At 51.3% G+C, this 64,946-nt stretch overlaps 4 protein-coding genes and 2 long non-coding RNA genes across 7 annotated transcripts; 2 read left to right on the plus strand and 4 right to left on the minus strand.

The window, feature by feature from the left end:
* Window positions 1–19,630: 19,630 nt before the first annotated feature.
* Window positions 19,631–28,481, minus strand: ZMYND15 (zinc finger MYND-type containing 15). 2 transcript variants are annotated; one of them, XM_084763259.1, is made up of 14 exons: window positions 28,200–28,481; window positions 27,401–27,998; window positions 26,269–26,503; window positions 26,028–26,183; window positions 25,447–25,607; window positions 24,619–24,771; window positions 21,771–21,851; window positions 21,497–21,613; window positions 21,313–21,401; window positions 21,125–21,223; window positions 20,833–20,986; window positions 20,692–20,750; window positions 20,346–20,506; window positions 19,631–19,937 (listed from the first exon to the last, which is right to left on the minus strand). In XM_084763259.1, exons 1-14 carry the CDS (start codon window positions 28,257–28,259, stop codon window positions 19,760–19,762), a joined length of 2,301 nt encoding a protein of 766 aa, XP_084619385.1. In that variant the 5' UTR covers window positions 28,260–28,481; the 3' UTR covers window positions 19,631–19,759. The 2 variants fall into 2 exon arrangements, with proteins under 2 accessions (XP_084619385.1, XP_084619386.1); XM_084763260.1 differs by lacking the exons at window positions 19,631–19,937; window positions 20,692–20,750 and having other exon boundaries at window positions 20,349–20,506.
* Window positions 28,482–28,503: 22 nt separating this feature from the next.
* On the plus strand, window positions 28,504–33,704 carry CXCL16 (C-X-C motif chemokine ligand 16). Its single transcript, XM_084763261.1, has 5 exons — window positions 28,504–29,159; window positions 29,537–29,672; window positions 29,854–29,936; window positions 32,577–32,987; window positions 33,247–33,704. The coding sequence occupies exons 1-5, from the start codon at window positions 29,090–29,092 to the stop codon at window positions 33,291–33,293; spliced, it is 747 nt and encodes a 248-aa protein (XP_084619387.1). The 5' UTR covers window positions 28,504–29,089; the 3' UTR covers window positions 33,294–33,704.
* Window positions 31,363–32,638, minus strand: LOC311586943. The gene is made up of 2 exons (XR_014775703.1): window positions 32,501–32,638; window positions 31,363–31,529 (listed from the first exon to the last, which is right to left on the minus strand). It is a non-coding gene; the product is annotated as an uncharacterized lncRNA (long non-coding RNA).
* A 2,168-nt stretch (window positions 33,705–35,872) lies between the features above and the next one.
* Window positions 35,873–37,534, minus strand: MED11 (mediator complex subunit 11). Its single transcript, XM_084763328.1, has 3 exons — window positions 37,364–37,534; window positions 37,098–37,228; window positions 35,873–36,326 (listed from the first exon to the last, which is right to left on the minus strand). The coding sequence occupies exons 1-3, from the start codon at window positions 37,455–37,457 to the stop codon at window positions 36,189–36,191; spliced, it is 363 nt and encodes a 120-aa protein (XP_084619454.1). The 5' UTR covers window positions 37,458–37,534; the 3' UTR covers window positions 35,873–36,188.
* A 9,955-nt stretch (window positions 37,535–47,489) lies between these two features.
* ARRB2 (arrestin beta 2) lies at window positions 47,490–55,840 on the minus strand. Its single transcript, XM_084763327.1, has 15 exons — window positions 55,694–55,840; window positions 52,954–52,984; window positions 52,298–52,358; window positions 51,924–51,968; window positions 51,560–51,756; window positions 51,388–51,447; window positions 50,770–50,837; window positions 50,502–50,640; window positions 49,980–50,064; window positions 49,688–49,760; window positions 49,290–49,427; window positions 48,572–48,655; window positions 48,399–48,478; window positions 48,231–48,285; window positions 47,490–47,991 (listed from the first exon to the last, which is right to left on the minus strand). The coding sequence occupies exons 1-15, from the start codon at window positions 55,714–55,716 to the stop codon at window positions 47,898–47,900; spliced, it is 1,233 nt and encodes a 410-aa protein (XP_084619453.1). The 5' UTR covers window positions 55,717–55,840; the 3' UTR covers window positions 47,490–47,897.
* Window positions 55,841–56,183: 343 nt separating this feature from the next.
* On the plus strand, window positions 56,184–60,187 carry LOC311586975. The gene is made up of 3 exons (XR_014775715.1): window positions 56,184–56,671; window positions 59,820–59,976; window positions 60,079–60,187. It is a non-coding gene; the product is annotated as an uncharacterized lncRNA (long non-coding RNA).
* Window positions 60,188–64,946: the final 4,759 nt, after the last annotated feature.

Raw genomic sequence — 64,946 nt, forward strand, 5'->3', positions numbered from 1 at the left:
AATCTATGGTCAGAAGATTGGAACAACCGCCACCATCACCACCATCACCACCACCACCACCACCACCACCACCACCATCATCACCACCACCACCATCACCACCACCACCACCACCACCACCACCATCACCACCACCACCACCATCACCACCACCACCACCACCACCACCACCATCATCACCACCACCACCATCACCACCACCACCACCATCACCACCACCACCACCATCACCACCATCACCACCACCACCACCACCACCACCACCACCATCACCACCACCACCACCACCACCACCACCACCATCACCACCATCACCACCATCACCACCACCACCACCACCACCACCACCACCATCTTTGTTTTGACCACGAAAGTCTGTCCACTCTGCTCAGAGAGGGGAACTCTGGAACAGGAAGCCACACAGTGAGTAGGAGGCAGAGCACACACTCTGGTTTGAGGGAAGAAGCGGACCCCGTCAGAGGGGAGAGCAACAAGGAACCAAAAGTTACTGACCTTTGAAGATACTGGGATATTTTGATTTCAGTCAAAAAAGGAAGAAAGGCCAAAGATGAGGTCAGAGAGATCGGTAGGGCCTGGGCTCCGTGGAACACGCTGGGCCTTGCAAAGGCTTTATGTGGGGAAGTCACATGAATTTTCATATTTGTGTATTTATTTGGGTCAGGGATTGAATCCAGCACCAGAGTCTGGCTATGTGACCCAGGCTGGCCTTGAACTCCAGATTTTCTTGTCTCAGCTTCCAAAGTGCTGGAAGCAATCCTCAGTAAAGAAGATCCAGACTCAGGGTTCCAGGAGAAATCTTGCAAACATGGCCTCTTGGCATTTCTTCCTTCCTCTTACAGCTGAGAGCTCTTTGTCGCCCTGAATTCAGGGTACCAGAAAGATACACACTTGGCTACAACACTGGCAAGGCTCAGGGTGGTACCGGGAGAGAGTCTGTGCGTGGAGGAGTGGGGGTCATTTTCCAAGAAAAGTCACCAGCTCGTCAGGGGTTAGGCAAGGTAGTGGGCTCCGGCGGGGCTTAAGTGACAGCTGCAAGTAGGACCTCATCTTGGGTGCAATGACAGAAACAAAGTCCCCAGAACAAGAACTCCCCGATTGGTGTGCCCATTCCTTATCCCCCCTGGGGGTGCTAGCTCCTTAGATTTAGTGGCTCTTCATCTCAGGGGAAGCTAGAAAGGCAGATTTCTGAACGAGGGAAGGCCGCAGTGTGTTTTGTCACTTACAGCCATCACTAGAGTCGCTGGGCACTGCCTGCAGGCAGAGTCAGCTCCCCCATGTGCGTGGTTACTTCAGACAGCCAGTGAGAGCAGCACAGGGGTGAGGCCCTTTCTTTGAGTTATTTCGGGCAGCGTGTTTGTTGCGATCTCTGCTCTGGTGTATTTGCCCAGTGCCCCTCTTTAAGCACGTACTGCGGCCTGGGTGGCGTCAGCCCGGAATGCTATCTTCTTACAGTCCTAGAGGCTGGAAATCCTCAATCAAGGAATTGGCAGGGCTGGCTTCCCTGGAGACCTCGTCACTGGACCGAAGATGGCTTTTTCCATGTGTTTCCACACAAATTTTCCCTAGATGTATCTGGGTCCACCCAGACGGCCTTAGATTAGAGTAACGGCCACCCTCATAACCTTGTTTTAACTCCATCACCTCTGAGGGACTTATTTCCAAACTGTTACATGCTGAGGTAGTGGGAGCCAGAGCACCAATGGATAAAAATGTCTTGCAGCACAGTGCATCCCATAGCGAGTGAATAACTTTTAGGGTCATAAGGACAGACTAGAGTGTATGCATTTGTACAATCTCCAATATTATCAATACTATCCAAGGAGAGGACAAAGGGTGAAGCCGACCTCTTCGCTTAAATTGGGGAAAGCACAGTAGACTTTTAATTTGTTTGCTTATACATGAGTGTGGAGGAAAGCCTGACTGAATGTGTAAGGATAAAGTCCTGAGTGAATGCGCATTGTTGACAGGAGCACAGCCAGGGACCCCAGTACTTCAGACCCAAGGCAATGGCGAAACCTTCCCCAGCGAGGACCAGAGGAATGGCAAAGGTTTCCTCTGGTCCAGGTATGTCTGTTTGCTGAAGACCGACAGGTGTGTGCCCAAACTAGCCGCTGCAGTCTGCCACTTGGGTTATGTCCCTCCTCTTTGTGTGGTACATAACCAATTCAGTGAGATCCTGGGTTGCGTAGCTGGTGCCGTCCATCAGGGAGAGCACAGCCCACCCAGCCCTGCTTTTCAGCATGGGTATTTCATTTTTTCTGTGTCTGTCATTTCTGAGGGGTCCCCCAGGCAGGTTTCTAGGACCAAGCCATGTAGGATGTGGCAAGTGGTGCCTGAACTGGGACCCATGCCTATGGAGAACTCAAATTGGTCAGATTTCTTCCCTCTGCATGAAGAGAAGCGCACAAATAAAGGAACCGATAAAGATAAAGTGAAGGTGAACAGGGCAGCACAACTAACTGTGTGCGTTGGGTGTAAGACATCGGACAAATAGGACCTGGATACAGCAAATGTTAGTGCTTCCAGGGAAGGAAACTTCGAGGAAGCTCAGACATTGGGTAAATGCCCTACAACCCATCAGTTCGGGGACTAGGTTCAGGAAACCTGCTCTTGATTTTCCAAAGAAGAGACAGTAGATCTGGACACTTGGGAAAAAATAGGCTTAGCGTTGGGATGTAGACACATGGTGGGAGGATACAGAGGTCGTCACAAGGCCCTGACCCTGACCCTGACCCTGACCCTGACCCTGACCCTGGCCCTGACCCTGACCCTGACCGGCATGGTGGTGCACGCCTTTAATCCCAGCACTCGGGAGGCAGAGGCAGGCAGATAGCTGTGAGTTTGAGGCCAGCCTGGTCTACAAAGTGAGACCAGGATGGCCAAAGCTACACAGAGAAACCCTGTCTTGAAAAAAAACAAGACCCTAACCCTAACCCTAAACCCTGACCCTTACCCTAACTCTAACCCTAACCCTTAATCCTAACCCTGACTCTGACCCTATACCTAACCCTAAACTCTAATGTTTTTTTTTTTTTTCGAGACAGGGTTTCTCTGTGTAGCCTTGGCTGTCCTGGACTCGCTGTGTTAGACCAGGCTTACCTCAAACTCACAGAAATCCACCTGCCTCTGCCTCCCAAGTGCTGAGATTAGAGGCATGCACACAACTAATCTTTTTCTTTTTAATTAATTTATTCAGATTACATCTCAATTGTTATCCCATCCCCTGTATCCTCTCATTCCTCCCTCCCTCCCTCTTTCACCCTATTCCCTATGTCTGTGACTGACGGGGACCTCCTCCCCCACTAAATGGCCATAGGTTACCAAGTCTCGTCTTGGTAGCCTGCTTATTCTAACCCTAACCCTAACCCTAACCCTAACCCTAACCCTAACCCTAAGCCTAAGCCTAAGCCTAAGCCTAAGCCTAAGCCTAAGCCTAACCCTAACCCTAACCCTAACCCTAACCCTAACCAGACTCCATAGCTCTGAGGCCATTTCCTCACAAAAAGGCAGGCTCTGTGAAACTGGATTCTGGGAGGAGTCCAACCTCATCGGCCTTGCTCCTTGCACTGGAAACTGTCTTTTGCACGCTTACCAATGAGTGAACATAGTTGACCTAAGGGGGCACAGACAGAATTGCCTTCCAAAAGGGAAAAACCCTTCTTGCTAGCTGGGATTCACCAAGGCCTGGAAGAATTGTGTACAGACTTTGTGGCCTGGCTCTTACCTGCAGATGTGGCTGAGGAAAAAACTTACTGGGTTTCAAGATTTTTCTTCCCCCTTCCTTTCCCCGCCCTCACAAGGTTTCTCCCTGTAGCCTTGGCTGCCACTGGGCCAGACGTCAGGTTGCACTGGGAACGTGTAAGGGATAAGAAAGGGGGGGGGGGGATGTAGGCTTCAGCCTTTTCCAACCCTACTGTTTTTGAGGTTCTTTAATGCTTATGCCTCCCTTCCAATCCACCTACCCTAGATAAGGGAGAAAAGAGACTAATGGGAGGAGGAGAAGCAGACCTTTCTGGACTCAGTTCCTGGGAGCGACTCCCCTGGCATAGTTGGAGGATTTCAGCAGACCAGCAATTCAACCAAAGCTGCTGCTAGAACCCGGAACAGCAGCTGGAAGCCGGAGCCCCGAAGCCTTCGCTGGAGCGGTTCTCTCTGGGAGCTTCTCAAAGTGGAGCACTGAACAGCCAAACACCACCAAGACCCAAAAAGCCCCTGCGTCCTGTTTTGGATATATACACTAGACGGTGACCCACCGCGTGCAGGGGCTTGGTTTTTGTCAGCTGATGAGTCTGTACTGTGTGTGTGAGCTGACATGTGTGTCAGCTGGCAAAAACTGAGCCCCGGCACGAGGTGGTTCGTCTTCTAGTGGATAAACATCACCTGATCTCTCACAAGTCTGTTCCTCTTCTCACACTTGGGATAAAAAACGAAACAACAACAACAAAACCCCAAGTTTACATTCACTACGTATCTCACACTTGGGATCAAAACAAAAACATGTGTAGATCCACTACAGAGGGATGTGGGGAACTGATGAACTCCTGAGTAAATGTGAATTGTTGACATGGCACAGCTTTGTGTAAGGACTCTGCCAGCTGGATGCGGTGGCAGTAATCCCTGCACTCAAGGAGGCAGAGGAAAGTGGATCTCTGTGAGTTCAAGGCCAGCCTGGTCTACAAATCGAGTCTAGGATAGACAAGGCTATACAGAGAAACCCTGTCTGGGGAGAAAAAAAAGACTACACATTCAGACTCAGAGACGTGGCAAGGAAAAAAATCTTAAAAAAAAAAAAGAAAAGACTGTCTGGGCGTGGTGGCACAGGCCTGTAATCCCAGCACTTGGGAGGCAGGTGGATCAGTTTATATCTGAACCTAGTACTCAACTTATATTCCTAAAACACGATAAGGTGACTGCTGACCTTTTCTTTTGTGGCCACACAGAACACAGGCAGGCAAAGCGCTAAGGAAGTGGGATCAGGTTATTCCTAGTGATCCACGTTGTTCCCAGGCACTTGAAGCCTCATCTCAATGAGATGGTTGCTGTAGGCTCAGAGTGGCACTATTTGAAAGGGTTAGGAGGTGTGGTCTCCTTGTTGGAGGAAGTGTGTTTCTGGGGCTGGGTCTTGAGGTTTCAAAAAGTTCATCCCGAGCCCAGAGTCTCTCTTCCTGCTGCCTGCAGATCTGGGTGTAGACTTCTCAGCTCTTTTTCCAGCACTATGCCTGCCTTCCTGCCACCATGCCCCCCACCATGAAGACAGACTAAGCCTCTGAACTGTAAGTAAGCCCCAACTTAAATGCTCTCTTTTATAAGAGTTGCTGTGGTCATGGTGTCTCTTTACAACTGACAACTGGAGTAGTCAGTGCTCTTAACCTCTGAGTCATCTCTCCAGCCCCAAAAGCCATATACTTTCAAGACACTTAAATAATATGGTTTTGTGTTAAAGGTATTTTTATATAATTGTGTTTCTCAGTGTCTCTCTTAAGCCAGCTATCACACAAATAATTGAGACTCTTACATTATTTGTTAAACAAGCTTCACAACGCAATAATTGAGTAGTTATTACTCTATTCTTGACCTCTGAAGTGAATTTAGCTTCCTCTCAGCATACACCTGCACTTTGTAGCTTTCCTGCTCCAGCTCCTGTCTCCTGATGTCACCTGCACCTCTGGCCCTGGCTGAATGCCCTACTTCCTCCTCCAACTGAATGCCCCCACCCCCCACCCCTGGCTGGCAGGCAGGAAGTCTAAGCTTTTTCTCTCCCTGCTCAGTGATTGGCTGAAGTTGCTTTATTGACGTATCAGAGGACAACTGGGAAGCAGTATTTATACAACATTGAGGCAGGAGATTCTTAGGACAGAGATTGCAACCAGATATGGGGGGGCTTGGGGGGTTCAAAAATAAGCATTTGAATTACACAATAACCTTATTATGCCTACAATTTTGAAATAGAAATATACTGGGAAACTATCAGAAACATAATGGCAGGAGGAAATTACAGTTTACCTTATTAGTGTTTGTCAAAACAAAACAAAACAAAACAAAAAAAACCACAGTACCCAGATTTTGAGACTCAGTGAATAGCTAAACATGGTGGCATAGCCCTTGGAAGGCAGAGCGGAAGGACCAGGTTGCATGCCATCCTTAGCTATAGGATCCTGGGCTGCATAAGACCCCAGCTCAAATAAAACGAAACAAAGATCTAGGTAGATGTTGAAGGGTAAAGTGCCCTCTGTGTAAGTGTAGGGAGCTATGTCCAGATACCCGGGGCTCATGCTCATGTAAGTGTCAGGTACTGGGCTGTGGGTCTGTAACCCAGTACTGAGCATCCCCAGAGCTGTTGGAACCCAGTACTGAGCATCCCCGGAGCTGTTGGAACCCAGTTCTGAGCATCCCCGGAGCTGTTGGAACCCAGTACTGAGCATGCCCAGAGCTGTTGGAACCCAGTACTGAGCACCCTGGAGCTGTTGGAACCCAGTACTGAGCATGCCTGGAGCTGTTGGCCATCCAGCCTATGGGTCAATGAGCTCCGGATTCTGTAAGCTAACTTCTCTCAGAAAGGAAGGTGGAGGGCCAGGTATGGTGACGCATGTGTGAGCCAGTGTGTAGCCAGTTTAATCCATATAGTGAGCTCTAGGCCAGCTGGAGCCACACAGAAAGGCCTGGCCTCAAAACAAAACAAACAAAGTAGATGTTGAGTGTAAGTCTATAGACAAGCACTTACTTTTCCAGCTAATTTTGCTCCTCCAAGTTGTCTGTTGACAATCTGGGAAAGTATTTCAACAAAGAACCACAATAAAGAGAAAGTTTCTCAGCAAAGCCGTTCTTTTTTGTAAAAAGGGTGAGCCAGAACGGCAGGCTAGCAACCAAAGGGCCAATGTCTCTCATCCCTAAGACATCGGCAGTGTCTTATCCCACTGATGGGAGCTCACCTCACCATCTGACCTTGGTGCGGCCTGCTCTTTGACGTTTCTTTTTTTGTTTGCTTGTTTGGTTTGGTTTGGTTTGTATTTGGGGGTTTTTTGTTTTTTCAAGACAGGGTTTCTCTGTGTAGCCTCGGCTGTCCTAGACTCGTTTTATAGACCAGGCTGGCCTCGAACTCACAGAGATCTGCCTGCCTCTCCCTCCCAAATGCTGGGATTACAGGCGTATGCTGCCACTACCACCCGGCTAGCTGCAGCCATTTCTGTTTTCAGCTTCCATTTTGTTTATAAGGTAAAATTAAGTTCAGATTTTCAACTCTGCTTCCTAGAAGTAGTTCATAGCTGACACTAACATCCCCGGCCAGGGGGTCAAGTTAGCCTACACTAGATGGTTCAGTGGTGTCATAATTCACACTTTGTTATCTGCACACCTGGCTACACTTTGGATGTCCTCTGAAAGACCTGAACCAACACCTCGCTCACCTCACTTGGCACCAATCAGCTTAAAGGCTAGCTGATAATACTTTGTCTAGTTAGCCAACAATGTCATATTGCTTTGTACGGTTAGCCAAAATGCATTACTGCCCCGCCCCTTGTCCTCTGCTCTTGGTTTTCCTATAAAAGCCCTGAGGACAGGTCAGTGTCACAGTCACACTCCCGAGTCCCCGCTGTGGCCCTCATTGATCCGCTGGGAAAAGGCGTTCAATAAAGCATCAATATCTCACTGAGCTCGGTGCTCCAGTGGTTTGTGTGGCAAGTCTTGCACTACCACAACCTGAATGCCAAACAGGCACAAAGGGGAAGAGGCAAGTTCAGGAAATGAGTTCTTCCCAGCTAACGAGCCTTTGGTTAAAAAAACCAAATAACTGTGTCTCACAGTCTGCAGGGAACACGGAATTGACTGACCTGAGAGACACTTCTACCCCTCATAACTGCTGGAAGTGACTATAAAGGATTCATTGGCACTAACTCCCTGACATCTGTCACTTCTCCCACCCCAGTGTAGGATCAAATCAGGCCAACAGGGACAAATCTTACCCCAGGGACATGGTACAAATGACAAACTAGCAGATAATTACGCTTCACTGTGATGCCTTCAGAGATGGGGGCATGAGAAGCCACGCCGGGCGTGGACGTGCTCGCCTGTAAATCCCAGCGCTTGGGAAGGTGGTCATTAAGTTAGGCCCCCAAAGCAACGCAGGCTATCGGTGTTCTATTGCTCATGCCTTGCTCACCGTAACTAGCCAGGAAGCCTCTATAAAGGAAGACATTACTGTGGCTTCAGGCTACAGAGAAATCCACCTGTCACTGACCTAGGAACTTACTCCCTGCTGCCTTGTTTTATAGCGCTGGAAGTGGCCATGCAGGCTGTTAGTGAAGAAAAGTTATCAGCGGTAGACCCCACGCATGCGCACTACAGCATCAGTCTGACAAGATGTACGTGAAATGGTCTCATGAACGTTATCCGGGTAGCCGACTATTTTCTGATAGGACTTGAGGCTTAGTCCACAGGAGGGAATGCTGCCTGGTGCTGTAAGCTGGCCGGAAGCCCATGCATGGTTGCAGAGGTCACAGGCCCCGAGGGGTACCTAGTGGGCACGTTATCAAGCTGCCTTCCGACCATGTCTGTTCCCAGTGGTTAGTGCTGATCTCAATCTTGGTCAGACAAACGTCTTTTTTCGGTGGGTGTTGGTCAATGCGGAGGCTCACAACTGGTCACAGTGCTGAGGATAAGCAACTGTAAATGACCAGTCCTAAATAAGACATCTATAGTGACCACCTCAAGATTCAGGGGATGTCAAGGAAGTGGGGGGAGGGGGAGGGCGGGGCGTGGTAGAAAGAACCTAAGAGCCAGAGGACAGGAGGCTGAGAAGTAAGGGCGTTGGCTGGATTGTGCAGGTGGACCTGTGCCCGTGCGCACATGCGAAGACCCAAGAGAAAAGCGGACATAAGCCAAATGTTTAAGCACTGATGAAACCGGTGGGCGTCCACGATGGCTGTTACATGTACAGGCCATGGGCAGTGCGGCTTGTTGGCATGTCCTTCAAAGGAGCTTAGGTTTTGGAAAGAGAACATTTGGAAGCAACAGGAAACAAGAAACCTGGGTTTCTTCTAGGTACATAGCCTGTGGGAGGAAAAGAAAACAGCTACCAGCCCTCCATGAGGCAGAGTGCAGCGTGGTCCAAATACTCAGAGGCAAACTCTGTGCCAGACTGCACATTCATTTCCTGACTTGCACCATCAGTGCATCAATTGCACAACAAATCAGGTGATATCGCCCACGCCTCGTGGGAAGGGAGCTGAGGCACAGGAGAAGCTGTGACTTAGCCTGTCAGACACTCCAGGCTGTTGCCTTCTGGACCTGTGCCTTACTGGTGCTCGCTATCCTCCCTAGCGGTAAAGGAGGCCGTTTTCCAGGACAGAAAAGAAAGGCTTGGTCTGGAGGCCTTTCCTTCCTATATGCCAGTGTTCTTCCTCTCTCTGCCCCCAACTCTCTCTCTCTCTCTCTCTCTCTCTCTCTCTCTCTCTCTCTCTCTCACACACACACACACACACACACACACACACTCTCTCTCTCACATTCACACACACACACTCACATTCTCTCTCTCTGATTTATTTATTATTTTGTATACAGTGCTCTATCTGCATGCACACCCTCAGGCCAGAAGAGGGTATCAGATCACATTATAGATGGTTGTGAGCCACCATGTGGTTGCTGGGAATTGAACTCAAGACCTCTGGAAGAACAGTCAGTGCTCTTAACTTCTCTGAGCCACCTCTCCAGCACCGCCCCCCTCCCCCAACTCTTTATGTGTATGTGTGTGTGCTTGTTTTAGGGGATGTTATTATTTGGTGTGTGTGAGTGAGTGTATGTGTGTGTGTTCAGAATCAACACCCCTCGTTTTGATCTGAGACAGAGTCTTTCATTGGTCTGCAGCTTGCCCAGTGGGCTAAGCTGAGCGAACAGCGAGTCCCAGGGGATCTGCTCTACCGGTCTCTGTCTCCCCCTGTGGGATTACAAGCACACCACATCAGCTAGCACTTTTTTTTTTAAATGTGAGTCTTAGAGATCTAAGTCTGGGGATTGGACTTAGGTCCCCATGTCTGCAAGGCAAGCATTTTATGCTAACCGCTCCCCACAGCCCCAAAGCCAGTATGTCTCAGACCAGCCACGGGTGGTTGACCAAGCGGAGAAGCTGGAATACCTGGCCTGAATTTTCTTTGAAATACATGAAGTGACTGCAGGAGACCCAGAGCGCTCTAAGATCACCCCCGCCCCTCAGCCCAGCCCGCCAGACCACTCGGTGAGCAGGATGAAGGCATAGGGGTCAGGTGACCTGAATTTTAACGCAGTCCTCCAACTGGCTAGTTTCACAACAGCTGTGTTTAGGCTCTGGCATGTCCCCTGAGGACCACATGGTCCTCACTATGGTGTCATTGGAGGATGGAAGAAGCTTTGACAGATGGGATGGCAGGCCTTTAGGTTCCTGGACTATGCCCTTGAAGGGAAATGTGGTCCCTGGGCCTGTCTTTGCTCCTTAGCAACAAGGTGAACATCTTCACATGAGCCCCTGCTACAACATGCTGCTTTACTATAGGCCCCAAAGCAGTGTGCCCACCTCATCTTGGACAGAACCCTTCCCCCTGCCTTTTTTTTTTTTGAGACAGAGCCCTGGCCGTCCTGGACTATCATTGCAGACCAGGCTGGCCTCAAACTCTCAGATATCCACCTGCCTCTGCCTCCCAAGTGCTGGGGTTTAAAGGTGTGTGCCACTACACATGGCTGCACAGAAACCTCTTATTTGTGTTTTCCACCTTAGGCTGGTGGAGCTTGGATCTGAGAAGCATTTCTCCAGAGTCTAGTTACCAAGTTACCCATTTGGTTTGTCCACCTTTCGAGAAGCCGGCTTTTCTGCCCCGCTGACAGCTGGGAGAGCTCAGCTTCAAACCAGTTTTCTCTAAGTCATATGCCACTGATTGGCCAATTAAACAAAATCAGTAAGGAAACAAAAAAAAATTCAGTACCTCCAACCAACAGTGTGTGATCAATACTTATAGATCAACAACAGAACACACATTCTTTTCAAGTAGCCTTGGAATGTGTGCTAAGGTAGACCATGCACCTGCCAGCAAGTCTTAAAAATAGGGATGAGGGGGACTGGAGAGATGGCTCAGCGGTTAAGAGCACTGACTGCTCTTCCGGAGGTCCTGAGTTCAATTCCCAGCAACGACATGGTGGCTCACAACCATCTGTAATGAGATCTGGTGCCCTCTTCTGGCCTGCAGGTGTACATGCAGGCAGAACACTGTATACATAATAATAAATAATAAATCTTTTTGAAAAATTGGGATTAGGGACTGGAAAGGGTGCTCAGGGGTGACAAGCACCTGTTGCTCCTGCAGAGGACCTGGGTTTGGTCCCTAGCACCTATGTGATAGCTCACAAGTGTCTTTAACTGTGGTTCCAGGAAATCCAACGCCCTCTTCTACCCTCTGTGGACACCAGCCACATATATGGTGCACATACATGTATACGTAGGCAGAACACTCACACTCATAAACAGAAGAATTAAAATTTTAAGATGTTTTAAACATTGAGATCATCCAGACTGTTCTCTGATTGCAGGTGGGCTCAAACTAAAAAATTGGCAACAGAAAGATAACCAGTTTGGACATGAGGGTTTGCACCTAGTCTTATGTAATTGCTATGCCGTGTCCTGTTGGTAACCCTGGGAGGCCTGCTCATTGGCTGTGCCGTGTCCTGTTGGTAACCCTGGGAGGCCTGCTCATTGGCTGTGCCGTGTCTGGTTGGTAACCCTGGGAGGCCTGCTCATTGGCTGTGCCGTGTCTGGTTGGTAACCCTGGGAGGCCTGCTCATTTGCTTTTGAAGGGCAATGGAAGTGGATCTGGTGGAGTGGACCATTGGCCTGGGAGGAATGGAGGAAGGGGAAAGTGTGGTCAGGATGTAATGCATGCAAAAGTAGATAAATAAACAATAAAAACTAAAGAAAGCTGGGCGTGGTGGTGCACGCCTTTAATCCCAGCACTTGGGAGGCAGAGGCAGGCAAATAGCTGAGTTCGAGGCTAGCCTGGTCTACAAAGCGAGTCCAGGACAGCCAAGGCTACACAGAGAAACCTTGTCTTGAAAAAACAAACCGGGGTGGAGAGATGGCTCAGAGGTTAAGAGCACTGGCTGTTCTTCCAAAGGTCCTGAGTTCAATTCCCAGCAACCACATGGTGGCTCACAACCATCTATAATGAGATCTCGTGGCCTCTTCTGGTGTATATGCAGGCAGAACACTGTGTATATATGATAAATAAATAAATCTTTAAAAAAAAAAAAAAGAAAAGAAAAAACAAACCAACCAGAAACTCCATGCGAAGCAGGAAAATCAATGAGTCATTCACCAGGCAGGTCCAGACTGTCTTGTATACCGTTTGGTAGCAAACTGGGCCCATTTCTACTTTGTCTTCTGCTTACTGTGGAGAAGATCTAGGAATTGCCCACATATCCAAAATTGGAACTGGCTATAATGTGAATGGTGTCCAGTCATCAGCGAAAAGAGGCTTTAAAAAGTAGCCATAAGCTGGGCGTGGCGGCACACGCCTTTAATCCCAGCACTCGGGAGGTAGAAGCAGGCGGATCGCTGCTGTGAGTTCGAGGCCAGCCTGGTCTACAAAGTGAGTTCAGGACAGCCAAGGCTACACAGAGACTCTGTCTCGAAAAACCAAAAAAGAAAAAGAGAAAAGAGAGAACAGGAAGTTCCGGCTGACTCAGGTGGCTGCCGCTAAAGCCTGCTGCGCTGCATTTGCTGCCAACAAGATATCCTGTAAGCTTGGCATGTGCACCATGGCACAATTAATTAACACAGATCATAGCAGGGTTAGAATCACACAAAGCACTGTTAAAGTTGTTTAAGACGAACCCAACCCTGCATTCCGAGGAAAGCTGTCTACACATTCAACTGGATGGTCACAGTGATTTTGCTTGAACGCTGGGATTGAGGGCGTCTACATTTTCACTGAGAGTGAACTGGGGGGGTGGGGTGAGCTTGGATAATGTTCTGTATAGAGCATGGGGTGTGGCAGAGGGTTTACTATGTGTCTCAAAACGGCAGCACAAGAATTTTGAATGTTATTAACACACAAAAATGATAGAAGTTTGAGGTGGTACCAGTTGCCCTGCTCTGTCATTAGGCATTATACTGGATAAGCATTTGTAAGTACATGCCAATTAAAACTGATTAAACGTGGACAAGTGCATGTAATCATGACCTGCAGGAGGCTGAAGCAGGAGAGGTACTGGGAGTTTGAGGCTAGCCTTAGCTACATAGTAAATCCCAAGCTAGCCAGAGCTATATATAAAGATTCTGTTTAAAAACAGCAACAATATGGGCTGGAGAGATGGCTCAGGGGTTAAGAGCCAGGGGTTAAGGGTCTGCTCTTCCAAGGGTCCTGAGTTCAATTCCCAGCAACCACATGGTGGCTCACAACCATCTACAATGAGATCTGGTGCCCTCCTCTAGCATGCAGGTGTACATGCAGGCAGAACACTGTATATATAATAAATAAATAAATAAATAAATCTTGTCTGCATTCCTTTCCAAAAGGACTCCTCAGCAGATAAACTGGACTGTCCTCTACAGAAGAAAGCACAAGAAAGAACAGCCGGAAGAAATTCAAAAGAAAAGAACCCACTGTGCATCTCTTGCTGATATAATGGCCAAGAGGAACCAGAAGCCAGAAGTTAGGAAAGCTCAGCCAGAGCAGGCTGTCAGGATTGCCAAGGAAGCAAAAAAGGCTAAGCAGGCATCAAAGAAGACAGCAAAGGCTGCTGCCAAGGCCCCCACAAAGGCAGCACCTAAACAAAAGACAGTGAAACCTGTGAAGGTTTCTGCTCCCTGAGTTGGTGGAAAACGCTAACTTGGTAGATCAGAGGTTAAAAATAAAGATGTTTCTAACTCTTAAAACAAAACAAAACAAAAAAACAAACCAGCAACAATAGCTGGAGAGATGGATCAGCGGTTAAGAGCACTGTCTGCTCTTCCAGAGGTCCTGCGTTCAATTCCCAGCAACCACATGGTGGCTCACAAAACAGCAACAATAAACAAACAACAAAACCTGGATGTGGTGGTTCATGCTTGTAATTCTAGCGCTCAGGAAGCTGAGGCAGGAGGATTGAGAATTTGAAGTCAGCCTGGCCTATATAGCAAATTCTAGGCTGTGGGCTAGAAAGACCCCATCTCATATCAAGCAAACAAACAAACAGTCTGGCATGGTAGTGCACGCTTTTCATCCCAACCCTGGGAAGACAGAGACAGGTGGATTTCTTTGAGTTCAAGGTCAGCCTGGTCTGCATAGGGAGTTCCATTACAGCCACAGCTACATAACAGAGACAGCCTGTCTCAAAAACAGAAACAAAAACAAAAACAAAAACAAAAACAAAAATAATGCCAGGCAGTGGTGGCGCACGCCTTTAATCCCAGCACTCGGGAGGCAGAGGCAGGCAGATTGCTGTGAGTTCGAGGCCAGCCTGGTCTACAGAGCGAGTTCCAGGACAGCCTGGATACACAGAGATACACAGAGAAAGCCTGTGTCTAATTCTGTAGGAAGAAGCAGACGTGACGGGTCATGTACAATGCACAGATATTGGAAGGAAGTGAAAGGAAGAACAAGTCAGAGTACCCGAGGCTGGTACCACACAGCCCCCTCCACAGCACACAGCCCCCCTCCACAGCACACAGCCCCCCTCCACCTCCACCCGGCCCCCCTCCACCACCACCTGGCCCCCCTCCACCACCACCTGGCCCCCCTCCACCACGACCCGGCCCCCCTCCACCTCCACACGGCCCCCTCCACCACGACCCGGCCCCCCTCCACCCGGCCCCCCCACCTTCACCCGGCCCCCCTCCACCTCTACCCGGCCCCCCTCCACCTCCACACGGCCCCCCTCCACCACCACTCTATGGAATGCCTGGTTATCACCAATAACAGGAGCTGTCTTTCCGTCCATGGCTGATGCCCTTCCTGTTTCTGGCCTCTCTTGATTTTCTGGTTCTCCTGTCTGATTTCTTGGATTCTCTATAGCTTTCCCAGCTCCTCTTCTGTAGGCTCAATTTTCTTAGCAAATATATTTTTCTACATTCTTATCAACTGAGAGTACCTCACTTATAACCCGATTAACCTAAATAGGAAAAGAAGATTAAAGAATACAATAACGAAACCTTAAGGATATCAGTTCTGAGGAACTGGCGTAAGCAGCAGGATTTCTTCCGCTGGAACCTGGAGCAACCAGAACCCGGAGCCTCAGCTGGAGCCCAGAGCCCCAAAACCTTCTCTCGAGTGGGTCTCTCTAGGAGCATCATGAAGTGGAGCGATGAACAGCCAAAACTATCCCAAGTCTCCAAAGGCCCCGCCTCTTGTCTTTGGCTCACATTTATACCTCCTCTCAGCATTTGTTCAAGGATGTTTTTCAGCTGCTTAATAACCAATCTCCCCCACATGGTGGTTCAACTTCTAAGGGGATAAACATCACCTGCTCTCTCACAGGTCTCTTTCTCATCCCCCACTTGTGATCTAAACAAAAAACATGTTTATCTCTCCTTCACTCTTCCTCCCACACTCTGACATTTTGCCTTCCATGTGAATTCTGCTTTTTGCTTTAATCACTGTTGGGAGTCCTGCAGTGAGAATTTTGGTGTCTTTAAAAAAAAACAACCCAGTTATAGCTGGGCGTGGTGACACACACCTTTAATCCCAGCACTCGGGAGGCAGAGGCAGGTGGATCGCTGTGAGTTCGAGGCATGTTATGTTATGTTATGTGATGTGATGGTTTTGTTTTTTTTTTGTTTTTTTTTGTTTTTTTTTTTTTTGGTTTTTTGAGACAGGGTTTCTCTGTGTAGCCTTGGCTGTCCTGGACTCGCTTTGTAGACCAGACGGGCCTCGAACTCACAGTGATCCGCCTGCCTCTGCCTCCCGAGTGCTGGGATTAAAGGCGTGCGCCACCACGCCCGGCGTGATGGTTTTGTTTTAATCCCAGATGTGGGATTTGGGGCTGCTTCAAAGCAGCTATGATAAGCCTCATGATCTTGTGCAGGGGTATGGGTTTTGCCAGCTGCAGATAGTTTCTGCAAGTGTGTGATGTTTGGAATTCTGGGAACTTTTCAGAGGGGATAAATGCCAGAGCCCCACTCGAGGCCAGAGGTGCTCTGAAGAGAGGTTGCTGCTCCTCCACTGTTGTAGCTATTGTTGTTGTTACTGCTGCTGCTGCTGCACAGTTGGATGGTGGCTGCACAGTCGGATGATGGCTGCACAGTCGGATGGTGGCTGCACAGTCGGATGATGGCTGCACAGTCGGATGGTGGCTGCACAGTCGGATGGTGGCTGCACAGTCGGATGGTGGCTGCACAGTCGGATGGTGGCAGCACAGTCGGATGGTGGCTGCACAGTCGGATGGTGGCTGCACAGTCGGATGGTGGCTGCACAGTCGGATGGTGGCTGCACAGTCGGATGGTGGCTGCACAGTCGGATGGTGGCTGCACAGTCGGATGGTGGCAGCACAGTCGGATGGTGGCTGCACAGTCGGATGGTGGCTGCACAGTCGGATGGTGGCAGCACAGTCGGATGGTGGCTGCACAGTCGGATGGTGGCTGCACAGTCGGATGGTGGCTGCACAGTCGGATGGTGGCTGCACAGTTGGATGGTGGCTGCACAGTTGGATGGTGGCAGCACAGTTGGATGGTGGCTGCACAGTTGGATGGTGGCTGCACAGTTGGATGGTGGCTGCCTGCTGTGGTTGGTTGCAGTTGTCAGGTATCGATGCACAAAGAGACACGAAGAAGAAACTAAATATCCTGGTGGTGAAGCTCAAACATGCCACAAGGAACTCAATGCCCTTGATCAGCAAGAAGTCATCGAAGGAGCTCCCGCCTCCCCTCTCCCCTCTGACTTTCTTTCTTGCCTACCTAGTGCTGGAGGGTTAGAAGGGATTTGGGTGGAGAAGGCTGGTAAATATAGGAACTGGATAAAAGCAGCCAAAACCCACTGCCCTCGGGATCTGATCCAAGGCCTTGGCGTGCTAGGCAAGGTCTCCACTGCTAGGCCACATTCCTGCCACACTTGTGCCCTCAAGGCCACATCCCTCGGTCCGGCTAGGTGCTCCCGTCTGTACTCCTCATCATGTGAGTTGATCTTGGGCATCATTGGTCATTATCTTCCCCAGAATGTCCAAAAAGTACCTCAAGTCCCAGCACAGACTGCTTTCTCCTTCACCTCTTTAGCTTTCAGCGTTCTGCAGTCTTTTTGCGCCCAGGCTGTGGCCGACGGCACTCTTTCCTGTCCCTTCATTATCTGTCTTCAGCTCTAACACTGATCGCTATCCATTGTTTCCAGGGGTTCCTCAGCCCAAGGGGTTCTCTGTTGGTCTCCGTCTTCTCGCTATTTACTCTCATAATCTACTATAGTCCCTCTCTCTCTCTCTCTCTCTCTCTCTCTCTCTCTCTCTCTCTCTCTCTCCACAGTCTCTCGTGTGCCTAGTTGGCCTTGCTATGCAGAAGAGGGTGTTGAACTTTTGATTCTCCTGTCTCCCCTCCTGGCACTTCCTCCAAGCGCTGGGCTTACAGGTATATACCACCATGCATGGTTTTATTGGTGCTGAGGAACTATCCAAGGTCTTTACACATGCTAAGCAATGCAAGGGAGAAAGGATTTGTTGCTCGGGGCGTACAGTCTCCCAGGTTCCGCTCTAAGATCCGTTTCTCCACGTTGCTCTTGGGTGGGGCCTGGGACAACATGGAACCCCACAGACATGCCCCCAAGGACCTGCTTTCTCCAATGAAGCTCTGTCTCCTACTTCCCACCGCCAGGCAATAATTCAATCACGAGAATCCACCAATTCATTGATTACGCGAGAGCGCTCGCCACCCAAGCCCTCCGGAAGGAAGCCCATCGTCTGGTAGCTGAGACACTTTTCGGGAGACACTTCACATCCGAACCATCGCACAGGCGGAGAGTCTGCATTTGTGTCCCACGCCTCAGATGATTCGCAGAGTGATGCTAACGGCTGTGTCCCATCACGGCTCTCCGGACACTCTACACTGAGGTCCACATAATTTATACATCATAAAACACTCTGTTTCCTGGTTTTGTTTATTCTTTCTCTTCCTTTTTTCTTAAACAGAGTCTCAGAGATCCTGAGAGTCTCTGGCTTCAGCCTTCTCAGTTCATGTTATAACAAGGCATGAAACTGTGCTTGCAGGGAAGCCAATTCCGAAAGGAGCAGTTTGCTTATAAAGCTTTGTTTCTCCAGACAGGGTTTCTCTGTGTTAACAGCCCTGGCTGTCCTTGAACTCACTTTGTAGACCAGGCTGGCCTCGAACCCATAGCAATCTGCCTGCCTCTGCCTCCTAAGTGCTGGGATTAAAGGTGTGGGCCACCACTGCCCTGGCTATGAAACACTGATGTTACAAAGGGGCGGCGATCTGTTCATGAGAGCAAGTGAACAGGTCAACAGAGCAAAGGTGGATAAAGAACTCTTCAGCAATCTCACGGCTTGCAGACAACATATCCTTTCCTACTTTCCCCCGCCCCTGAAATCTGGAGGTTAATTTTGGTTGGGGAAGGAGCCCTTGAAACATTTTGTTTAACTTCAGTCCACCAGGAAACTAGCCCACTTCTCTCTGGTTACAGAGACCGAAAGAAGAAGAAAGGCTGAGGAGGGAGGGTGGAAAGCAGGGCCGTGGGAGGAAGGAGATAAACAGTTTAGGAAGGTCCCGGGCCCTTCACAGGCAGGTGTAGCACCCACCCTCTGTCCGTGAGGAATCAAAGAGTAGACGAGGAATAACAAGTGTGAGGAAGGGGAAATAGTATGTATTTTCAGGGCTTGGGGTCTGTGCCTCCTCTGCAGCATTCAAGTATGAGGCAGGAAATGCCTCTGTCCCTAAGAAAGTCAAATAGGGATTGAGCAAGGAAGTGGGAAATTCCATGATGACAGAATGCATATTGTTGTTTAGAGGTGTCTGGCTCGAGGGGACAGAGGAGCTGGAACTCATGAGCTTGTCTGGTAGAGATTGGCAAGGATGACATGAAGACACTGTCAATCATCGGGACCTAACGGCCTGTTTAATGGAAATTAAATACATGGAGAGGACAAAACCACCCTGAGGGAAGTAATCAGCCTGAATGGGAAGGATCCAGGCAGGCACAGGCTGAGTCAGGCTCTGTTTGTTTGTTTTCTCAAGACAGGGTCTCTCGGTGTAGCCCTGTCTGTCCAGGACTCGCTTTGTAGACCAGGCTGGCCTCGAACTCACAGCGATTAGAGGTGTGTGTAACCACGCTTTCAGCAGCAGCACCACCACCCCCTTCCCAACCCTCCCCCCCCCCCCCCGCCATCCACCCCCCCCCCAGGCTCTTAACTGACTGCAAACCAAGTGTAGATTGTGTCCTATGGATGCCGTCTGTTTCCCAGTCCCGCTAAAGGAAGCCACTTTCTGCTTTTTGGTCTCTCACTGTTTACCAACACCCAAACTGGGAGAGGATTTTGGGGTTCTCAGGGAAGGCTGTACTCGCTGCTTGAGATAACAGAATGAAAGGGACCCGGAGAAAGGCATCCTAACTCCATATCTTTCTATCCCATAATAACCCAATCATGAGGGTGACCTCAAGGGGTCAGTAACCCCGCTCAGAGGTTTCAAACAAGGGATTTTATTTAACCTTTCGTATCCTGACAATCAGTCCTCCTCCCCCTGGGCCTTGGAGTGTTTTCCTTTTGGAAGCTTGCTTGGAAAGGGAGTGGACAGCTGCCAAGTCCGCACTCATCATCGGCGGCGGCGGGGGCGGGGCCCGCGCGCAGCTTTCTTTTCTCCGCGGCGCCTTCGAGTGGGGACGGGAGGAGCAGCTGGAGTTGGGGGTCTTGGTGCAGGGCCCGGCGCTGAGCGGACCGCGCCGCCTTGGGGAGGCTTGTAAACCAAATGGAAGATGAAGGCATTGCAGTACCTACGGCGGCGAGGGCATGGTCAGGCAGGGCCTCCTAGCAGGCTGTGCCAAGGGGTCTAGACTTAAGGCTCGGGTGCAGTAAACAGCAATAAGGTGAGGGTGGTAAGGCAGCGGGTGAAAAGCACCTGCTACTAAGCCCGACGCCTGAGGTCGATCCCCAGAAGAAAATAAAGGAGTAACGGAGTCTTTTTAGGAGTAGTGCTGGAAGTTGAGAGATGCAAGCTGGATCTAAAAGGCTGTCTTGAGGGGTATCCCGACCAGCGAGGGAGTGGGAGAGCAGAGAGGACCGAGCCAGAGGGCTGTAAGAGTGGGGAGAAGATAGTCCCAGGAATATGGAGACATTTTAGGCTGCAGAGTGGATAAACGGCGGGTCAGGAGGGCAATAGCTGGCCATGGGCGGGATCTTACCATGGCATGCAGTTGTCAGCTGCTCTGAGCCGGAACGGGGAGCGGAAAGGGTTGGGCTGTGGGGAGCTGGTGCCCCCTCCTGTGGCCACCGCCATGGTCTGGTCGTCCATCACACAGCCGTACTCACTGCTCTCAGTGAAGAAAGCTGGCACTCGGAGAGACTGGGGGTTGGGTGGGCCCTCAGACTCTCCCTGGGAGACCCCTTCACCTCGATACAACCCAAGCCCCACCCAAGAAGGGACCACCGGGATGCTGGAGAGGTGTTGCCCAAGTCTAAGGAGCAGCTGAGGGGAGGTGGAAGGAGCCTTTAGGGACGAAAAGGGCCTGGGTAGGCGAGATTAGCCACCTGCAGTCTGGGTAGAGAGCTCAGCCACGTGTCCTTGAGACCAAAGCCAGAGTTAAAGCCTGCCAAGAGAGGATGACACTGGCGCCCACAGTCTCCTTTTACTTTTCCCCAACCCCCTATCTTTGAGCCCCAGGCTCTTACCAATGACCAGGTCTGGCTTGGGTCCCTGGAGCAGGTGATAGGGCCTGGTGGACACCCTGATTTGCAGGTCCCTTCGCCCTCCTTTCTCTTTAGTCCCAGAGCCCAGCCGAGCGGACACTCCAGAGCTAGGGCGCAGAGACACCTCAGGGCCATCCTGTGGGGGAAGCCACAGGAAGCCAGGGTAATGGGAGCACAGGACAGACAGATTAAGGGGGGTGGGGAGCAGAGGGACCCACCAGGAGGCTAGCAGAGGCAGGGCTGGAGAGCAGGCAGGTCCCTCTCTTGCTCTTACCCTCTGCATGGTAAAATGCTGCTGGTCACTCTCGGGTGGCAGGCTGTCGCCCACAAACTGTAGCTCCAGGGCCACATGGGGGAGAAGGACCAAGAGTTCCTTAGAGACAGAGACGCGGTCAGCTCTGGGACCCACCCTGTGCCCCACACCTGTCTTTTCAACGCACACTCTCTGGTTGGGGGACTTACCCAAAACACCATGACGAGGTCAAATTCCTTGCCAGCCTCCACCACATGGATCTTCAGTGACTGCTTGTTCTGGATGTTGAGCTCAGGGACTGGTGAGAAGCCAACCCGTTAAAGATACAGGCCCCCTACAGCCAGACCCGCGCCCCGCACCCTCCCACCCTCCGCTCCTGCCTGCACTCCTTACAGGACTGGGGCACCAGGTGGGTGATGACGTAATACACAGTCAGTGGGTAGGTGAGAAGCACAGCCATAGGGGAGTCCAGGCTGAGGCCCCGCCACGTGTAGTAGTCCTGCCATGAACCTGGGGAGAGTGTCTTCATGGGGGACCCCCAACCCTAATAAGCACCTCCCTCTTCTCACTCAGTTTTTGTTTGCCACCACCCCCTACAACGCCCCCCCTCCAGCACCTCAGGTTTTCTGTCCCAGCTCCTAGTTCTTACAGGACCCCTCCAGCTCACCAAAGAGGCTCCTGGGTGGGTCTAGGGGCACAGGAGGCATCAGGGCAGGTCCGTCCCCCTGAAGAAGCTGGTAAGGATCACCTGACAGGATGAGGAAAAGCTGTGCCTAGGGGCCTGTAAACCTCTAACTGCCTCATAGTCTCCCGTCTCTTCCCAGAAGAGCTGTGCCCTTGGGGTTAGTCTAGGGACTACTAGGGGTTAGTCTAGGGACTACTAGGGGTTAGTCTAGGGACTAGGGGTTAGTCTAGGGACTAGGGGTTAGTCTAGGGACTAGGGGTTAGTCTAGGGACTAGGGGTTAGTCTAGGGACTAGGGGTTAGTCTAGGGACTAGGGGTTAGTCTAGGGACTAGGGGTTAGTCTAGGGACTACTAGGGGTTAGCCTAGGGACTACTAGGGGTTAGTCTAGGGACTACTAGGGGTTAGTCTAGGGACTACTAGGGGTTAGTCTAGGGACTAGGGGTTAGTCTAGGGACTAGGGGTTAGTCTAGGGACTACTAGGGGTTAGCCTAGGGACTACTAGGGGTTAGTCTAGGGACTACTAGGGGTTAGTCTAGGGACTACTAGGGGTTAGTCTAGGGACTACTAGGGGTTAGTCTAGGGACTACTAGGGGTTAGTCTAGGGACTAGGGGTTAGTCTAGGGACTACTAGGGGTTAGTCTAGGGACTAGGGGTTAGTCTAGGGACTACTAGGGGTTAGTCTAGGGACTACTAGGGGTTAGTCTAGGGACTACTAGGGGTTAGCCTAGGGACTACTAGGGGTTAGTCTAGGGACTACTAGGGGTTAGTCTAGGGACTACTAGGGGTTAGTCTAGGGACTACTAGGGGTTAGTCTAGGGACTAGGGGTTAGTCTAGGGACTACTAGGGGTTAGTCTAGGGACTACTAGGGGTTAGTCTAGGGACTACTAGGGGTTAGTCTAGGGACTACTAGGGGTTAGTCTAGGGACTAGGGGTTAGTCTAGGGACTACTAGGGGTTAGTCTAGGGACTACTAGGGGTTAGCCTAGGGACTACTAGGGGTTAGTCTAGGGACTAGGGGTTAGTCTAGGGACTACTAGGGGTTAGTCTAGGGACTAGGGGTTAGTCTAGGGACTACTAGGGGTTAGTCTAGGGACTAGGGGTTAGTCTAGGGACTAGGGGTTAGTCTAGGGACTAGGGGTTAGTCTAGGGACTACTAGGGGTTAGTCTAGGGACTAGGGGTTAGTCTAGGGACTACTAGGGGTTAGTCTAGGGACTACTAGGGGTTAGTCTAGGGACTACTAAGGGTTAGCCTAGGGACTAGGAGTTAGTCTAGGGATTACTAGGGGTTAGTCTAGGGACTAGGGGTTAGTCTAGGGACTAGGGGTTAGTCTAGGGACTACTAGGGGTTAGTCTAGGGACTACTAGGGGTTAGTCTAGGGACTACTAGGGGTTAGTCTAGGGACTACTAGGGGTTAGTCTAGGGACTACTAGGGGTTAGTCTAGGGACTACTAGGGGTTAGCCTAGGGACTACTAGGGGTTAGTCTAGGGACTAGGAGTTAGTCTAGGGACTACTAGGGGTTAGTCTAGGGACTAGGGGTTAGTCTAGGGACTACTAGGGGTTAGTCTAGGGACTAAGGGTTAGTCTAGGGACTAGGGGTTAGCCTAGGGACTAGGGGTTAGTCTAGGGACTACTAGGGGTTAGTCTAGGGACTACTAGGGGTTAGTCTAGGGACTACTAGGGGTTAGTCTAGGGACTACTAGGGGTTAGTCTAGGAACTACTAGGGGTTAGTCTAGGGACTACTAGGGGTTAGTCTAGGGACTACTAGGGGTTAGTCTAGGGACTAGGGGTTAGTCTAGGGACTACTAGGGGTTAGTCTAGGGACTACTAGGGGTTAGTCTAGGGACTACTAGGGGTTAGTCTAGGGACTAGGGGTTAGTCTAGGGACTACTAGGGGTTAGTCTAGGGACTACTAGGGGTTAGTCTAGGGACTAGGGGTTAGTCTAGGGACTAGGGGTTAGTCTAGGGACTACTAGGGGTTAGTCTAGGGACTAGGGGTTAGCCTAGGGACTACTAGGGGTTAGTCTAGGGACTACTAGGGGTTAGTCTAGGGACTACTAGGGGTTAGTCTAGGGACTAGGGGTTAGTCTAGGGACTACTAGGGGTTAGTCTAGGGACTACTAGGGGTTAGTCTAGGGACAACTAGGGGTTAGTCTAGGGACTAGGGGTTAGTCTAGGGACTAGGGGTTAGTCTAGGGACTAGGGATTAGTCTAGGGACTACTAGGGGTTAGTCTAGGGACTACTAGGGGTTAGCCTAGGGACTAGGGGTTAGTCTAGGGACTACTAGGAGTTAGTCTAGGGACTAGGGGTTAGTCTAGGGACTAGGGGTTAGTCTAGGGACTAGGGGTTAGCCTAGGGACTACTAGGGGTTAGTCTAGGGACTAGGGGTTAGTCTAGGGACTACTAGGGGTTAGTCTAGGGACTACTAGGGGTTAGTCTAGGGACTACTAGGGGTTAGTCTAGGGACTACTAGGGGTTAGTCTAGGGACTACTAGGGGTTAGTCTAGGGACTACTAGGGGTTAGTCTAGGGACTAGGGGTTAGTCTAGGGACTAGGGGTTAGTCTAGGGACTAGGGGTTAGTCTAGGGACTACTAGGGGTTAGTCTAGGGACTACTAGGGGTTAGTCTAGGGACTAGGGGTTAGTCTAGGGACAGGGTTATTGGATGGATACATGGAAACGACTCCCTTGAGGTCTGGAAAGGCTTCAAGTCATCCTAATGGTGCGAGTACAAGGTCGGTGTGTTACACGGGGGGCCTGGGCCACTCCCCCAGTCCCCAACCTTCCCCCCAGGCTTAAGAGTCCATTCTTGGCAAGAGTCCTCACATACCATTAAGAAGGCAACTGAGGGACGGTGTGCTGCCCCAGGGGCTCCTGGGAGCACCAGGCCCGGGAACCAGCATGCTCAGCTGGGTCCAATAGCCACGAGTGAGGCCCCGAGAGGCCAGAAACGCTTCCTTGTTAAAGGTTTCGCTGGTTACCTCTGCAGAAGGGAGGGGTTGAGGATGGGAAGCTTGGTGGCTAGGTCCCCAGGGCTCTGCCTGCCACCTGCTAACCCTGAGGACTCTGCCTTTGGGCCTGGCTCTACCTGGGGAGGGAATGCTACCATATTTCAGCTCTCCTACAGAAGAGGGAGGTTGGGGTTTGTTTTGAGACAGGGTCTCATTGCTGCTCGGGCCGGCTTTACGCTGTGTGGCAGAGTGTGGCTCTGAACACCCAGCCCTCCTTGGCTCTACCTTCCAAGTGCTGGGATTAAGGAACACCCCATGGGGCCAGCCCTCATGAGACAAGGTCTCACATAGCACATGGTGACCCTCCTGCCTCAGCCTCCCAAATGCTGAGAAAGCGCTAACCATGCCCGGCTTAAGTGATATGTTTGAGATCACGTGATTGGATGGTGATTGCAGTGGGAAGAGAGTATTTCAATCGATGGCACTAAATGCCCTAAATCTCTGTTAGGGACCTGGTCATTCCCTCTTCTGCTCAGGCACTCGCCCTAACCCTGAGCCGCAAACATGCAGCGCCCAGCTCTTACTCCAGGGATGTAGACTTCAACCAAACACTTAGCCCCCCCTCCCTCCTCCCAGCGGTGGGTCCAACCTCAAAGGCCTGGGTCAGGGTCCCCTCCCTGCTCCCTTGACCCCCTTCCCTTCCGTACCTGCCGTATAGGTGAAAGGCAGACTTGCCAGCTCTCCTGCTCGCTCCATGAAGGCTGCAAGCCTCGGGCACCAAAATCGGTGGCTCACATCATCGGGGCATCGGCGCCAATCCGCCTGGAGGCAAGGCTCTCCACAGTACAAGACCGCACTGCATTGGGGGCTGGGTGACACCGGGGTCATAGGAACCTAGTGTCTTCATAGGCCCTGTCGGCTGTACAGCTGCCCGTATGCCATTCAGCCTGTTTGTATTGCGCCCTTTAACTAACAGTCCATAACTTGGTTGGTTGGTTGTTTTTTTTGAGACAGGGTTTCCCTGTGTAGCCTTGACTGTCCTAGACTCACTTTGTAGGCCAGGCCGGCCTTGAACTCACAGTGATCCACCTGCCTCTGCCTTCTGAGTGCTGGGATTAAAGGCGTGTGCCACCACACCCAGCTTGTTTTTTTGTTTTTTTTTTAAACCCTTCTTACCCCCTGCTCCCCACTCTGTCTGCTGCAGCCCTCACTGGCCTGGCTTGCTTTTCTACTTGGTTGGGCCAACTGCAAGGGTCTTCCTTCTGACTCCAGCTTTGTGGGTACTCACCAGGGTGTCAACTTCACTTCAAAGCTGTGCTTGTGACAAACATGGCAAGTTCTAGCCCGGAGGGAGGCAAAAGTAAAGCCTGGCCGAGGACCCCACGTTCGCATTGGGGTCTTTGCTAACTTCACTCCCAGCCTCGGGACCAGGCTCTCCAGCTCTCTGCGTGGAGATCAAGGCGGCATCAGGCTGACTGGTCTCGGGAGCTCAGGTCACCCTCCCACGCCCTCAGACCAGATATCACTACCGATGCAGGTGGGCGTCTCCTACAGTAAGCTGCCGGGGCTTTCGGGGGTCCCCAGAGCCCATGGGGCAGGCCATGCTATGACAAAGGAGAGCATAGGCACGAGGAGCCAGGTTCTCAGTCCCTGGGCTCTGGCCCACACTCCCCTGCGCGCCATCCACTAGCAGATCAATGCCCAAGATGGTGCCGTGCTCATCTGTCACCAGCAAAAGGCAGGAGAGGTGCAGGGGGGCAGCCTCTGTGGGGAGAGAGCAGGGAGCAGACAGTCAGCCAAATGTACCAAATTTAGACTTCTTGAGGGGGCAGAGAAGTGACCTCAATGAGTAGAAAGGACTGAATGACAGAGGCGTTTCCTCACTGGAAGGGGCAGCGGCTGCGAAGGCTGGAATGTAAGAAACGCACGAAATTTAACAAAAGTTGGATTCACTTCATTTAGACTTATTCTTATTTTACGTGTATGGGTATTTTCTCCGAGCGTGTCTGTACATCACACACCTGCAGAGGCCAGAGGAGCACGTTAGACCCCCTTGGAAATGGAGGTACAGAAGACAGTTAGTGCCATGTGCCCTCTGGGAATTGAACCTGGAATTTCTGGAAGAGCAGTCAGTGAGTGCTCTTAACCTCTGAGCCATCTCTCCAGCCCCAGACACTGTTTTTGTTTATTTGTTTGTTTAGGTTTGGTTTTTCGAGACAGGGTTTCTCTGTGTAGCCTTGGCTGTCCTGGACTCGCTTTGTGGACCAGGCTGGCCTCGAACTCACAGCGATCTGCTTCTGCCTTTCTGAGTGCTGGGATTAAAGGCAGTCACCAGTGTGCCCATTCCTTTAATTTCAGCAGAGGCAGAGACAGGTGGATCTCTGTGAGTTCAAGGCCAGCCTGGTCTACAGAGTGAGTCCAGGACAGGCAGGGATATTACACAGAGAAACCCTGTCTCGAAACAAACAAACACAACCCCCCAAAAAACAAAACAAAAAACTCTAAACAAATAAACACTTTGTGGTAGAAGAGAAGACCTCTGGCATCCGACTTGCATAAAGGTTACCAGTTTGTGACTCCTACTTGGGTTTTGGGTGACATGGGAGGAGTTCAGAAAGGTGTCTGGACAAGGAACAGGACAGGGCCGTCCTGGCTTCTCACCGCTCTTCCGCCCTTTCCTCTTTTCAGGTGGGCGGTCCTCCTCTCCTCGCTCCTCTCTGCAGCCATCATCACAGCTTGCCTGCTGCCGGGGTACCTCTGGCTCGGTGCGAGGCTTTTCTTGGGGGAGTTCCTTGCTTGAAGGGGCTGGCTCTGCACCTTCCTGCGGTTCCGCCTTCTCTGGGCCTGAGCTCTCCTCTCCCCGCTCTTCATCTTCCTCCTCCTCCCCTTCTTCTCCATCCTCTAGGCTTACAAAGCTTACGTAGGGGCTCAGGTCTCTCAGGCGGAGCGGAGGCTCATCTCCCAGCAGCCGGGACGCCCCTAGGCCTGGCCCAGGACCTTGCTCTGCACCTTGCCCCAGGCTGATGCCCACACTACGGTTTGGTAAGACGTGGAGCACCCAGAGGGCAGGGTCCTGAGGCAGCCTCCTTATCTGGGCCTCCAGTTGACGCCATCGGCCCTCGAGGCTGGTCCCCATGGTCCCCCTCTCTGCCACGAACTTGCGGAACCAGCCAAAGAGAAGAGCAGCGAAATCAAGGAACTCGTCTCGGTATCCAGACACGAACTCCATGTCTTCAGACCCGCAGGGCCTGGACCCAGACTAAGCAGAGAGGGACGTGTGATAACGATGAGGACCAAGGTAGTGGTGGGGGTTTAGGCTGGGTCACGAAAGCGAGAAGAGTGTGGCTTTGAGGGAAAAAGTACAGAGGTGTATTAGGGGCCGAAAACAGCGTTTGCAGGGATGAGGATGGAGCGAGGCTGTGTAAAGTGGGTATTTAGGGCTAAAGGGATGAAATCGTACCTGGACTGCAAAACTCAATGACTCAAGTCCTAAACTGAGATTTGGATTAAGGGAAGACATGAGGTAAAGTTAATCCTGTGAGAAATAGAAGTGAGTGTAAAACTGAGGCAACTCTTGGGTGTGGATCGGTTTGGTGTGAGCCCCAGTAAAACCCACCCGCTATCCGGCTATCCGGCCGACCCTCTCCTCCGGTACCTGCAGCCGCCACCACTTTTCGAAGGTAAATACCTCGCGCTGGGGGACCGTCGTGACGTCAGGGCTGCTCGAGCCTATGGCTGATAACTTGAGTGGCACGCTTAGGGTGTGCGCACCCCACAAGCCTGGTGACTCACTGGGCTGTTTCACCTTGGACATGCCACTGGATCCCACGGTGACCCACCAGGGAAGTGAGAGCATCTTAGAGCGGGAGGGAGGATCTAGATGATCATCCACTTTACAAGCCAGCAGACAGACGACGGGCGAGCGCCCAAGAGGACTGAAATCCCCGAACCCAACAGAGTCATTCTTCCGGGACCGCTGCTTGCCCACTCGGATTCCTCCGGCTGCACAGCCCCAACTTTCGGTTTTGTCGGATGTTCTTGGCTGCCCCTACAGGGCGGCTCGCCAGGGAGTCTGGAGTCGGGTGAAGGAGCTCCGCCTTCCGGGGTGGGGGGTTCCCCGATGTGGGAGCTGGGCGCAGCACGGGCTCCCCGGTACTGACCAGACGGTCGGTTCGGGGCGGCACGCGGGGAAGGAGGGCACCACCACCTCGCGCGCCTTCCCCGCCTGAGCTTAGCACGGGATCGGCGCCTCCTCAGAACCTCAGGCGGAGCGAAGAATCACAAGCATCATAGAACTGGCTTGATGTCGGCTAGGTGGCCGGGTCCCACGGAGCTCCGCAGAGCCGGGAAATGAAGTGGGCCTTCAGAGCCCTGCCCCGTGTGTTCTTTCTGTTCTTGCTGGCGCTGCTGATCCTGCCAGGTTAGTCGGGTGGAGGGACTGGGACCGGACGGAGGGGCAGTAGGTGCGAGGGATTAAGAATTCAGCCCAGAGAGAGCCCGCACACCTTTAAATGCCAGCAATAGGGAGGCAGAGGCAGGTGGATCTCTGTGAGTTAGTTCGAGGCCAGCCTGGTCTACAAAGCAAGTCCAGAACAGCACAGGGTGCAGAGAGAAACCCTGTCTCGAACCCCCTCCCCCCCCCAAAAAAAAATCAGCCCAGGGCTGTGAAAGGTGGCAGCTGCCTGAGGATGGACTGGACCTGGGGACAGGAAGGTCTGGCGCTTAGGGGAGACGGAGTCGGAGGCCCAGGAGCAGATCCTCAGTCTGAGAACGCAGGCTGATCCCTTTCTCTTTTAGGTGATGGGAACCAGGGCAGTGTCACTGGAAGTTGTTTCTGTGACAAAACTGCTTCTGATAGGGAGATAACATCTCCGATCCTGGCTGAGATCCGGAAACAGCTGAAAGCAGTCAATCACTGTCCCTACTTCGTCAGGTACTGTCCCCTGCCCTCCCTGGGGAGCCTGGGGTCTGGTGGGCAGCCGAGCTCCTTCCCAGTTTCACTCACCTGGGGATTCCCAGCCCTAGTAGGGCTCGCCTTCGGTGACGTCACACCTTTGGAATGAGGAAAGGTAGGGAAGGGAAGGAGTGGTCACGCAAGATTGATCCTATTGCAGGTTTCAGCTTCAGTTCGCGAGCGTGTGTGGGGAAAGCAAAGCGCAGTGGGTCCTCGACCTGGTGAGCTGCTTTGCACGGAAGGGTAAGAGCCTTTTCTGTCCTGCAGGGGGCCACCAGGTGCAGGCTGCCATCTTACAATTGCCTTTGCCTCTGCCACACAGCGCCTTTCCTGTCAGATCCTTTTAGCTCTGGCTGATGTCCTTTCACTTGAGTCTGTGTCTTCCTGTCCTCATTGACGGCCATCCCCTGCTCGTGGCCAATTGTTCTATCACACAGGCTATTACCTAATATTTTCTTGAAGTCGCTATTATAATAAACTATACTCAAGATTCGTCATGCTAAATACGTGCTCTGCCACTGACCTATCTCCCCGACTTTTAAACACTTTTAGACAGGGTGTGGCTAAGTTGACCAGGACAGTCTTGACTGCTATCCCCCTGCCTCAACCTCTCTAGTAGTAGGGACTATAGGACTCTACCACCAGCTTGGCTTTCACTACTGTATTTTAATTGAAATCACTTGAAGATGCTGTTCTAGTTCTAATACTTAATGATGAGAACAAACAAGTTGAAAGAATTCATCTACACACCTTTTTTTTTTGGGGGGGGGAGTAGTTTAGAGACAGGGTCTCTCTGTGTAGCCTTGGCTGTCCTGGACTCACTTTGTAGACCAGGCTGACCCTGAACTTAGAGATCCCCCTGCCTCTGCCTCCCGAGTGCTGGGATTAAGGCATGTGCCACCACGCCCGGTTCATCTACACACCTTTAACCCCAAAATTCTGGGAGGTAGAAGCAAGTGAATCTCTGTGAATCTGAGGCCAGCCTGGTTTACATAGAGAATTTCAGGACAGCCAGGTCTAAGCCTGGAGATTCTGTCTGAAAAACAAAACAAAAAGTTGAAAGAATTCTACAGTGAACAACCTCTACATACATCATCTAGAGTCTACAATATTTTTTAAAGTTTTTTTAATAAGACATATTTGTTATTTATACAGTATTTTGCTTGCATATATACCTTAAAGCCAGAAGGCGGCACCAGATCTTATTATAGATGGTTGTGAACTACCACCTGGTTGCTGGGAATTGAACTCAGGACCTTTGGAAGAGCAGCCAATGCTCTTAACCTCTGAGCCATCTCTCCAGCCCCAGATTCTGCAATTTTATTTATTTATTTTTTTGGTTTTTCGAGACAGAGTTTCTCTGTGTAGCCCTGGCTATCCTGGACTCACTTTGTAGTCCAGGCTGGCCTCGAACTCACAGTGATCCACCTGCCTCTGCCTCCCGAGTGCTGGGATTAAAGGCGTGCGCCACCATGCCTGGCTTGATTCTGCAATATTTTATTTACAGTTGTTTTTGTTTTTTTTGTTTTGTTTTTTTGGGTTTCTCTGTAACAGCTCTAGCTGTCTTGGAACTTGCTCCATAGACCAGGACAGCCTCGAACTCCTGGAGATCCAGATTCCTCTGCCTCTTGAGTGCTGGGGTTAAAGGGCTTCACCACCTCCATGCCACTCTGAGTTCAGTATTTTATTGTTCTTTTTTTCTTTCAAGGTAAACAAACAAACAAACAACTCAATTAAATGGACAAATCTTAAGTATGCATAAGCCCATCTTCAAACAAATGACCGCAGAGCTTGCGTTCAGCAACAGCATCTCTTCCCTGTGCAGACTGTGATCTTCTGAAAGAGAGCACACGGGCAGAGTACGGTGACACACACCTTCAGCCCCAGCACGCAGGAGGGACAGCAGGCATTTTGGAGGCCAGCCTGGTCTACAGAGCTAGTTCTAGGATGGCCAAGGTTATAAAAAAACAAAAACAACAACAACAAAAACCCTGTCCCTAAAAAAACAACAAAAAGCTGGCAATGTTCTTCACCAGTGACCTGGGGTCAAAGGTGCCCGCAGTGCTCCGTCTACAGAGACCTACAGCTCCTTTCAATCCTCCCAGACACCCTGGCCTTGGAACATGAGTCCCAGAGCAGCTGCGGGTGGGGTAAAGTTCACCTAGGGTCCAATGCAGCTTAATATACCTGTGTGTCCCATGGCTGCACTCGTGGTTTGCGAGCTTCTGCCACTGTCTTCTTCCTCCCCCTCCCCCCTGACCCCCCCTTTCAGCTGCCCTGTCCCAACTCTCTCTTTGCACAACGCTGGGGAATGAATCCAGGGCCTCGGCTCATACATGCTAGGCAAGAACTCTGCGGCTGAGTGGCACACACGGCTGTGCGCCTCCCCTGGGTGCTCCCCCTGCCCTTCCTTCTGGTGGGGTCAGAACGCGATGCCCAGATGAGGGATTTCAGCAGCTGACAGACCCAGCAAAGCTAACCACTCTGACTCCCCACTGGCCATATGGGACTCTATGACTTACCACACCTGAGCCACCTTCGTGCTGCAGTCCTCCTGGCCAGGGCTTGCAGGCCAAAAGGGATCTGGCAGAGCCTTGCTTTACCCTGGGGTGGAGCTGGGGCATTTAGTCTGTGCTGCACCCAGCCCCTCCCTTGTTCAGACCACTAATCAGGCCCTCTGTCCACTCGTGTACAAGCGTCCATCCTCAGCACAGTATAACCCTCCCCGGACTTTCTTGCTGAAGGTTCCTGTGTCCCATAAAACTGTGACTGAAATGTGGGGGTGGGGGGAGGGATGACATCCTTACCCTGCAGATAGGTGGGGAAGGCGCTTCGGCAGCTGCTCCGCTCCGGTAGCTGATGCTTTGTTTGCTTTCTCTCCAGAGTGTGGAAATGGTCACGGGAAGGGCTTCCACCACCAGGAGCGTTTGCCTCAGGCCAGCACCCGGGCCCCTGAGCCCACAGACGGGACAGCTCCGGACACAAGCACCCCTGCACAGGCTCTGAGTACCCAGCCATCCCCTCCTCCATCTGGAACACCGGCCTGGAACGAAGAGCTCACCCCCTACCGTGACACCACCGCTCTCACTTCTGGCTACGGTCTTCAGGCCAGACCTGAGGCCAAGGAAAATGCGAAACAGAAAGAGGACACAGGGCAAGAAAGCCCGGGAGCTGTGGCTGGCACGTCAGTCTCGGTGGCTGTGCTGTCCCTCCTGGCCATTATCTTCTTCCTCACTGTGGTCCTGGTCTATATGTTTTGCAACAGGAGGCAAGTGACACGGCAGAGATCTGCAGGTAAACGGGACTCCCAGACCCCACCTCCAGGGACCTAGAATCTTCCTGCCAAGGGCCCTGCCCTGATAGCTGGTGACCTCACAGAGGCACACGGACAGCAAGGCGGTCAGCACGATGGGCGGTGAGGGCGGGTCAGCCAGAATGTCCTAGGTCTTCAGGTTAATCACTGTCTAGGAATGGGTTCCCCAATCCAGCTCATGTCCTGCCTCAATCCTCCCTCATCTCGGGGTTCACCTACCAACTTCTCTATCCTTTCCAGGTTTACAGCTCTTTTATAAACCCGTGAACCAAGACCCCGGTGCCTAAAGCAAGAATGGAAGCCTCGGGGGCTGGAGAGACGGCTGAGAGGGTAAGAGCACCGTCTGCTCTTCCAAAGGTCCTGAGTTTAATTCCCAGCAACCACATGGTGGCTCACAACCATCTATGATGTGATCTGATGCCCTCTTCTGGCCTGCAGGTGTACGTGGAGGCAGAGCACTGTATACTTAAATAAATAAAAAAAAGTGGAAGCCTGTGAGTGATGACGTGGGCGAGGGAAACAGGGTGGCAGGCCGGGTTCCAACAGAGACCTGACTCTTAGCGCATGCTTTACCCTGATGTAATCCAGGACAACGCTGAATTATTCTCTGCCTCTGCCTCCTAGGTTTTGGGATTAGAGAAACATGCTACCACATCTGCCTAATTTACTTTAATAAACAGTATATATGTTTTCAGGTTTTTGTTTTGTTTAGCCAGGATCTTACTTAGTTCACACCTGCCTCAAATTCTCTACGTATCTGACTATTGGTTCTCCTGCCTCCACTTGCACAGTGCTGGGACTACACACACCTACTGAACTTTTTTTTGTTTTGTTTTGTTTTGAGACAGGGTTTCACTATTCAGCCCTGGCAGTCTTGGAGCTGACTGTAAACTGATCTTGAACTCATAAAGATCTTCCTGCCTCTGCAGTGTTGGGATTAAAGGACTGCCCTTGGGAAACACTTTTTTTTTTCTTCTGGACAGGGTTTCTCTGTGTAGCCCTGGCTGTCCTAGACTCACTTTGTAGACCAGGCTGGCCTCAAACTCACAGTGATCCACCTGCCTATGCGTCCTGAGAGCTGGGATTAAAGGTGTGTGGCACCACATCTGCCTTGGAAAACACTCTTAACAATTAATAACATGGGGCTGGAGAGATGGCTCAGAGGTTAAGAGCACTGGCTGTTCTTCCAGAGCACCTGGGTTCAATTCCCAGCAACCACATGACCGTCTGTAACTCCTATTCCAGAGGACCCAACACCTTCACACAGACATACACACAAGCAAAACACCAACGCACATAAAATAAAAAATAAATCCTAAAAAAACCCAATAGCACAGCAGTGGCCCCACTCACTGCCCTCAGTCCTCTCCCTGCCTCTAACACAATGTAAGGCTCCAGAATGTGTGGTCTAGATGTGCGACCGAGGCCCAGCGCCTGTCTCATGTGCGGTCTAGATGTGCGGCCGAGGCCCAGCGCCTGTCTCATGTGCGGTCTAGATGTGCGGCCGAGGCGCAGCGCCTGTCTCATGTGCGGTCTAGATGTGCGGCCGAGGCCCAGCGCCTGTCTCATGTGCGGTCTAGATGTGCGGCCGAGGCCCAGCGCCTGTCTCATGTGTGCTCTGGCCGTGTGGCCGAGGCCCAGCGCCTGTCTCATGTGTGCTCTGGCCGTGTGGCTGAGGCGCAGCGCCTGTCTCATGTGTGCTCTGCCCGTGTGGCTGAGGCGCAGCGCCTGTCTCGCACATGTGTGGGGTTCTAGGCTCAACCCTCCTATGAACCCATCTGCTTTTCACATCATCTAACAATAAACTGGACAAATTCTATGTTTTTAACTATAATACTAAAAATTACTTTTTGCGTTATTGGCTGAGGGCTGGAGAGAGCAGGTGGCAGGCTGGGGCAGGTGTTCTTGCAGAGGATGCGTATGGTGGACCACAGCCTCCTGTAACGCCCGCGGTTCCTGAGGGTCCTACATCCTTCCCTGACCTCCACAGGTACCAGGTGCGCATACGGTGCACATGCACATACAACAGCAAATCTTATTCTCACACACACACACTCACACACACACACTCACACCCACCCACCCACACCCACACACACTCACACACACACACCCACACACAAAGTCTAGAAAAAAAAAGTTGTTTCTTTAGAATTACTGACTTCCACAGGCTCTGGGCCTTTGTCCCCTCGGAACTGCTGATGGTGGCCCCTTCTGGTCTCACGCCCACATTGAGAACATAGGTTTCCTCACTCTCCCGGTCACCAGCTGCTATGCTGACGATGTATGGACGGGGCTCACTTCCTCATACACACCCCAGACAGAGAGTCTGATCTTTATAAAAAACAAAGTTACAGCTTTTATTACTAAACATTTAGTTCCTGTTTTGTTCCTTATGAGGAGGAACATAACTTCTCTTTTTGAAGGAGGGTATTTAGCCCAAGTTGGTCTCAGACTACAGCAATCCTCCCACCTCCACTTACCAAGCGCTGGGCTACAGGTGTGAGCCACCATGCCATGCTTATAAGAATACTTATCACTTGGGAGGCAGAGGCAGGCGGATCGATGTGAGTTCAAGGCCAGCCTAGTCTACAAAGCAAGTCCAGGACAGCCACGATAACAGAATAACAGAGAAACCCTGTCTCAAAAAACCAAATATATAAAGAGTGAGTATATATATATGTATGTGTGTATATATATATATATATATATATATATATATATATATATATATATATATATATATATATATATATACACTCTTTTTTTTAAAGAGACAGTTTCCTTGTATAGCCTTGGCTGTCCTGGACTCACTTTGTAGATCAGGCTGGCCTCGAACTCACAGAGATGGGATTATAGTTGTGCGTGCCTGGCTGAATACATTCATTTTTATTGGGCATTTTTATTCTCCTGGAACCGTAGGGCAGGGTACGCACGAGGAAGTAGGTGGGGCAGCTGACCTCTGACCCATCTGAGCCTGCATAGAGGAAAACAGGGCCGCCTTGCTGGAAGAGCCAGAACCAATCAGCGCGCGTGGGCTCGGGCTTAGATCCTCCGGTTCTCCTTCGCGGCGGTCCTAGTCCGCCCTGACCGGCAGGGCGCGTATGTGACACTCTGCTCCCCGTCCTACCGGTCTCTGGGTTCTGTCCCCAAGTGCAGGCCGCACTCTGCGTCGTCCTGACTTAGTTTTCCAGCATCTGCTCACAGGCTCGCGCCACATGACTGATCTTGAGGCGGGCATAGTCTACTCGCTTGAGTGCCATCTGGCAATCCTTCCTGTTCGAGTAGCTGGAACCCTCGTGCGGCTGCCCTGTGGCCACCTGCAGGACAGTGAGATCATCAGCGGGGCGGTGCCTCTCCTGACCGGCCGCCACCCCGCAGTTCGTCTCTGGGCTCATTTCTTTCCTGAGTTTCACTTACTTCAGCTGTATGCTAACTCAGTGACCTAAGTTACTGAGTGTGGCAAACGACTTATAACCCGTGTGTGACCCTCCTCTGTGAAACAGGGATGGCAGAGGATACTCCCTGGAGTTGTGGGAGTGTGCCCAGCACACCACACTGTTAGTAAACACCGGTGGCCACAGGAAGGACTTCAGAAGCTGCTTAGTGCTGTCCCCTTTCTTGGTCCCCACGCATATAGAGCCTCACACAGGACGTCAGGCCAAGTTTCTATGAACAAAGTTCAGTAGCTTCGGTTTTATTTTTTTTGTTCAGTTCTGGGGCCTCCTTATGGCAGACAGGTAGGTGCTCTAACACCGAACCCCCAGCCCTCTTTTTTTTTTTTTCTTTTTAAACTGGGTCTAAATTGCCCAGAGAGGTTTTGAACTTGTGATCCTCCGCGCTCAGCCTCTAAGAGTGGCTGAGATTACATGCCTGTGCCACCTGGTCTGGCTAGGTACTGTTAACACACACCCTGGGCGGTTTCATCCTTTGCTTCTCAAAGGAACTAAACCAGCCCTGAAATGAAAGCGCTTACCCGGCGATAGAAGCAGAGTCTTACCCCTGCTGAAGCTCAGGGTACCCCTAAGGCTAGGGCGGTGACGGATGGGAGAGCTGGGGTCCCCGCCCAGCACCTCCTAGGCACAACCCACCTGGGTGAGGTAGCGGATCTGAGCCGACAGCTCCGCCTCCACATGCTGCACAGAAGCGGTGAAGGCTGCCGCCTGCCGGTCGAGGAGCCGCTCGTTGGTTTTCTCCTTGGACAGCTCCAGGATCGCCGTTCCTGCCAGGGCGGGGGGAGAGGGCGGTGTGAGGCCGAGGCCGGAGGCTTGGCGCCGCCCTAAGGCAAGCGCCCAGGGTCCCGCCCCAGCGGCGCGCGCGGAGGAGCCCCGGGGCCGGCCCTGTCTCCCCGCCGAACCTGCGTTCTGGAGGATGGCGCCGATTTCGCGCTCGATGTCCTCCAGGGCGCGCAGCCGCTCGTTCGCCAGGCTGTAGGTAGCCATCGGTCCCATGGAAAGCCCCGCAGGCCGTCTTCTCCGAGCTGGGGCGGCAAGGCCCGGAAATGCCCCCTGTTAACGGTGTGCGCCTGCGCGGCGGCCACGGTGACGTGTACTACAACTCCCAGGATGCTCAGGGCGGCCTCCCTTCTCCCGGTTCACCTGGTCAAGTAGGACTTACCTAGTGCCAGGCCAGGTCGAGGGTTTGGAGAGAGGGTGTCACTGTAGACCGGGCTTGCCCTGACTCACGGAGATCCTCCTGGTGTAAATGGTCTGCCAGGAAGGAAGGTACTCTATAAATATAGAGACGCTTGAGTGTCTTCAGTCTGACGATCAGACTGTTGAAACAATGGACCCCAGAGAAGTGGGGAAACGCTGAGAGAAAGGGGACCAAGCCGCGGGGGCGGGGGTGGCGGGGGAGGGGTAACGTGTCTTCCAGAAAGAGATCCCACACAGTTCTAACAACTTGTCAGGCCACTTTGCAGAATGAGACGGAAGCCTGGATAATGACAGTCGGTGGTGGGTGTGACCTTGAGGGAGGCTGCTTAGATGTGGTCTAACAACCCTAATCTTTGGTCCAGTGTTTAAACTTTGATGTTACTTCAGGACCCTGAAGACTGACTTGAGGGTTTTACTGGATCGCTTTGACCCTCTTCCTAGTGTGGCCACGTTGAGTAAGTCTCCTTTTTTTGACTTTTCCACTTTTAATTTGACTCTTTTAATTAGCTTATTGAAGAAGGGTGGTCAGACGTGGTTTGGGCACGTTTGCCCCCACCCCCACCCCCACCCCACCCCCACCCCCACCCCCACCCCACCCCCACCCCCACCCCACCCCACCCCCACCCCACCCCCACCCCACCCCACCCCCACCCCCACCCCCACCCCACCCCCACCCCCACCCCCACCCCCACCCCCACCCCTACCCCAAGTTGAGTAACACTGCCTCTGCCTCCCTAATACTGGGATTAAATTTATGAGCCACCACTGAAACAGCCCTGTGGCCCAAAGCCATTCAGACCTGTCCAATTTAATTGACACTGTCTGGTGGGCTTATTGAATTTATAAGAATTTACTAGGGCCAGGCATGGTTGCACGTGCCTTAGTCCCAGCACTTGGGAAGCAGAGGCAGACAGATCTCTGTGAGTTTGAGGCCAGCCTGGTCTACAGAGAAACCCTGCCTTGAAAAACCAAAAATAAAATATGAAAATAAAAATAAATATAATAATAATAATAATAATAATAATAATAATAATAATAATAATAATAATAGAAGAATGCATCGGGTGTTGGCCCTGTGCCAGGTGACGATGGTGGGAGTTTAAGTGTGTTCCTCCATAATGGGAGTCATGGGCTCTTTGCTGGCCAACCTCTCCCAAGGAAAGCTTGACTCAGGGTTAGGCCTGTTAAGCTGTTCTTCTTAAGGCTTCTTCCTGATCCGGAGCCCAGCTGGTTCTCAGTACCTGGCTCCTCCCTCTGTCTTTCTCTCTCTGAATATCAGTTAGGTGCTAGACTCTATGGGTATGAAGATAAATAAGATGTACTCTCACTTGGTGGTGTTTCGTTAGCACATTCAGAGGGCATTGTTTGTTTTGGGGCTTTTTTAAAGGATTTATTTATTTATTATGTATACAGTGCTCTGGCTGCATGAACACTTGCAGGCCAGAAGAGGGCACCCAATCACATTATAGGTGGTTGTGAGCCACCATGTGGTTGCTGGGAACTGAACTCAGGACCTCTGAAGGAGCAGTCAGTGCCCTTAACCTCCGAGCCATCTCTCCAGCCCCTGTTTTTGGCCTTTCAAGACAAAGTTTCTCTGTGTAGCCCTGGCTGTCTTGGAACTCCCTTTGTAGACCAGTCTGGCCTTGAGCTTACAAAGATTTGCCTGCCTCTGCCTCCCAAGCTGAAGGTGTGTACCACCTGGCCAAGATTATTTATTTTATGTGTTGAGTATGGGTGTTCTGCCTGCCTGTGTGTCTGTGCACAGTGTGCATGGGTCGTCCATGGGCTTTAGAGAGGGTGTTGGAGTCTCTAGAACTGAGTTATAGCCAGTTTTCAGTCACCATGTGAGTGCTGGGGATTGAACTGGGGTCGTCTGAAAGAGCAGCCTGTGATCTTAACCACTGAGCTTTCTCTTCAGCCCCAGGAAAAGTGTTCTTGAGGGAAGTGGCTCTTGAACTGTGATGGGTGAGAGGTTGTGGTGGAGAACGGAAACGGGACCCTCCAAGAGATGGGGCTGTGAGAGCCGGGCGTAGTGGCGCACGCCTTTAATCCCAGCTCTCGGGAGGTAGAGGCAGGCAGATCGCTGTGAGTTCAAGGCCAGCCTGGTCTACAGAGTGAGTCCAGGACAGCCAGGGCTACACAGAGAAACCCTGTCTCAAAAGACCAAAAAAAAAAAAAAAGAGAGAGAGAGAGATGGGGCTGTGGGTGACCCTCCAAGAGATGGGGTGGGGCTGTGAAGGTGGCCAGCTGGAGTCCAGTGCGGAGTTCCAAGTGAGTGGGATGTAAGTGTGGTGCCTAAGGGTGGCGTGAAGCTGGAATAGGGACACCAGAAAAACTCGTTAACTAAGTCATGTGAAATTCATTCAGGGATGCTGGGGAAAAAACAAAAAAAAACCACAAAAAACGGCTTGAGCTGTTAGAAGCACTGGCTGGTCTTGCAGAAGATCTGAATTCAGTTCCCGGCACCCACATCAGGTGGCTCACAATTGGTTATATCTGCAGCTCCAGGAAATGGGATGTCCTCCTTTGGCTTATGTGCAGATACCTGCATACATGTACACACACAGACACACACACACACACACACACACACACACACACACACACACTCTGTGGAGGGGGGATCAGGGAAGAGTGGTTGTGAATATGATCAAAACACGTTGTGCAACATACTCAAAAAATTAACTTCATTTATTCATTTATTTGGTTTTTCGAGACGGGGTTTCTCTGTGTGGCTCTGGCTGTCCTGGAACTCTGCTGACCACATTGACCTCGAACTCAGAGAGATCCTCCTGCTACTGTGTGTTCCACCACTGCCTGGCTCAAAGTATTAAAATATATTTTTAAATGAAAGAAGTTCTGAAGGCATTTTGGGGACTTTGAAAGAAGTGTGTCATGACCAGATTTACCTCTTTTTCTTTCTTTCTTTTTTTTTTGTTTGTTTTGTTTTATTTCGTTTTGGTTTTTTGTTTTTTGTTTTTTTTGAGATAGGGTCTCCCTGTGTAGCCTTGGCTGCCCTGGACTCGCTTTGTAGATCAGGCTGGCCTCGAACTCACAGCGATCCACCTGCCTCTGCCTCCCAAGTGCTGGGTTACCTCTTTTTCTTAAAGATTATTTACTTATTAATATGTATACAGTGCTCTGCCTGCATGTATCAGATCACATTATACATGGCTAGGAATTGAACTCAGGACCTTTGGAAGAGCAGTCTGTACGCTTAACCTCCGAACTATCTCTCCACCCCACCTCTTTTTCCATATCACCTCTTTTTCTTAAGACTTACAGAGATCTTGTTGGACATGGTGGTGCACACCTTTAACCCCAGCACTCTGGAAACGGAAGCAGGCGGATCTCTGAGTCTGAGGTCAGCCTGGTCTCCATAGGATGAACATCTTCCGTTTAGAAAGAACTGAAATACACTCTTGGGAAAGAGCATACGGCTGAATTTGTAATAAGTTTGGAGAATAAGCACATTTCAAATGATCGTTATTCAGGTGATCAAGAAGGGTGATGTAGTCAGCTATAAATCTTAGCAGAGGCATAATTCAATACCGATATTGATCTGACCCCACCTGATACAACACGCGATGGAGTGGGGGTGGGCTCAGCCTGTGGCCTGAACTTATAAACTCATCTTTGAACATGGCCTGCAAAACCACAAACTTACTTAAATTATTATGAAATTAAAAAAAAAAATCTTAGCCTGGCGTGGTGGTGCACGCCTTTAATCCCAGCACTCGGGAGGCAGAGGCAGGCGGATTGCTGTGAGTTCGAGGCCAGCCTGGTCTACAAAGCGAGTCCAGGACAGCAAAGGCTACACGGAGAAACCCTGTCTCAAAAAAAAAAAATCTTGCCCCTCCCTTTCCTCCTTCTCCCCCATCCCACCCCACCCCCCCCCTTTTTTTTTTTTTGCAATTTTTATTTTGCAACTCAGTTTTGCAGTTACGCCATAGTCTGGAGCATGAGCTTTGTGGATGACAGCATGTGTCATGGTGTTGTAGCTGGGCATCTGCTACGCTGGAAGCAAAAGGCTGGAAGGAGGAAAGTGTTCAGAGGGGGAGGGGGGAGAGGGGGGAGAGGGGGGTGGGGGAGTAATTGTCTTCAGAAACCTCTGAAGGAGGTGGAGGGTTAGGGTTAGGGTTAGGGTTAGGGTTAGGGTTAGGGTTACCCTAACCCTAACCCTGAGGCGGTTCCCCCTGAGGAGGAAGAAGTCAGGCACGGGCTTCCTTTTTTGTTGCTGTTGTTGTTTTTGAGACAGGCTTTCTCTGTGTAGCCTTGGCTGTCCTGAATTTGCTTTGTGGACCAGGCTGGTCTCAAACTCACAGCAGTCTGCCAGAACTCAGGACAGCCAAGGCTATGCACAGAAGCCCTGTCTTGAAAAGCCAAAACCAAACAAACAAACAACCCCCTCAAAAACCAAAATAAAACAAAACAAAAAAATAAAAAGGGAATGAGATACACATGCAGAAGATGTGGAAACTGGGAAAAATACCTTGCCAAATAATACTAGAAAGGGTTAATTTCCTCCCCCCCCACCTCGTGCCCCCCATCCTCCACCTCGTGCCCCCCCATCCCCCACCTTGTGCCCCCCCATCCTCCACCTCATGCCCCCCCATCCCCCACCTCGTGCCCCCCTGTTCCCTTCTTGTGCTTTCAGCTTGCTAGCCAAGCATTCTACCAAGGAGCTAACAAACCCAGCCTCCTGCCTGTTCCTGTCCTCGGAGCTGGGGATTGAGCCCAGGATGCTGACAGCCTGGTCAAGTACTTTCTCACTGAGCTATACTCAGCCTTTATTAGTGTACTCAGTTTATTTTTCATTTGTATGTGTGTACTTTATTAACTTACTTATTTGAGACAGGATCTCCCTATGCAACCCTAGCTGGCCTTGAACTCACAGGGATCAGCCTGCCTCTGCGGAGATCAAAGGTGTGCACCATGAAGCATTTGTTTTTTTGTTTGTTTTTTTTTTTGTGTGTGTGTGTTTTTAAAGATTTTATTTATTGCATATAAGTGCTTTATCTGCAGAAGAGGGCATCAGATCACATTATAGATGGTTGTAAGCCACCATGTGGTTGCTGGGAATTGAACTCAGGACCTCTGGAAGAGCAGGCGGCGCTCTTAACCACTGAGCCATCTCTCCAGGACTCATATTTGTTTTGTAGGCAGGGTCTCACTATGTTTCTGGCTGGCCTGGAACTCTCAGTGTAGGCTGGCCTAGTGCTAAACTTGAGGCAATTCTCCTGCCTTTGACTCCCAGATTGCAAGGATTACAGGTGTGTGTTATCACGCCCAGATCATCAGTGTATGTTTATTTTACAAAATAATAGGTTTCATTATGCCATTCAGAGGTCATGGGAAGGGGACTAGGGTGGAAGAGAAAGGGACGGTGGGAACAGGGAGACAAGAGTGAGGGGATTACAATTGGATGTAATGTGAATAAATTATAATAAAATAGATGTGTAGCTGGCAAAAAGATTGGCAGTGAGCACCTTTAACCACCATGCTGCCTCTCCAGCTTTATTTTGCTGTACTCTTTAGAGCTTTTCACTGTCAAGGGAACTTGTATTCACCTGCTTCAGTTGTTGTCTCGGAGGATTAGCGTCTCCGTCAGCTGGCCTAGGCCTAGTCATGGGAGCTTCCAGCCTCTGTACACTGTAACCCAGGCCTAGAATGTTTTCAGCCTCTGAGACTCACTGCTTAATGAGCTCACCCTTTCTTGTTCTTGCTGAGCTCTGGGCTGGCTGGTTCAAATCAGCTCTTCTGGCTCAAACTCCTCTCCCAGCTGACTTCTTCAATCTGGCTTCTCTCTCCGCCTCTGAATTGCTCTGCTTGGACTCAGACTGACTGCAGCAGTCTTTCCTAATCTGGCTCTGTCTCCAGCTCGTTCTGTCTTCACCTGTGTTTAGCTTGTTCTCTCGTCTACCGTCTCTCTGTAAGGCTCTCCCGGTAAGACCCCTCCTCTCTGCATCGCCCCTAAGTAGCTTCCCTTTCCTCTCTCTTTTCACGACTCTCTGATTTCTTCACTTTTGGGGGGGGGGGGGACGGGCACTCAATTAGACATCACTTTCAAAACACTTCCTTCTACAAACTAACTTCACCTTCATTGTTTAGGATGAAAGGCATGTACCACCATACCTGGGCCTAAGCTTTTCTTTACCTGCAACTTGCTCTGTACCAGGCTGGCCTTGAACATCAGCTTAGTAAGCTGTTTCTCTTCACTCATAATCAAAGAAATGTGAGCTGAGACAGGCAATGCCTGGGGCTGGCGGGATAGAGAGGAAGAGCAATGGCTGCTTATTCAGAGGCCCCGGGTTTGATTCTCAGAATCTACCCGGCAGCTCACAACTGCCTGTAACTCCAGTCCCAGGGGACCTGATGCCCTCACCATGAGTACTGCATGTATATGATGCAAAGATGACTCCAGGCAGGGAAAACACTCATTCACATAAAGCTTAAAAAAAAAAAAAAAAGGCTGGTGTGGTGGTGCACACTTTTAATCCCAGCGCTCAGGAGGCAGAGGCAGGCAGATCTCTGTGAGGCTGAGGCCAACCTGGTCTACAGAATGAATTCCAGAACAATCTGGGCTACATAGTGAGACCCTATCTCAAAAAAAAAAAACATAAATAAATAAAATAAAAATGAATCAGGTAATATTGTATTTCACCTGCACTGATGTGATTAGAAATATGTCCCCCTGCTAGGTGTGGTGGTGCACGCCTTTAATCCCAGCCCTCAGGAGGCGGAGGCAGGTGGATCGCTGAGTTCAAGGCCAGCCTGGTCTACAAAGTGAGTCCAGGACAGCTAGGGCTATTACATAGAAAAACCCTTTCTAGAAAAAAAAAAGAAATAAAGAAAGAAAGAGAAATAGGTTCACTCTTAACCTAGCAACTCTTCTTTTGTTTTTGTTTTTGAGGACAGGGTTTCTCTGTGTAGCCCTGGCTGTCCTGGACTTGCATTGTAGACCAGGCTGGCCTCGAACTTACAGAGGTCCACCTGGATCTGCCTCCTGCGTGCTGGGATTAAAGGCGTGCGCCACCACGCCCAGCTAGCAACTCTTTTTAATTTGGTGTGTGTGTGTCTATGTGAAGGAGTTATGGAAGTTCCAGGAGGCCTGCAGAACTTCAGATCCTGGGAGCCGGAGTGACAGCCTACTGTGAGCCGCCTGCCATGAGTTTTGGGAACCAAACTCAGGCCCTCTACAAGTGCAGCACAGCTCTTTACTGCTGATCCATCTCTCCAGCCCAGGCACCTCCTTACAGGAGCCTGCCCTATAGTGAACGCCACCCATTCAAGAAGACAGATCTCTAAGGACAACTATCATTAGAACTGAATTTTACAAAACCGTGGACATTCAGAATGTCCGCTAGGGAGCCAGCGGCTGCAAACAACAGGTAGTTAACGAGCAGAGCTGCTCCTTAAAGGAATGGGCCGGTGAGAGCGGGGTCGGGGAAGGCTCTTCAGGTGAAAGCCGCAAGGTGCGGATGAGCTAGCTCAGGGTTTGCTGCCCTCCATGCTCGGGATGAGACAGTGCGTACATAAAGCCTGCACACGTGACTCAATTCGAACAACAGTCTGAGTAAACAAGGAACTGCTGGTGGATGGTAGGAAAGAAAAGGGAGCCTGCGTCTCGCTCGTTACAGTTTAATACTGTTCAGACTTTTTAAAAACCATGTGCATGGGCTGCCTTCTAAACAGCACTGAAAACATGCCCCCCCCCCTTTTTTTTTAATTAAATAAAGGCATTGGGCTGGAGAGATGGCTCAGAGGTTAAGAGCACTGGCTGTTCTTCCAAAGGTCCTGAATTCAATTCCCAGCAACCGCATGGTGGCTCACAACCATCTATAGTGATATCTGGTGCCCTCTTCTGGCCTGCTGGTTCACATGCAGGCAAAATAATAAATAAATGAATAAATAAATAAATAATTTAGCTGGGCGTGGTGGCGCACGCCTTTAATCCCAGCACTCGGGAGGCAGAGGCAGGCGGATCGCTGTGAGTTAGAGGCCAGCCTGGTGTACAAAGTGAGTCCAGGACAGCCAAGGCTACACAGAGAAACCTTGTCTCGAAAAACCAAAAAAAAAGGCATTATTCTCCAAGCCATGGTCATGGGTTTCCCCCCTGGATCTTCTGACTCAGAACCTGAGACTGAAGAGCCTAGTTCTGGATCTTTATTTTGCCCCCAGAGGACTCTGATTCTCCTGGTGAAGTTAAGTTCGTGGCCTTAGAGGTTAAGGAGCAGGGTCGCAGGGGTCACACATGCTGGAGGCGAAGCCTTAAAAAGGGGTTAGATCCTTTCTGTGACAAAGGCAGCATGAGGAGTGGGGGGAGGTGGCCTGTGACAGGTCGAGCAAGGTCTCTGACATTTTGGCCACACGTAAAGCCTGTGGATAGATAAATAACCACTTAATTACCATTTCAGGAGCTTCAACATAAACTAAGGCCCATGTAAGCGGCTCTCCCATCTGCCTTCACCAAAACCTTCCTGTTGGCTGAGCCCACACACTACACCTTGCAGCCTTCACACTGTGGCTTTGCCACGGTCCCTAATGCTTATCCGTGTACATCCCCCTAATACCTGTTCTCTGCTTAAAGGTCACTTCCTGTAGGGAAATTATCCCCGATCCCCAACGAGGATCACAGCGTCACACGGTCATTCTCACAGTGTCACATGTCCTCAGTTCCCATTTCCCCTAAGACATGGGTAGCACAACCCAGGAATGATTTAATGCTGCGTGTCCCTATACCATGCCTGGCACACAGCAGGGATGCAGGTCAAGACTTCATGGGCATGGTGTCACACACCTTTAATCCCAGCACTCGGGAGGCAGAGGCAGGCAGGTCTCTGTGAGTTCCAGGCCAGCCTGGTCTACAAAGGGAGTTCAAGGGCAGCCAAGTCTACACAGAGAAACCCTGTCTGGAAAAAACAAAAACCAACAAGCGTTCGTGGGACAGAGCCTTTAGGATAGTGCGCTGGCTAGTTTTATGTCAATCTGACACAAGCTAGAGGGAGCCTTAGTTGAGAAAATAGCTCCATGAGATCAGGCGATAGGCAGGCCTGTTAGGGCGTTTTTCTAGTGATTGACATGAGGGCCCAACCCCTGGGCAGGTGGTCCTGGGTTCTATAAGAAAGCAGGCTGAGTAAGCCACGGAGAGCAAGATAGCAAGCAATGCTCCCCCGTGGCCTCTGCATCAGCTCTTGCCTCCAGGTTCCCCCCCTTGAAGCTCCTGTCCCCACCTCCTTCACCTCACACTGTGGAAGTGTGAGCCAAATAAAGCCTTCCCTCCTGGGTTGCTTTGGTCACGGCATTTCATTACAGCAATAGCAACCATAAGACAGCAAGGTCACCTGCAGGAGTTGCAGTGGCAGACAAGAAATGCCTACAGAGTGTTGCTAACTCCTTCCCACCCAGCCTGGCTTTGGCCCACGGGGTATGACTGTCCACTGCCAGCTGTGTACTGACCAGAGATGTCACTGTGTGGCACCTCTGTGGTGACGAACCAAACAAGGTCACAACATGGTCGTGTGTTGCCATCCTCAACAGGGAGGAACTTGCCCCGCCCAGCTCCCAGGAGCATCTGTCTAGTCTTCAGGGAAATCAGTTATTTCTCTAAGTGATGACCTTCATTTTGTGGGTTTACCAGCCTCTACCTTGCGCGTGCACCAACCGAATCAAGTTTCAGTATTTACCTTGGAACGCAGGCATAGCACAGTCATCCAGTAAACATTTATTGATAACCCGAGTAAGGTGCCCTGCAGACGTAGACAAAAGCACCATGGATGGGCACACCCGTACACCCTTTAAAGTCCGCTGAGAAAGCACACACACTCATGCCTATTAAAAGGTTTATTCCTTCCCTATGCTCAGAAACAAAACAACGGCCTTGCCGCACCCCCCTAGCCCCTCCAAATCTTCATGGAGTGGGAGGCAGAAGTGGGGGGTGGGGGTGGGGAAGGGCGTGGCGGATTGGTATGAGGCCAAATGTGGGAGCTCTTCCTACTCCTTCCTTGTTCGCAGCGTTCCCTTCCCACAACTTCCGGTGTGCCCACTCACGCCGCCCCAGGGACCAGGGCTGGGGCGGCAGGACCGAAGTCAAAAGATTAATGCCCACTTTCAAGAAGTGCCGGGTCCAGTGTACATCTCGGGCGGGCGGGGAAGGAGGAGAGGCCGGGGCCCTCCCACCCGCGACGGCGGTGGGTGGGACCTCAGTCCTGCCCCTACCTCTCCCAGCCCCTCCTCCTAGCAGAACTGGTCGTCACCGTCGTCATCCTTTATCCCCTTCAGCCGCAGGCGGGCAAAGTCCTCAAACACAATGTCGTCGTCTGTGGCATAGCTTGGCAACAGTGAGGAGGAGATGAGCTGAGGCCTTCTGACAGGTCCTTGGGCGCCACACCCTCTCCCCTCTTCTCCCGCCCCGTCCTAGGGCCAGGCACACGTCCTCTGCTTGGACACTTGGACCACGCTCCCCCCAACCAGAAGCAAAACGACCCACAAGGTAGGAGAGTGGATCCGAATCCTGAGGGGAATCTCTATCCTAGAGGGTCAGACCGGGAGGCGAGGGGCGTTTCTTACTTGGTGTCGAATTCGATGAGGTTGGTATCCACAGGGACATCTGTTTCCCGGGGAGCTGAAGGGCAGAGTGGGGGTGGGGTGGGCGGACGGGCACTGGAAGGACCCAGCTTTTCTCCACCGCCCTGCGGTCAGGCCCTCTCTGCAAGGCTCGGGGTGGGGTGTACTCACCTGACTGGGGTCTGGGAAGGGTGATGTGGTCATGGGGCTTAGGGTGCATGAGGACGAAAGGTAGCTCCACGGAGACATCTCTAGGGGAGGGAGAGGGGCTGCGTGAAGAGGACAACTGCCACGACCCCACAGAGCACCACGAGACCTTGACCGGGCTTTCCTCCTATGCTCACCCGCCACGAGACACCACCAGCTTCACCTTGACCCTGTAGGATACCAGGATCCCCAGCACCTCCTTGTTGGCTCCTTCCTTCACGCTGCAATTGGGACGAGGGGGGCTGGGGTCAGGGACCCAGGGCTCCCGCACGGCTGCACGGCCATGGAGGCTGATGGCATCCCTCTCCAAGGAACCCTTCCGGAGCCTCCCTCACCTTTGCCAGTCACAGGGGTGCTTTGATCTGCCTGCGGCACCCGCTGCCATCTACTTCTCTCTTTGTGGTCCCCTCTCCCCAGGCGGGCCTGTGTGGTGGGTGGCATACTGTGTGCCCAGTGCTCAGGCAACACTAGGTGAGGCTACACGTGCCCAAGGTCACGGTGACACATCGTAAGTCCTCACGCCTAAGGGGGACCATTCCACCTGCCTTTAGGCTTGTAGGACTGTGCCTGGAGCCATCCACCATGCCTCTTTCCTCCGGGCCCTTCAGTGTGCATCCTCCCTGGCCAATCTGTTTAAAACCGACATACCCCCCACCTTTCTATACTTTACCCCCCACCCCCTTAACGCTTGTTCCTAGCATGCTATCTAGCTCACCACTTATCTGATCGGATGCCTTCCCTCCCTTAGAACGTGAGAAGTTTTTGTCATTTCTGCCCACTGATACCGCCCTGGCGCCCAGCCTGCGCTGGAGGAAGCCTGTCCCCCGTCCCACAGTCCCCCAGCCCCGCCCTCACATGGTGCTGGAAGCCAGGTTGGTGTCTTCATGTTTGAGTTGCCCGTCCAGGGCAAGGCCACGCTTCTCCCGGTTGTCACTGAGCAGTGGGGTCACGGTGTACACCTTGCAGAACGTGGAGCTGGGGGACACCTGGTCACTGGGAGGTTGGGGACAAGATTCTTACAGAGCCTGGGCTTGCGGGGGGTGGGGGGGGGCACCTTACCGCCCTCAGGTAGTACCTCCTCCCTCACGGTCCATTTGGGCACAGGTTACGGTTCAACCTGTTCAAGACCGTTAACAGTCCGGAGCCCCCCCTTGGCTTAGCGGGACACCCTCGGAAGTGAGGTGGGTTATGAAGAGCCCTGTCTTCTCATAGTCTCCCATAAGCTCGGGTCCCATACCTGTCCCTTTACTCACTCTTGTTCAAGCTGAGCCACTGGACACTTGTACTGTGCGGTGCTGAAGAGGCAAATGTCGGCATACTGTCTCACTGTGGGGCGGGGGACCAAGTGGCTTATGGGTCCAGTATAGAACCCCACTGCGGGGAGGGCAGCAACCCCCACCTCCTACTCCTGGCCAATAGCCCTCCTATAATAAACACTAGGGCTATGCTCCAGGCGGACACAGCAGCAGGAGCCCTTATAAGCAGAGCTCCTCCCCCTTATAAGCAGGGCTCCTCCCCCAGCCCATGTCCAGCCCCAGTTCCTACCAGAGACTCTAATCCTCTTGACCGTCTTGGCAGAATTATTAGTGACATGGACGTTGACATTGAGGGGCTCCCCGTGGTAGTACAGCTTTTGAAGAGAGGGGTTTGCACAGTTTGTACTTGTTTTTCACTCGACCTCCATCTTGGTGTGCCCCCTTAGAGATTGCTTTGCCCCACCCCCACCCCAAAGCACCTCCACCCTCAAGTGAGGCATTAGCTTTAAAAAAAAAAAAAAAGCTTAATCCCAGCACTTGGGAGGCAGAGGCAGGTGGATTGCTGTGAGTTCGAGGCCAGCCTGGTCTGTCTAGGATAGCCAAGGCTACACAGAGAAACCCTGTCTCAAAAAACAAAAAAACATACAAACAAACAAAAAGCAACGAAACAAAAAACCCCAAACCCAAAACCAACCAACAACAAAACAAAACAAAACAAAGTCTCCCAAACCACCATCTTGCCTGTGGCCTCATCCTTCCCCTAAGAGTCTGGCCTGCTCTGTGGCATCTTTGCCACCCTCTCACACCTCACCTCTTTGTCCAGGGAAGCCTCTAGGTGCAGGGACCTCCGGTCAGACATGAGGAAGTGGCGTGTGGTTTCAGCTGAGGGCTGGGGGCCGGGTGTCTCTGGAGCAAACTGCACCTTTCTGATGATGAGCCGCACGGAGTTCCTGCGGCAGGGGAAGGCTTAGTTCCAGGATAGCACAAAACCAATTCAGACCCTTACCTCCCAGCGTGGACAAGGGCTCCGAGAGGCTGGGAAGGGGCCGTTAAACCAGAGAGTGAGTTGTTTCTGTCACCTTTTGTGGCTCTTTTCTTCTAGTGATTTGGCACAGAAGGCTCGGATCTCAAAGTCTACTCCGCAGGCCTTGGGAAGGGACGAGAATGGCGCCTCTTACCCAAGGCTCCCGTTACCTCTTCCACGTGCCCCTTCCTGCCCCCTGCTTCATCCCTCTTAGGTGTGGACTTTTTTTTGTTTGTTTTGTTTTTTGAGACAGGGTCTCTCTGTGTAGCCTTGGCTGTCCTGGACTCGCTTTGTAGACCAGGCTGGCCTCGAACTCACAGCGATCCACCTGCCTCTGCCTCCCGAGTGCTGGGATTAAAAACGTGTGGATTTTTGCTTCACACACACAGAGACTCTCCTGCCCCGCTGTCTCTCTCTAGTCCGGCACCTGGTAGAGACTGGCTCATGGCAGTGCAAGGAGGAGACCCCACACCCAGGTAGTAAGAGGTAACAGAACAGTTAGCGATTCAGCGACCACACACATGCACTCCAGCGACCACACACATGCACTCCCATGTCCTGGGGACACCCCCCTGTCCTCAGGACCCCTACACTTCACCCTCCAGCTCAGCTGTGTTCTGTGGGTCTCCTGAACCTGGCTCTGTTCACAGACTGAGAGTTGTCCTGCCCGTACCTTCCCTGTGTCCTCCGGTCCTGGCTGCAGTGTGACGGAGCAGGGCAGATTCTGGGGTATCTGCGGCAGAGAAAAGGAGGAGTCTCGGTTCCTGGGAAGAGGTGCCTCATCCCACGTCAATCCCCAGCAGCCCCAGACCCCACGCCCTACGGAGAACCGGGGGCATCCTCACTGTAAAAAAAAAGGGGTGGGCATGCTGGCCTAACTTCTTCAGCAGCCGGTCCTGCAGTCGGGTGGGGGGCCGGGGTGGGTTGGGCGTGGGGGGGAAGGGCTGGTATGTGGCGATGAACAGGTCTTTGCGGAAGGACAGGCCCAGCACATCCAGGTCTTCTCGGCCATAGCGGAAGGCGCAGGTAAGGGTCACAAACACTGCAAAGTGAGGGTAAGGCAGGGTGATCAGGAGTAACGCCTTCCTCGGCTGCCTTCCCTGACTCCTCCCTGCCTCAGCTTCGGCCTTCCATCTCTCTGGGGCACCCTACCAACGCCAACCCTTCTAACTTCCTCCTCCTGCCTCCCCTCCAGCATGGCTCTGGTACCTTTGCGGTCCTTCAAGTACTCAGGATCCACAAGCACCACACCGTCTAGGGAAGAGAGACATGGGTTCATTTTCTTTTCTTTTCTTTCTTTTTTTTTTTTTTTTAAAGATTTATTTATTTACAGTGCTCTGCCTGCATGTACAGCTACACGCCAGAAGAGGGCATCAGATCACATTACAGATGGTTGTGAGCCACTCCGTGGTTGCTGGGAATTGAACTCAGGACCTTTGGAAGAGCAGTCAGTGCTCTTGACCTCTGAGCCATCTCTCCAGCCCCCAGATTCATTTTCTGAAGAGGGCCTTTCCCCATTCCCAGACCCAGGAACCCCCTCCCCTCTTAGGGGGATGTGCCGTCCCCTTTCCAGGCAAACTTACCCACAGGATCCACTTTGTCCAGGTGGTCTACAAAGTCGCGCTTGCCCAAGTACACAGTGAGCTGAGGATGTCAAGGGTCACGGGGCCAATTGGGGAGGATGCTGGCAGGCCGCCAGAGCCCTCAAAGATGGCTGCCCTGTCCTGCGCTCCCCTTGGGCTAGGTTATCAGGAAGGAGCTTCTCCCAGAATTATCGGAAGGTGAAAGTGGTAGGGCTTTTGTTTAAGCTTTTATCTGTTCCTTTGGTCGCTTTGCGTACCTCTGCCCAGCAACCAAGAGTAGACGTGTATGTGTGTATCTGTGTATGTTCTTTCCCGTGTCTTCAGGGAGCACTGAGCCACACCAGGCAGTTAGCAGCTGTCCCCACAAAGGGCTCTGAGATAAACAGGCTATAGCCTGGGAAACTATGAACTTTTCCTAGCCCCGAGCACCCTGGGTTGGTTCCTAAGAGGAGGACGAGCTTGCTTAGAAACCCAGCCTGGTCCCCACCCGGCCCTGTGGCTTCTTTAGACTGTGGCCAAGGGCTTAAGGAGGGGAGGAAGTCTGCATTGAGCTGTCACAGGAAGTGGGGAGCTAAGGGCTGGGGAGCATCTAGGGGTAGGTGGGGCGTTGGTAGGGCCCAGGGAGGATCAAAGGGCAAGCAGTGTGGGTGACTCACCTTGCAGTTAGGGCTCGACTTCTTGAAGACCCTAACAAAAGAGAAAGGGAGACCCCACTGGCTCCCTTAGGCTCAGCGGGGACCACCACTTCAGGACTCACCCCTGCCCAGCCCGAGACATGAGCCTCCCTGGATCCCTGTTTTACCCTTCCCGCTTGTTTTCACAAAGCCCCAGCATTTCCCACATGGCCAACCCTTGAAGCCTACTGTCAGGTCAGGGCAGGCACCTGCTCCTTTGGCGGCTAATCCACCTACCTTGCCCCTCCCCCTGTGGTAATGGCCACGGGTTGCCCCAGGGGCCATCCAGGCTCTCCTCAGGGAACCGTCCCCAGAAGGAGATGCCAATCAGATGGCTACTCAATGTCTAGGTTGGGCCTAACATCCACCTTTCGATTGGGGTCTTATTATGTAGCCCTGGCTGGCCTGGACATCCGTATGTAGACCAGGCTGGCCCCAAATCTGAGTTCCGCCTGCCTCGGCCTCCTCGGTGCTGGGATGGAAGGCTTGTACCACCACACACAGTTGAACTAACAACTTCTCACATGACCCCTAGCTTCAGGGGCGCGCGTAGAATGACCCCTGGAGCAAAGCCTCGACTTTGCCTCTCGGATCTTTTTTCTCCCCATGTCTGACTATTCCATGAATCTCCAGCATCCCCATCTATGACCTTAGCAGCTTAAAAAATAAAAAAATTTTAAAAAACCCAAAAATCCATTTGTCATCCCAACACAGTAGCATCCACATGACAAAGACGATGATGGTGGCTAATATATACTGTGTGGCTGCGTTCTTCCTAGCGTTTCAATTGCTCTTATAGCCCAATGACTAAAAGCTGAGATGCCCCTGTTTTTGTTTTTTGAGAAAGGGTCTCTCTGTGTGGACTCCCTTTGTAGACCAAGCTGGCCTTGAACTCACAACAATCCGCCTGCCTCTGCCTCCCAAGTGCTGGGATTACAGGTGTGCACCACCGCATCCAGCCAAGGGGGGGTTTTCAATACCAGGCACTGGAAGGATCTAGTCCCCACTGGTTGCCGGACGCATAGGGAACAGTCTCGTGACCCCCAGGCTCTGGCCATTTGTAGGCTTTGCTCCTTGAAGGACCACTCTTCTGCTTCCAATGCACTCTGCCTCAGCAGCAATTCCTGGGAGGGGGTCTCCAGATAACAAGCGAAATACTGCCTGCCCGGGGTTCCATCCTGCCTTCGACTCTGTACGTGAGCTTCTGCTAGGAAAACCACCTGTCTCTTCCTTCCCAAAGGCCACGTGGTCCATACACCACAGGGTAAAACAGGCAGGGTCCTGTGGCACATACACAAGGTGTCCCTATTGACATGGTGGCAGTTAGAATAACCACTCTAAATTCTGTCCCAATTAGGGTTGGCAGCTAGGACTTCACCCACCCCACCTCTGCACGCCACCCCCTCCCCTCTCTCTTAACTACAGGGCATCTGCCCTCTGCGTCTTACCCAGCCACCTCTTGCCTGGTTAGGGAAAGATGGCGGCATGCACATACTGAGGTTCCCTTACAGAGTAAGGGAATTACCAGGGAGGTACCCAGCTTGGGGGTGTGGGGTGGGGTGGGGGCAGCTAAAGCAGATGCCCCTTTGTACTTCCTGGCATTCTCCCCATTTCCTGTGGCCCAGAATTTGATGAGGCTGTCAGGAATTATGCCAAGTCAGCAGTCTCTCTTTGGTCCACCTAGTTCCCTCTCCTGAGCCACACTACGGAAACTTGGGGCCTCCCCCAAGTATGTGACTTCCCTTTTCTCTGGGGGGCATTTGACCCCAAAATCCAGGAGGGCAGCCTTCCCTCTGAGCATCTCTCTCAGATGCTTAGATGCCTAGATGCCTCTACCCCAGGGCAGTGGGAGCGGTGGTGGGGCAGATCCCGCGTTTTGCAGAAGTCACCGTTCAGGGTCAGGCCCTTGTTCTCGGCCGTCTCTGGCCTGAGGCACAAGGCCCCAACCCTTTCTTTCGCTCTTGCTCCCTTGGAACAAGCATTCACCCCCTGTCTTCTTGGGGGTGTTGGGTCACAACAGGAAGTGGATTTTGCTATAGACCAAAAAAAGAGAACTCTGGTATCAGTGGAAGGAAGGAGAGCCTCGATTGCACAGAAAACATCCGGGGAGAGGATGTGTGTCCACGGCAGATACTGCCTCTACCCTCCCCAGCACAGGAATACGGCCAGGGTCCTCATGCACTCTACTCTCTCAAGAAGAAGCTGTTGCTCCTAGCAACCTAGGCGAAGGCAGAAGTTTGATAGCGGAGCTATCCGGCCCTTGGGACAGGTGGGAGCAACCAGACTGTGGGGTATTGGGCGGGAGGCTTTCCATTGGTTGGGCACGAGTCTAGGGGAATCCCTTCCCAGCATCTAGTCTCCCAGCACACAACCCCTTGGGGCCGGCCACCTGCTCCTCCTCCCTCCGCCCCTGCATCGCAGCCTGCACAGAGAACCCAGTAGTCCGACTCCTACATTGCCATGAGAAGCCAGGCGTGGATTTCTCGAGCCCTATCGGCTTCTGGTTTCTTCAGGGGCCCCAGCACGCACTCCCTCACCCACCCCCCACTCCAATATCCTCAAGGACCCTACCTAGGCTTGCGGCCCCGGACCGCTACCCTCTAGGGACCCAGGCATCTGGCCCCGGGGGTTTCTTCCCCGGGTGTCCTCGTCTGGGGGAACCATCCTGGCACCCTCTGCGAGCCGCCGCCCATGCCCCGCCGCACGGCTCCACCTCCTTTACCTGGTCCCGGGTTTTTCTCCCATGGTGCGCGCGCGCTCGCCGCCCTCCGCCTGCCGGGTTCGCGGCTCGCTCGCAGCCTCCTAGCCCGCTGCCAGGTCCCCCCACCTCCCGCCCGCTCCTCCCCGCGCCAGTGCGCACGCGCGTCCTCACTCCTTTTTTTTTTTTTTTCCCTCCTCCTCCTCCTCCCTCCCCCCTCCTCTCGGGTCTGGGTTTTGGGGGAGCCGAGGGCAGCTGCGTCAGCCGGATCCCGCGCGCCGCCGCGCAAGCCCGCCTTCTCCGGACTGGCTCCGCCCCACGCCTCCGCCCTCGGTCTCCCTCGGGGGGCGGGGAGAAGCCTCCCGACTCGGTCCCGGCTGCCGCTCTCCCCGCCCCATTTCCCCGCCCCTCCTTGGGGTGGGGTGGGGAACCAGATTGGGCCCCTTTAAATAGAGGCGCTGCCTTCCAGGCGGTTGGAGGCATCTGATTGGCCTTCGGTATCCATACCCCTGTGGGGATCCCTCCCCTTTGTTTGCGTTCGCAGCGGCGTTGGAGGGAGGGTTGAGGACTGAGGGGGCGGTGGGGCTGAGCTCAAACAGTCTGGGTCTGAGGACAGAGGCTGCGCACGTGGGTGAGCCGTACCCGGTGCGTGGTGATGCCTGCGCCAGGGCGCGCTGCTCACCCCTGAGCTTGCAGCCTTGTTTAGCCAGCCTTCCCTCGTTCTTGTGGTCTTTCAGCTCCCCCTGGTGTATAGTCTTTGATTTCTTGCCGGGTCACTTAATTTTTAATTTCTCCCCTCCCCAACACCCCCAGGCTTTCTCATCTCTTCTACCTTGTATCCCAGTTATCCTCCACCCAATTAATCCATCTCGCTTTTTTCTCCAGCCTTCCTCCCCGGCCCCCCCCCCCCGCCCTCCCTGTTTTGTGTTAGTCACTACGCCAAGCCATCGGGACAACACATGAATTATCACGGCCTAAGTTTTCCTGGGATCCTTGAGACAGGTATTGTGCCCGCAGGAACGCTGTAATAGAAGTATGACTCAGAGCATCAGGCGCCTGAAAGCGCTCGGCCAGCGCGGGGGGAGGAGGGAAAGCAGTCAGGCACTCCAGAGGCGAGGAAATTTGAGGACAGCCGTTCCGAAGGATGGGCAGAAGAGGGGAAAGGACATCCTAAAGTCGCAGTGAGGCACCGCACATGCTGTTCTAAAGTGCTCGTGGCTTCCATGGCAGGAGGCAGGAGCTGCGGAGCAATAGAAGAACTGTGGGGAAGACTGTGTAGCAGGTGAAAGAAAGAGCCGGAGGACCCACAGTGTTCATTTAATTTACTACATTTTCCGCTAGGGCCTCCTCACGCACGCTTGGCAAGTGTTCACCACTAAGCTATATTCCTAATCCCGCCCAGCGCAGGAGTGATTTGATTTGATTTGATTTTGATTTTCACCGGAATAATGTCCAGATGCGGAGATGCGGTCCGTTTCTCTTCTCGGGTAACATGGAGCACGGCGAGGCGCGGGCCGAGACTGCTACAAGAAGCCCCGCGTGGTGGCACACGCCTTTAATCCCAGCTTGGGTGGGGGGGGCAGAGGCAGGCGGATCGCTGTGAGTTCGAGGCCAGCCTGGTCTACAAAGTGAGTCCAGGACAGCCAGGGCTACAGAGAGAAACCCTGTCTCGAAAAACAAAACAAAAGACTGCTACAAGATAAGCTAGCCAAGGGAAAACGATGAATAGCTGGAAGAGAAAAGAGGGGCCGTCTTAGAGGTTCATTTCTGGGGTGACATTGACTGGGTTAGGGGAAGATGAAGGGTGGCACACATGTCTGAACTCAGGGACAGGTTTTTCTCCTTGTACTCTTCCCCATTCCTCCCAGATGGAATACCTCCGTGCTTCTCCTCCACGTTTCCACTGGAAACACAGTGTACACGAGACAAAAATAAAGTAAAAATAAAATATCGATCCTCTTTAATTTTCAAACATAGGCCTTGCTTAACACCTGCTGCCCGTCACCTCAGCGCTGTCACCACCTTCTAAGTTTGCTCTTTCATTATTACAAGCTGTGTTTTATGTGTATGAGTGTTGGCCTGCGTGTATGTATGTGCACCACCGTTTGTGTGCGTGGATCCTATGGAGGTCAGAGGAAGGAATCCGATTCCCTGGGGCTAGAGATTCAGGCAGTTGCAAGCCTCTATGCTAGGACTTGCCCCCAGGTCCTCTGCAAGAGCAAGAAGTCCCCTTAACCACTGCGCCAGTCTGTCCAGCCCCAATCTGATTCTCTGATACAAGGTCTCACTGTATAGCCCTGTCTGGGCTGGAACTTGCTGTGTAGCCCTGGGTGGCCTTGGAACCGCAGAGGTCCCCCAGGCTCTGCCTCCTGAAGCAACGAACTCAGCCTAAGTTTACACTTTAGGTTGTGACAGTAGGTGTTTTGTTTTGTTTTGTTTGTTTGTTTGTTTGTTTTTGACTCATGAATGGCTTTTATTCAGGGTTGCCAAAGGTCATGAACAAAGGCAACACAATCTATATCTAAAGTGGTATTTGGGGGGCAAGGGACGAGTTCAGTTGGCAGAGTGTTTGCCTAGCATACATAGAAACCTTGTATTGAGCCAGGCGTGCTGGCACACGCCTTTAATCCCAGCACTCAGGAGGCAGAGACCGGTGGATCACTGTGAGTTCAAGGTCAGCCTGGTCTACAAAGCGAGTCCAGGACAGCCAGGGCTACACAGAGAAACCCTGTCTTTAAAAACAAACAAACAACAAAAACAAAAAACAAAACTAACAAAAGACCCTTGTTTTGGATTCTGGGCGTTTTGCAAAACTGGGTGTGGTGGTTTGTGTGAGGAGGATCAAAAATTCAAGGTCAAAAAAAATTTCAAGATCATACTCAGCTACATATCAAGCAAGCCACATATCAAATAGCTTGGGCTACGAGAGACATTGTCTCAACACACACACACACACACACACACACACACACACACACACACGCCAGCAAGATATAACAATAACCAATAGCAACATCAACAAAATAACAGAGCTATTGGTAATAGCAAAGAGAAAGGTAATGGTCTGTGTGGCATGGAATATGTATAGCTTAGTACGTAAATGCACACAACGCTGACCCCCATGACCTTTGCTCAATCCTCAGGACCTAAATGGTGGAAGGAGACACACACACACACACCACACACACCACATACACACACACACACACACACACACACACACACACACACGAAGTTGGCCTCTGACAGCCACACAAATGCTTGACACATATGCCCCTCTTTCACAAATACACAATGAATAAAAAATGTTATTTAAAAGAATAAAGTCCAGGCTCCTAGCCCAGGGGATGATGGTAGCCATAGTGGAAGAGTCTTCCCACCTCAGTGCCATGTCTCAGAGGATAGTGCATCTCATCAAGTTGTAGCTGAGATTAACCATCATGTTTTTGTTGTTGCTGTTGCCTGGCTGTCCTGGAACTCACTCTGTAGACCAGGCTGGCCTTGAACTCACAGATCCGCCTGCCTGTGCCTTCCAAGTGCTGGGATTAAAGGTGCCACCGCCCACCCTGCTTATAGTTCTTTAAATTATGACTCTGACAAAAATAATTAAAAATGATAAAACTGAAAGGAAAGCAAGTTACAATAATATGGGGAAAGGAAGGGATGGAAACTCTTTAGAAAACACCATTTTAAAATAATTTTCAAACGGAAGAATCCAGTACAGTGTAGCTTGTTCCTAACAGCGTGGAACTCATTAGCAGAGCAGCTCCAACTACACAAAGACATAGCAAAAATGGTACAATATTTACTGCAGTAACAACAAATTAAAGGTCATTATGTATACAGTTTGAATTCCCCTTTGTTTGATAGATTTTTTTTTCTTTTTGAGTCAGAGTTTCTCTGTGTAGCCATGGCTGTCCTGGACTCTCTTTGTAGACCAGGCTGGCCTTGAACTCACCTGCCTCTGTCTCCTGTATCCTGGAATCTAAGGCCTGTGCCATCATGCCCGGCAGTAGATCACTTCTTATGCTGTTGTTCCTCAGTAGAAATACAAAGTCTTCTCATAAAAGATACATTCTCTTTCTTTTTTCTCTTCTCTCTCTCTCTCTCTCTCTCTCTCTCTCTCTCTCTCTCTCTCTCTCTGAAACAGTGTTTCTCTGTGTAGCCTTGGCTCCAGGCTGGCCCAGAACTTGCCTCTGTGTGAGCCACCAGGCCCTGCTGAAAAGCAGGCTCTGCTCTAGGGTGATTGGCATCTGGCAATGTGCAGTCATCATCTTGACTAAAGGTGTCAATGCCATGTCCCCTATGTGAGTATCCAAAATTCTGTATCTCCTAGGTTTGCAGACTTATGTTGTCTTTTTTGTACTTTGATTTGAAACTTGTAACTGTTGCCTCTGAAAATTCTGCAGATGTTCAACCCCTAATAGAGCAACCTGGCCCAGTGTCTTAAGGCCTACCCATGACGTGCAGAACAGATCAGTTGAGCCTTGACACTGGATTCCAGCTAAGCTTAGCAGGCAAGCCGCTCTTTCTAAGTCAGTTTGTTGTTCAAATGGCTATAAGGGTTTTGACCCCAACTCCCAATAATCAGCCACCTCCTCTCGTACTAGGGTCCAGATTAGACTGACAACTGGGACAAGTCAATCCTCGCAAATGAAAGGCAATCGGCACACAGTAGCAGGACGTTTGATCATGATTCACAGATGCTCTCCCAAAGACAAGGGGTGCGGGTGGTGGAGTGGGGTGGGAGTGGGGTGTAGGGGTGGGGTGGGGGGCTGGGGGGGTGTAGGTGGGGTGTGGATGGGGTGGGGGATGGGGTGGGGTGGGGGTGGGGTGGGGGGCGGGCTCTGAGGATGTGGAAGCTCATGCTGTTCTCAGCTAGCTCCCTTTGCCTTGTGATTGTGTCTCAGGATGCAAGCTCTCAGCTCCTGCCCCCACCGCATGGCTGCTGGCTGGCCTGCTGCCATGTTTCCTTTTTCTTTCTTTCTTTCTTTGTTTTTTGTTTGTTTGTTTGTTTGTTTTTTTGAGACAGGGTCTCTCTGTATCACCCTGGGTGTCCTGGGCTCTCTCTGTACATCAGGCTGGCCTCGAACTCACAGAGATCCACCAGCCTCTGCCTCCCGAGTGCTGGGATTATGGGTGAGCGCCACCGCACCTGGCCTATGCTGCTGTGTTTTCATCATAATGACCATGGATTCTGAGAAGCTATCAGCCTCCAGAAAGGCTTTTGGTACCTTATCCCAGCACTAGAAAAGTAAGTAAGACACCAGAGGTCGCCTGGTTTCTGCTTTTTGTGTCCTTCTATATTGATCCTGATTCTGTCCTTCTTAAGGCCTCAGCTGTATTCTTTCCTAAGTAAAAGGTTGGGGATCATAAAGTTACAAAAACTGGAAACCATTCAGGAAGTGTAAGAGTAGATACCAGGTGATATATATGATGTATGTGATATATATATGTATATGTATATATACATACAGATATGATACATATGTACCCATATAGGTGATAGCCAGATTTACTTAAAATCAAGTATAGAAAATGCCATTTTTTATCAGGCACCTTACAAATGCTCAAATTGAGCTTGAAGAACTTACAGAACACACGAATGTTCACCCTTCACCTCCTCTCAAGAATGAAGAGTAAAAGTAAAGGGAGGGGCCATTTGCAACTGCCATGTAGCCCAAGGGAACTTAGCTGGAATTACCTTCTAGCTGGAATTATTCTTCTCTCCAAGGGCAGAATGGCAATGGACTAGACTAAACCAGCCAAAACCAGTTGGATACGAGATGGCTACCTCAAGCCCTGAGAATCAAAAAATGAGCAAAGACAAAGGGAGAAACTGTTAGTGATGAAAAAATAAAATAAAATCCCGTCTGAGGCCTCTAGCTGCACTTCCCAAACTGGTGTGTTAAACCAAAATCTCACCTGAGATCCCGTTTCCTCACTTGCAGCACCTTACTCCAAAATGACTGAGTTTAGGGGCTGGCGAGATGCCTCGGATGATGAGCACACGCTCCCCTAGCGGAGGGCCGGCTCCAGGAGATCTGACACCTCTTCTGAATACCAGCATGGTCGCTCACAAGTTCACATGTACACATATTAAATTTTATATGGAGAACAGTTGGGGGGGGATAAAAAATGTAAAACAGGGCTGGAGAGGTGGCTCATAGGTTAAGGGCACTGGCTGCTCTTCCGAAGGTCCTGAGTTCAATTCCCAGGTCCACATACGGGCAGAATGTTGTATACATAATAAGTAAATAAATCTTTTTTTAAATGTGTAAAACAAATATTCAAATAAATAACTGTTAACATACTTGAAAATATTAAAAATAAAGTATATCTCTTAAAAATGACTGCATTTAAATAATAAAGGAAAGGCAAGCTCGGTAGAGCAGGCTTGCAACATGTAACAGAGTCATGTCCCATGTTGTTACCAAGGAAAAACCTAAGTAAACGCAATGATTCCATTTACGCTTAGTTGATTTAAAAATCACGAATTTTATAGGTCACAAAGATGGGCCAAGACATCATTAGTCTCCCACTAACACTGCTTTTGATAGCACCTCTGATGTGTGGGTTACAATGATAACAGTTGCCTAGGTAACCTTTCAGTAACTCAAGGCTGTTTGTGCTGAAAATACCACATGTTCACTTGGACCTGCAAGCGAAGGCAGCCGGAATGGGAAGAAACGGTGAGTCCTCCTCCTGTGCCCGCCTCCTGTGCCCGCCTCCTGTGCCCACCTCCTGTGTCCACCTCCGGTGCCCACCTCCTGTGCTGTCTTAGCCCTTGTGTGAGATTTTACTCAGCTTTTCACGTAAACGTGTTGACTATCTGAGAACTGTTTTGTCCCAAACTATAAGTCACGGTTAACTTGACCTAGACTTAACCTAATCTGTCTGTCTGTCCTCCAAAGGCTAAAGGTAACCACCAGTCATCACAGATGAAAACACTAGACTAAAGGCAGCAAAAGCAGGGAGCACTGAGTTCCTGGAGGAGCTCCTCCCATTTCTAGAAAAGATATGAATATTCCTCATCTTTATTAGCATGTTTTTCTCCTTCAACATCTGTGTCCTGTGTCTGTAACCTCTCAGCCCTCAACTTGCTGGAGTTGTTGGGGTTTTGTTGTTGTTGTTGTTTTGTTTTGTTTTGTTTTCTGAGACAGGGTTTCTCTGTGTAGCCTTGGCTGTCCTAGGCTCTCTTTGTAGACCAGGCTGGCCTGGAACTCACAGAGATCCACCTGCCTCTGCCTCCTGAGTGCTGGGATTAAGGTGTGTGCCATCACGCCCGGCTGAATTTTTTCTTTTTCTTGAGACAGGGTCTCAGCTATGCAGCACTGGCTGTCCCGGAACTCAATGTGTAGACCAGGCTAGCCTTCAACTCACAAAATCTGACTGCCTCTGCCTCCCAGTGCTGGCATCAAAGGCGTGCACGGCCAGCATGCCCTGCTGAGGATTGATCCGTGAGCAAAGCTCAAGTTTCTCTGTTTCTCAGCCACTGCCTTAACATTCATTTTTCTGTGGGAAGAGTTTTCCTGCCGCAGGGTGTCCTGGCCAGTTTCATGTCAACTTGACACAAGCTAGAGTCATCCAAAGGGAGGGAACCTCAGTGAGAAAATGGCTCCATAAGATCTGTCTGTAGGGCATTTTCTTAATTAGTGATTGATGGGGAAGGCTGTCCTGTACAAGAGTTGCCCTGGTCATGGTGTCATGTCTCTTCACAACAATAGAAACCTCAACTAAGGCGGCGACTTAAGAGAAATTGTAAAAGAGTTTCTAAAGGGTTCTCTCTCTGTCTCTGTCTCTCTCTTCAGTAAAATGAGATCATATGGTGGCTCTTGGGGTGTGTTGGATAGGACGGCAGCTGACAAGATAGGACCACAGAGCCAGTAAAATTATGTACAAAGAGTTCCTGCAAATCAGTTAATAGAAACAACCAAACAGGTTAGGACACCGAGAAGATAACACATATGAAGCTGGGCGTGGTGGCACACACGTGCCTGTAATCCCAGATCTCAGGAGACAGGGGTCAGAGGTGTGAGTTTGCGCCTTGGTTAGTATGGTGGTGTGAAGGAAAATAGCCCTCATAGGCTCATCTGCCTGAAAGCTTGGCCCCTAGCAGTCAGAACTATCTGGGCGGAGTTAGGAGGCGGGGCCTATTTGGAGGAGGCGTGTCACTGGGGTGGGGTTTTGAGGGCTTTTAAAGGCTGTGTGCTCTCTGGCTCCCACGTGTGGTCCACAGATGTCAGCTCCCCTCTATGATGGACTCTTCTTGGGACCATAAGCCCAGTTAAATGGTTTCTTTCGTAAACTCCCTTGTCATGGTGTTTTTATCACAGCAATAGAAAAGTAACTAATTCAATGGAGCTACCTAGTGGTCACACCTTTCCTGAAAAGAAAGAAATATAAATGCTGTCCACTACACACATGAGAACGTGTTCCATTTCAATAACTATCAGGGGAAAGGTTGAAAGATGATTACTATCATTCAGATTGATAAAATTGATGAAGTTAAACACAGTGTTGAGAGATTGCACGATGTAGCATAGAGCAGTATCAGGTATATAGTTGGCAACGTGGTACTATGTATTCATCTACTTCTTTATTTGGCACTGAAGATCAGTCCAGGCCCACACACATTCTAGTTAAGGGCTCTTTTGTTGACCAGCATGCCCCAGCCCCAAGCAGCGGTACAAATGACTACAACCTTCCTAAAAGACATGTTGTCCATTTTTGTCATTTTAAAAAAGATTTACTTATTTACTCTATGTATGAGTGCTCTGCCTGCATGTACACCTGCTGTCCAGAAGAGGGCATCAGATCACATTATAGATGGTTGTGAGTCACCATGTGCTTGCTGGGAATTGAGCTCAGTCTCTCTGGAAGAACAGACAGTACCTTTAACGGTTGAGCCATCTCTTCAGCCTATCAATGTTAAAAGTAGGCATTGTTGGGGCTGGAGAGATGGCTCAGAGGTTAAGAGCACTGTCTCTTCTTCGAGAGGTCCTGAGATCAATTCCCAGCAACCACAAGATGGCTCACAGCCATCTATAGTGAGATCTGGTGCCCTCTTCTGGTGGGCAGGCACACATGCAGGCAGAACATTGTATACATAATAAATAAATAAAATCTTAAAAAAAAAAAAAAGTAGGCATTGTTGGACCGGCTCCTTTCAATTACCGATTTGCCACCGCAGAGGCTTTGTAAGTCTCGGGTATTTGTGTTTCCAGCTGGTGCGAACCTGTACTTGTTTCTGGCTGGCGTGTTTTGTTTCCTTGTT

Source organism: Acomys minous (genome assembly GCF_964271855.1).
Source record: "Acomys minous genome assembly, chromosome: 16".
NCBI lineage: Eukaryota > Metazoa > Chordata > Mammalia > Rodentia > Muridae > Acomys > Acomys minous.

What these genes read in the sequence shown, in the direction of transcription:
- ZMYND15 (XM_084763259.1), bottom strand. Translation starts at nt 28,259, where the DNA reads ATGTCTTCCCTTAATCCAAATCTCAGTTTAGGACTTGAGTCATTGAGT. An exon ending in GCCTTTCACCTATACGGCAG is followed by an intron (nt 24,772 to 25,446) that starts GTACGGAAGGGA and finishes TCCCTTCTGCAG; the next exon opens with AGGTAACCAGCGAAACCTTT. An exon ending in CCCACCCAGGAGCCTCTTTG is followed by an intron (nt 21,614 to 21,770) that starts GTGAGCTGGAGG and finishes CACTCTCCCCAG; the next exon opens with GTTCATGGCAGGACTACTAC.
- CXCL16 (XM_084763261.1), top strand. Translation starts at nt 29,090, where the DNA reads ATGAAGTGGGCCTTCAGAGCCCTGCCCCGTGTGTTCTTTCTGTTCTTG. An exon ending in CACTGTCCCTACTTCGTCAG is followed by an intron (nt 29,673 to 29,853) that starts GTACTGTCCCCT and finishes ATCCTATTGCAG; the next exon opens with GTTTCAGCTTCAGTTCGCGA. An exon ending in GACACGGCAGAGATCTGCAG is followed by an intron (nt 32,988 to 33,246) that starts GTAAACGGGACT and finishes TATCCTTTCCAG; the next exon opens with GTTTACAGCTCTTTTATAAA.
- MED11 (XM_084763328.1), bottom strand. Translation starts at nt 37,457, where the DNA reads ATGGGACCGATGGCTACCTACAGCCTGGCGAACGAGCGGCTGCGCGCC. An exon ending in CGCCATCCTCCAGAACGCAG is followed by an intron (nt 37,229 to 37,363) that starts GTTCGGCGGGGA and finishes CCGCCCTGGCAG; the next exon opens with GAACGGCGATCCTGGAGCTG. An exon ending in AGATCCGCTACCTCACCCAG is followed by an intron (nt 36,327 to 37,097) that starts GTGGGTTGTGCC and finishes ACTGTCCTGCAG; the next exon opens with GTGGCCACAGGGCAGCCGCA.
- ARRB2 (XM_084763327.1), bottom strand. Translation starts at nt 55,716, where the DNA reads ATGGGAGAAAAACCCGGGACCAG. An exon ending in GACCGGAGGACACAGGGAAG is followed by an intron (nt 50,838 to 51,387) that starts GTACGGGCAGGA and finishes TCCCTTCCCAAG; the next exon opens with GCCTGCGGAGTAGACTTTGA. An exon ending in CTCATCGAATTCGACACCAA is followed by an intron (nt 47,992 to 48,230) that starts GTAAGAAACGCC and finishes ACTGTTGCCAAG; the next exon opens with CTATGCCACAGACGACGACA.